This window comes from Lepeophtheirus salmonis, chromosome 6, assembly GCF_016086655.4.
Source record: "Lepeophtheirus salmonis chromosome 6, UVic_Lsal_1.4, whole genome shotgun sequence".
NCBI lineage: Eukaryota > Metazoa > Arthropoda > Copepoda > Siphonostomatoida > Caligidae > Lepeophtheirus > Lepeophtheirus salmonis.
The window spans coordinates 25,644,337-25,716,425 of NC_052136.2; the positions used below are offsets into that span (position 1 = coordinate 25,644,337).

General features: G+C 30.6%; 3 protein-coding genes across 3 annotated transcripts; 2 read left to right on the forward strand and 1 right to left on the reverse strand.

The window, feature by feature from the left end:
* The first annotated feature begins 38,442 nt into the window (after positions 1-38,442).
* Positions 38,443-41,769, forward strand: fj (four-jointed box kinase). Its single transcript, XM_040714330.2, has 3 exons — positions 38,443-39,207; positions 40,784-41,089; positions 41,175-41,769. Exons 1-3 carry the CDS (start codon positions 38,518-38,520, stop codon positions 41,592-41,594), a joined length of 1,416 nt encoding a protein of 471 aa, XP_040570264.1. The 5' UTR covers positions 38,443-38,517; the 3' UTR covers positions 41,595-41,769.
* Positions 41,767-44,820, reverse strand: veli (L27 and PDZ_signaling domain-containing protein veli). Its single transcript, XM_040714331.2, has 6 exons — positions 44,654-44,820; positions 44,542-44,592; positions 44,322-44,470; positions 44,118-44,262; positions 43,341-43,482; positions 41,767-42,408 (listed from the first exon to the last, which is right to left on the reverse strand). The coding sequence occupies exons 1-6, from the start codon at positions 44,691-44,693 to the stop codon at positions 42,327-42,329; spliced, it is 609 nt and encodes a 202-aa protein (XP_040570265.1). The 5' UTR covers positions 44,694-44,820; the 3' UTR covers positions 41,767-42,326.
* Positions 44,821-45,203: 383 nt separating this feature from the next.
* LOC121119632 (uncharacterized) lies at positions 45,204-48,175 on the forward strand. Its single transcript, XM_040714351.2, has 6 exons — positions 45,204-45,489; positions 45,546-45,749; positions 45,803-45,886; positions 46,248-46,396; positions 46,804-46,929; positions 46,995-48,175. The coding sequence occupies exons 1-6, from the start codon at positions 45,430-45,432 to the stop codon at positions 47,872-47,874; spliced, it is 1,503 nt and encodes a 500-aa protein (XP_040570285.1). The 5' UTR covers positions 45,204-45,429; the 3' UTR covers positions 47,875-48,175.
* The last annotated feature ends 23,914 nt before the right edge of the window (positions 48,176-72,089 follow it).

The following is a 72,089-nucleotide window of genomic DNA, read 5'->3' on the forward strand; positions in this document are numbered from 1 at the left end:
TCCAAAATAAAATATAGGACGCAAGTTAGTCTCATCCCTCGAGTTCGCATCTTTCAACTTCGAGTCTTACTAAGGTAGCTAGTTTTTAACTTCGAGTTTATATCGAGTCTAAGTTCGTAATTTAATTATACTAATGTGCAATTACTTTTGATTTATTAGCTCTACTATAAAATGTAAACCATGAAACATGCCTGAATCTTAAGTAGTAGAACTCTTATACATACAAATATGTTAGATTTACACTCTTGGTGCTGTAATTGTATACATATTTCATTTCTGTTGTGTGAAAACAATAATAGGCTTCAACAAATATCAAGAAAAGAAGGCATTTCCAATATTTTTTCCAACATAGATGCATGCAGGATAAATATATTTTTGGCAAATATGGGTTTTATATTCACATTTCAGGAATAAGATGAAATACATAGTAGAAATATTTCATTTAATATATGAGACTTTATTTAGCACCGATATGGTCTTTTAAGTAGATTATATATTATAACATTCCAGGGAATTTTAACGACCTTTAAGTATGATTTGCGGTGGCCCTAAAGGGCTAATCAGAATATTGTATTAATAGAGATGGAAGAAAATTAGATGAATTGTACAAATATCATTCAGCCTCAATTTTGATGAAAATAAATCTATTTTGCTTTAGTGTTGACGGCAACATTTGTACCTTCAATCATTCAATCTTGTTTTGAATTATGCTGACGATGCTTAATATCTTTGTCCAAAAATACGACAAAGAAATCTCAACTCTCACATTACCTGAAATCTGAGATCACCCACATTCAAAGGGAACGAAAAACCAAGATAAACACACATAATATTGTGTACACGGTCAAATCATGTGTTTATTTATTTATAAAAAAATATTGAATAACAGAATTTTCATAATATTCCATTAGTTAATAGCAGAAGACCCCTTTGTTAAGTAGACGGAAGTGATTTCCATTCTTAGTTATATTTGTATACTATATTGATACCAATATAAATATAATAAATTAGTATGACCCTGTATGGTGAAGCAATCCGTTATTTCCTGGAAAGGTTCAAACCATAACATATAATTAATAATTCCAACTTACTAATTGATTCTAATCCATAATGAGGGGATGTTTAGAATAGGTGATTACATACATACATATGTATACGCCTTCCCAACTATCTAATTATATATCGTTGTAGTTCACTCGTTATATGAGTCTCTTCCTGTAGAGAGAATCCTTCTTTTAAAGTAGTACATGTACAACTATAAATGTTGTTCGGTTTGTGGCATTGAGGAATTTAAAATGGTAGTCAATTGAAATTTGAACCGGTGATTGCAGTGACATTACATGAAAAAAATTCTGAATCACAGATTCCGAAACCCAAAAATTTCTGAACTAGAACCCCTTTTAATTGTAAAGGTAAATGTTCTTCATAAGTAAAAATAATGGAAATGGTATTTTATTTAAAAGTTTTTCAAATGTATAACCTATCAAGCCCTCCCCCACTACCCAAAACAAAAATAAAATGGACACCCTTAGGAGTGCATTTGAATTACTTTACTGTATATTTATTTATTTTAGTCAAAAAAGTATCAAAAACTGTGGAAACGCCGAAAGCAACCTTGAATCGGGATTCGGTACGAAAATATTGATATCGTGACAACACTTGAACATACTTGGTCCTAGAACATTAAGTTATCTTATTTAATATTGATCCAATATATAATTATGTGTGTTCTTGCAAAAGATACTAAACATAAACTCGATCCGTGCCAGTAGGGCCATCTCTGAGATTTTGGACGGACTATTAATCGTCAACCATTTTATCTACCAGGAATCTTCGATATTTATCTATTCAACGTTTCGTCTAAAGGAAGCTTATATAACATATTTCGAAATTCTACTTGCTATTCATGTGATCCTAGATACATTCGTGTGATATCCAACTAGGAATATTACTTGAATAAGCTAGATTTTGGAAAAGTTTAATAGTTTTAAAGAAATAAAGATATTTTCGTAACCCTAATATCTGGGACAGATTGAGAAAAAAGATGTTTGGCCTCATCTTATTCGTTCTATTTTTTGTCTTTGAAATTTTAAGGGCGATCATAAAACTCACCGCCTCTAAAAATCTGAATGGGTCAAACATTGTAAATCTAAGATCCACCCAGAACAAATCCAATAAACTCTTGTTTATGAAGCATATATTCCATCAAAAGCTCAACTATAATTATTACATTCTGTACGTGTTTACATACATATATTAGGAGGTCACGATCGGTAAATAAAGATAAATATAACGGACAAAAAAATTAGGTAAATTTTGCACATGAAACGCAACCTTTCTAAAATTGTAAAACATGACGTATAACACAACTCATGCTAACCCTTTCATAGGAAGACGAAGGGGAAGGAAAAACGGTTAAACCGCGAATATGCCCTAAACATTGTATATGTGGGTACTTATTTAATATTTTGTTCAACCTTCTTTCACCTTCATATATTGTTTTTGTTTTTTACTCTTTATGAAATGCCATCCTCATACTTTCTTTATAATGACCCCTTTAAGGTCGTGAGAGGGTGTTAACCATAGAAAGAATATTATTGTTATTATTGTGAAAGAAAGTACATATATATGTACGCATTAAAGCTCCTTTAATGAATCGGTCACACTCTTTGTGATGATGTGTGAGATTAGAAGAAGGATCCATCGTCCTCCACTGAATCCTTAATTTCATTCATGGATTGTATTTTTAATTTCAAACTGTCATAAAAAGGACAAAAAAAATATTTATAGATATATATATTCTTCATTCTTTTTTATGTATAGTGGATTAAGGAACCACTATTGTTCCCTGATTTGAATGGAAGGGTGGATGGACAATGCTGGGAGGAGAAGAAGGAGAGAAAAGGCTGTAATTAGTTTCATCTTTTATTAAAGGTGATTCTAAATATAGGTACATATATAGAATGTACTTTTTCCAAGGGATTTAAGACTACAAATATATAGAAGCTCATTGGATTTAGTACCATTTTGCTTAAGAGATTGTATTTATTGAAGGAAAAAATTAGTTATTGGTAGGTTTATATTGGTCCTTATACCTTAGACTTAAAATCTCTCCCACCCTGCCCAGTTACGGAGCTGTTTGCCAGTATTCATATATAGTTCTAGCTAAATTGATGATGATGATGTGACTAGTTGATATGTATGGACGACTTTTGCGCCTAATTCAGTCGTGTTATAAATCTTAGACACTTCGTAACTTTGAGATCGCTGCATTTTTAGTTTTAGGGAATAAATGATATTTACCTTCATTTGAACATTTTAACGTGTGTTCTTCCAAGACATGTTGCTGACTAAACATAACCTCGATACACGCCAGTAGTGCCATCTCTCGGACTTTTCACGTACTTTTCAAAAGACTCTCTTATGAAATTTGTTAATAATGCAATTATTTTGTTTTTATATATAATAATATATGGATTGCAAGCCATAAAAATCAATAAAATACTTCTCAAACTCGTCTCATTAATCAAACCATACATGGCCATACCAATAGTTGACAAGTATGTATGATGCATATATAGAAGAGAAGACGGCTGTTTACATCAAGAAGCTTAATGCTGCAAACATTATGTATGTATACATATGTATATACAAACATCTAATCACTTAGATAAATACATAATATGTATTTATAATAATTATTAAACCGTTTATGGCATTATTGCTATTTTCATAATGGAGTGAGTGAGAAAATGGAAACGGGAAAAAAATATATCTGTGGAGCCGAATAAAAATTGTATTTCATGGTATATGTAGATGCTATTTATAGATGAATACTTATCATTAAATACTATTTATCTTTTGTATTTACAGACAGTGCCAATCTTCAATCCATTACTCAACCTTTTCCCTAAAGAAAGAAAGAAAAAGACTACAAATCAACTAGTTATTACTATCAATTGAATTGTAGTTCAGTAAGGCAAACATAGACCGGCCTAAGGCCGTAATGATTTTTAGTGTACTGAACTAATTTGGTTCCTTAAATATCAATTTCATTTAAAATTCGGTATATACCGATTCTATTGATGAATTGTTGATGACGTCAGTTGTATTTCAAAATGGTGAACATCGACCTAGGATAACGTTTTACAAACTTAAATGTATTGCATAAATCATAGTTGTACAACTCAAAAATCAGGATAGTGGAGAAAATCAGTCCCTAAATTTAGACCGGAAAAACTGATCTATATATTGAGACCGAAAAAATTGGTTTACAATTTTTGAACTCAATTAAATTCCGGTCTACAGTCGGATATCAAGCTTTCTACCAAAGTATTGCTCCAAAACTCTCAAGAAAAAAAACCTTAAGAACGAACCAAAAAAAAATTCGGTCTTGCAACACCGAGTCTGAACATTAGTTTTTAGCGTTGTAGAGTAGTAATATGTAATAACTTGTAACTACACTTTTATAAATTACGTCATTTAATATGTTATCAATAAAATGTCATAATCCGATAAGAAGACGAGCAATAAAATAAAGTGAAAGAAACTCATTTTCTGATTGGAGGTATGCAAGCATTATTTAAAACACAGTCTATGTATATTTTCAGAAAGGAAACACTTGCAATAATGAAGACTGCACGATGGTGACATACTTTTCCATAAGCAATTCAGCTTTTACTAAATTAGGAATTGAGTACAAAAACAATTCCAACTCAAAGTTATATTCATACAAATAAAAGACATGAAGAAATGAATATTGATCATTAGAAAAGGAATATTTTTGAAGCCGTGATCAAAAGAATTGATTTGATAGTATTTAACTTTAACGTAGGAACAACTGCTTCATATTTACAAATTTCATGACTATTCATGTTTAAACAACTATATTTTTTAACTTTAATTTATACATAGTGGATCCAGGACCCCAACCGTTACAGTTTTTCTTTTTTTTTTCAAATTTGCCGAGTCACATGTAATTTGTTCCGACTTTAATATTAGGTTTTTTCCCCAAAATAAATACAAGGGACTTTTTACACAATTACTTCGTTCATTTTAATTGAATGACTATCAGATAGCTATTTTTGTGGGGGGTCCTAGACTCTGTCAATATTTAGTATAATGTTTTTTTTAGAAATTAATATTTCTATCCATTTCTAAAACGTTATTTTTGTAGAAAGGATATTTATTCAAAAGGTGTCATTTCAAAAAAATTTCGACTGACTTTTTCAGAACTTTTTCTAAGTACTTACTGGAGATTGTATACGGTATAGTTAGTTATGCAATAATCTTTCTATAAATATATGTAATACAGTTTGCGTCTGTGTGTCTTTTATGGGTGTCCACGTCGTTGAGCTTGGGAGGATGAAACTTTGAATGGCTGCCTCTTTTGAACCTGGTCAGATAAAGACAAGCGTGCCAATACAGGGAAGGGAGGTCATATAATGGGGGCTTATTTGATACTCAAAAATCGCTTTTGGGTGCTCAAGGAGACTAAATAAAGGGGTTGAATTATAAATTAAAAGTAATTGGCGTCTCAAAAAAACAACTATAGGAATAATTCTAATTTCTAAAAGTTATGAGCAAAAAAAAGATATCGATTTTCAATGAAATATTGGATTCATAGATAAAATAAAGTTTGTAGAAATTCGTTTGCATATAAATTTGACACATAAAAATTGATGTTTAGCAGACGTATTTGTCATTTTCAGAATATTCTATTTTTTTCATTTTTTCCCATTTTTTCATTAAAAGTCAATTTTCAATTTTTACAAAGAAACGCCAAAAACCATACATTTTAGACATAAAAATTATAAACCTTCACGTAATATAGTATTTTTAATTTCCAGAACATTTCATTATATATTTTTTGTCATATTTGCAAAAATGAACCTGTTATCGAGAGTTATTTTTTCGACAATATTATTCCGCATAACTTTTTTTGTATTACAAGTACAAAAAAATCTTTGTAGGTTTGTGTTCCTCTTTACAATATCAACAAATTATATTTTATAATTCGAAAATTGGTTCACAATAGTTTTTTGAAATTTCTTTGCGAATTCCGATTTGGCAATTTTTTGACAAAAATCAAAGATGGGCTTCGTATATAAACACATTTTGTCATGCTATGTTAGTATTTTATTTTTATTGTTTAAAAAAATATATACTTTTTTTAAAAACATATTAATATATTTAAAATAATATGCAGGCATTATATTATAATGCAAGTAAGAATACACTAACGTTTGCCCTCACCGAAGGGATCTAAGCATTAAGAACAAATAGTCAAAGTGAATTCCGGATTCTTCCTGGGCCCAAGCAATGTCGGCTAACCGTTTGATAGTATTTAAGTATATTTGACGCCCTTGGGGTACAAAAAAAAACGTTCCACAACGACTACTACCATGTAAAAATATCGATAAGCTAGTCTTTTTTTCGCTACTTTGTTTTTATAGGTTGAGTCCTCCCACTTATAGCACTAAGCTCTTTAATTGTTGCAATTCCCTGTGTGCCAAGTTTGTGTTATTTCATTAACTTAACCTAAGATATAAAAAAGTTTATTAAACAGTGTTTTGCTTCGAGGATCTTACAAATCATATCCTGAAAATCATCCTTTAAAAAATGTTATTAATTATACTTTCAAGTTGGTAAAATGTATATTGTTGAAACTTAGTATTAAACTTACTGTTTAAATTTTGATTATTGATAGAATTTTTACTTTCCTTCATGTAAAAAATAATACATCCAAATAAGTTGTCCATCAACAAGGATGACTTCTCATTAACCTTTTTTGCATTAATCGTTGTTTCTAAAGAGATGCGGATAAATGAACTTATAAAAGCAAATATATATTCTGCGTAAAAAACTGACACAGAAAAAATGAGTCAGAGATGTGAAAGCCACATGGATTCTCATAGTTGGAAAAAATGGGGTGGGAGTCGGAGAAATAATATTATTTATATATTATAATGAATTGAACAAAATGTTAAATGTTGTACTTTAAAAAATATTATTTGTTAATTAAGTTGGGGATAAAATAAAATGGGAAGACCTATTTAAAAAAATATTGACCTTTTATAAAATAAGAAATAGAAATAAATGTTACTGTTTCAAAAAATATATAAATGACACAATACATAAAAAGTAAAAATAACTGGATCCCTATTTTTTTCCCACAAAAACTAAAATATAGACATGGCAAAATTAGGGAAAAAGAGAGGAAACTTGCAACTCTTGTACTTCGGTCTGAGCGTTGACGTATCCCAAATTTATCTGCAATGAATGATTTTTATAAAATGGCATCCACTGATAGCAAAATACTTCATAAATAAAATGATATCAAAGTAATAAAAAAAGTTTTACCTATCTAAAAATTACTTTGAGTACTTAAAATCCGATTGTATCCAATATCTTAGAACGAAGTTGACAAAACTATTAATTTATTATTTTTTTTTTACAATAATCTACATTATGCTGTTCAATTTTAATGTACACTTTGTTGCAACTGTCTCCGGTCTCTTCTACTTCATTCTCTATGTTTATTTCAAATAATATCTGTTTGTCTTTGCCAGAGATTCAGTACCAATTCAGTAGTTTTTTATTATTTTTAAGGTCATGAGATAAAGTTTCAATTTAATTTATTGAATATTTATACTTAGGGATATAAATAAACCAATATCCCTCAAACATGACGTCGCTTTCAGTTTATCGTAAAATCTGTGACGTCAGCAATGACACTCCATATTTACATATATAGCTATGGATGATATGGCTACAAATATAGAAATAGTCAAGGGCGTATGCAGGAAGTGGGCTAGAGAGGCTGTAGCCACCCTCCAAAAATAATAATTATGGAATTTTTGCTTTTTACTGGAAAATTTAATTTTTGAAATTTTTTTACAAAAAATTTAATTTTTTGTGAACAGTTGTGGATATTTTAAATTTATTTTGGAAAAAAATGTAATACTTGAAAATAGCTATGGGTTTTTGAAATATTTTTCTAAAAAATTTAATATTTTAAATTGACTTTTTGAATTTATTTATAATGGATGTAGATTTTTGAAATTTTTTTCCGAAAAACGTAAGATTTTATTCTTAAATTTTGAGATTTGTTTCTGAAAAATTTAATTCTTTGATAATAGCTGTGAATTTTTTTTTTTTAAATCAAAAAATTTAATATTTGAAATTTTTTTCCAAAAATTTTTAATTTTGGGACTTTTTTTTAAATCCAAAAACCAAGCCCCCCCCCCCCCTCCCAAACATAAACATGATGTCATTGCATATTTTTCAACAGCTGAGTCTCACGAGTACATTTGATCTCAACGGTCTTTATAATATGTAGAGAGGAATTTTGATACGTTAGGTATGTGTCGCGTTACACATCCCATGTTTATTGTTTTATATCTACAATGCGTATAACTCTAGAATTGTCGGTCTAATACAAAGAAATGAAGGAGTAATTTTTACCCCTCTTTTATTGATATATACTACTACATACATTCAATCCAGTCTTTGAAAATCTGTAAGGAATGCTCCTTGCGAGCTCTTCCTCATGTTTTACAGCCATACTAGTAGTTGATATCCAACTGTGCATTTATGATTTCTTTGATTTTCTTAAAAAGTGTTTCATCCAGGAATCAGTAAAATATTTACAATATTTACACACATAAATTCCAACTCAAAGATTTTAAAGAACGAATAACCAATTTTGGAGCTCCTCCTAATGATTAAGAAAAAATAATCGCAGAAGAGCAGTCAACAGGCCAATAAGCTCAAATAAGGAAATATTCAAGTAACAACTCCAGATCAAACAAACGGAATTGTAAAAAAAAAAAAATACAGTATGGAATAGTAAATTGTCCTTAATCATTATCATGGAATAAAATACTTTAACACATGTATACAATAAACAGGGGTGTCTGCAGGATTATATCTATATATATATATATATTCTTCTTTTAGAGGAGGGGCTAAAAAAATTTGAAAAATTAAATTTTTCTGAATTTTCTCTTTTTCAAATAATACATTTTCGGAGAAAAATTTCAAAGATCCATAGTTATTAACAAAAAATCAAATTTATTGGAAAAAAATTAAATTAAATATCAATAATTATTTCTACTTTTTTAAAGCAAATATAAAATTTTCTAGTAAAAAGCAACAAATCCTTAATTAGGGGGGGGGGGCTACCATTGGACACCACACCACTGATATACATATATTAGGCCAGATCGAAAAGAAATCACTTTAATTTGAATATGTCTGTTGTTAGTTATTTCGCGTTTCTAGGATCCTTCCTTGAATATTGATATATTCTTTGTTTGCAAATTATATTTATTATAATATGTATGTAAGTTTCAAATAAAACACTATCACAGACCACATACATATAGAGGTCTAATAAGACGATATTGTGAATAATGTTGATAGTGGCTCCTTCGTGTGCCCGTTGAGTATAACTATAAAAAATCACAATGATGATATAAAGTTGTTACTAAAGTTGTAAACACCGTTAGCTTTATGCCTAGGTGACTGCATGTATCTCAAGAAGCAACATGTTACCTATTGAGATTTCTCAAACAATATCCAGCAAAGTATTTTAATGCTTGATTCTCTGTATGGGGTCAAAGTTTACAAATTTGCGCATTGATATCTCATCAATAATAAAGTTGCACACACGATCTTTTTTGTCCAAAGTGCTACATCACAATGCCAATAGCCTTAGCAAGTTAGGACAGAACCCCTCATTGACATGGAACTTTGACATCCAGGCCTGTATTGATAAAGCAGCAGGTATTTTGAACTTTACCGAGATAAATCTGTAGCACGATGAACTTTTGTAGTAAGCACCTACAACAAAAAGTCTTTAATTTATTTTTATAGGAGCATTCGGTCTTTTCGACTGCAACACGGAGTTGAATAGAAAAGGGAAATGTTGCAGTTTAGAAAGGTATGGTTACATTGAAGAGATTATGTGTTTCACATTTGTCAGAGGTGTGACTTTACCCTTTTTTCTTGCTGCAATCTCTTTATCGTCCCATTTTTGAGATAGATATATGGTCTGAGTTTTAGCATTAGAGAAAGTTCTTTGGATTTACCTGGTGCAAAGACTGTAGAGACATCCATGTAAATGTTATCTGCAAAAAAATGTTTTTTAAACCCTTATATCTTCTTCTAAGTCTATATTATAATAATACCTGCTCAATGTCTTTTAAGTAAAGTCAAACGAAATGGGCTCTTCTCCAGAATACATCGTAGAAAAAGACGACGTTGATGAGTTACTTTGGGGGGAGGATTTGGTACATCGAACATAGTGGGAATTGCATTAGGTATCAGTCTTTTTTTTTTTTTTTTTTTTTTGAGCATCGTTCATGACGTGCAGTCCTCAAAATACTTATTACAAAGTCTAAGACTAACGTTGCATGACTCACTCGACCTTCCTCTTAAATCGGCTCGACGAGAATTCTGAATCCATCTTTTGCAAATATCATCGTTAAGAGAAAATCTAAAGAAATGCAAATGGTTGGTTTTCCAGTTCTTGGAACAACTTATCGCAGCACAATAAGTTCCCCGGCCATTTTCATTTTATATTTAGGACACTCAAAAGTAAATAAGCTAATTCTTCTTTGTCGAAGTAGAGAAATACTTTATAAAGTTATTAAAATGGAAGCGATATTAAAGATACTTAGTGTTTATTATAACCAACTTTCCTAATTAATGTTCGTTGAAATATGAAATTTTTTAAAGATTTATTTACTTATCCGTCTTGTTGATACACACTGAACGTTTGAGGGCGCTTCTGTCGTGCATTCGCCAATAACGATTGCCTTTAGCTATACTTCTATATGTATATGCTCTGTGAGACTATGTAGGATTTTAATAGTATAAAATATATGTACTATATGTTTAATTCATCTAAAAAATTATAGAGAAATAGTATAAATATGGCAATGAGAGTCTGGAAGTACATAAGAAATAAATAGCAGTTAATGTAATGAATCATTTGGGTAACTACCAGATGATTTTGGGCCTTTTTTTTTTTTTTTTTTTTTCTTTTTGGAAGAATAGTTGCGCAATACAATAGTGATAACAACGTGATCAGTGTGTGTACGTACATACATACACTTGAATATGAGGAAATATAAAATGAAAAGAGCAACAACTGAATACAAATCACAACAACATTGTGATACGTTTTTCATTCATAATGAATCATAAATATAATTACAATTTTGACCTTTAAGATAAGGATGGAGAGACGAAGAAAAAACAGCTACACATTTCTAAATATCATGATGATTCCATATCATACAAAATGTTCTTTTAACATGTAGATATATTATGTATAAAAAAACAAAAAAAAATAGAGTATTTACTCTACAACGAATATGGTGAACATTGTCTCAACAACAACCATCTTGATAGCATTCAGAAATAAAGAAAACAGTATTAAACAATTCAAATACAAGAGTAAGAACAAGCATAAAAAATTGAGAAGGGCCATAAACCACCCAAAAATGAAGGAAAGAACTTGCCTAACGGATTATATTTCCTCATGTAATTGGATATTATTTTTTTATTACATCATTCGGTGGAGTGTATGTATCAATTTGGGACGGTTTAGATAAAATCTTCCAATAATTTGTCCGTAAGGATCTCTGTTTCAGAGTATGTAAGTATAAGGTGCAGTCAGACATGGTGGAAGCAAGGGGGAGAGGTAGGAGTATATTGTAACCCTTTTGACCTTTTAAGAAGTACAATTATATAACCATAAGTAGAGTAGTATAAAATATGACATAAACGCGAGCTAGATTTTAAAAGTTGGTAATATGAAGAGTATATTTTAGTTTCCTAAGCTGTGATCATATTCTTTCATTCTTGAGGAGAGAAAATCTTAATATAAAATAATTACTACTGAGTGTGCTCATGAAAGATGGAGAGTGGTACTGAGGATTGGTTGAGAAGTTAATAGGGGACTCAGAGTAGAATTGAGGGTCGATGATTTCTTCCAATATTCTTGCTAGATACAGAGAAGAATTTCTCTTTATTTCTTACTCTCATGGCTCACCTCCTAAACATTCCCAAATTGTCAGTGTTACTATGTCATTTTTCGGTTTCTTTTATTTTTAAACACTGGCATGTCATATTTTACCCTACTTTAGCTTATTTGGCCTTTTTTTTCTTGCGTTTTTCTTTTAACAAGTCTTATTTCCCTGGGCTTAATAGCCAGTAAAAAATACCAATAGAAGAAATTGCCAGTGTGGAAAATGTTTCTAGGTTCGTGCCCAGGTTATATGTTTAATTATGCTTAATCAGTGCAACTCCATCTCACCAATTTAAAAGAACATTTAAAAAAAATGCCTTTATTAAAATTTACCGTCATTTACTAACAAAATCATAATAATTCGGCCGAAAACTATCGCTACCTTGTAGGTTAATACTTCAAAATGAACTCCAAGGTCATGGGTTTTTAAAACATCTTCAGTACGCTTGAAAGATATTTCTAACGTTAAGCTTGTTATTTGTGGAAAAATATTAGAGGATAAGGTTAAAGTTTTTCGTGAATTTCTTTGTCATGCAAATAAAATTTATCAATTAATTACTACAGTGAGATGTTGTCAAATTTTATAATATTTCATGCGAATGCATTTTTCTGCTTCCAAATATTGACATACACTCAAATCAATATTTATACCGCATCTTCTCTTGGAAAGTCCAAGGCGAGCCTCAATGGTATTACAATTAATGTGTCCCAGAAGAACATACCTCACATTGGCTTCATTTATAATATATTGTGCTAGATTAATTATTCATGTTGTTGTTTGAGCGTAATCCAGGAACGTGTCCCGTGTGAGACTTGTGGCATTGTCCTATTCTCATTGTCGAAGCCAAGATGAAAAATCCTTTAAAATAAGTAACGGAGCACAATCAGAAGTAATTGGCTTTTTCCAGTCGTTTCTTTATAAGTGCCGATTTGTGAGGATTCTCATTCAACATATCCAAAAAAACTTCCAACAAATCTGCTGTTACAAGCCAATCTTTTTTGCCATAATGACGTAATGCTTCAAAGGTGGATCAGTGAAATAAACTGTCATTAAGTGTAACGTTCATTTTTTCTATTGCACGATAATTTAAAATTCTTTTGGTCAGCTTGAAAGCGATTTTAAGGGGCTGTCCAAGCTCTAATTTATAAAGTTTAAGTATATGTGAAACCTTCACTTCCAATACTTTGCCCATAAAACTAGGAAAACTATTATAGCCCGCAATAAAAAGTTATTGATTAAATTTTTAATAAAAATTAAATATAACATCTTTGTTATTTTCTCTTTTTCTACTCAAAAAAAAAAAAAAAACAAAAAAAAAAAAACAATTCTAAAGTATTCAACACCTTTTGTGCAATATTTTGTGTCAATACAACACTTATTTTCTTGTTTCGATTATTATTGAGTGACATCAAGCGAGTCTTCTAATGAGTAATGGTTGAGTCAGTCAATCCTGTCTCCAAATTGAAGAATGTTAAAATTTCAGTAAGACGAAGTATAGTAGCCTATGTCAGAATTTATTGCTGGAGGTCTCGATTTTTTAGAAGAAGGGTAAGTTGTTTTATAAGGAAGCTCAGTTTTTTCTCATTCTCAATGTCTATATATGGTAATAGACGTTAAAGACGATAACTGATGCATCCAATTAATTTTCAATAAAAATTGAATAATTCAATTTAAAATTCGAAGAACATAAGGAATTCAAGTAAGCTGGTATATTCAGTAATATGTCACATTTTTTAAAACAACTGTTTCTAATAATATGCTTTAGGCTGTGAAATTGAAGCTCTAAATTTTTGTAACTAAAATTTAAAAATCTTACATGCTTGAGTGCAAAAAGTACTTTAAATTGTTAAATTCCTTACCAAATTTGAGTAGACATTTTAAAATCGACTATCACAGCAAAACCCAGGGAAAATCCAGTTACATTTACAAATGTAAGATTGTAGAATATGATTTCCTTATTAATTTCATATAAATTTTCATATATTCATTCGTGTAAACGAGCTCAATCAAACTTGATGTAAAGTTTTTTTAATGATCATACTGCGTCAATCATCTCAAAGTTCTGAATGTCATTTAAATAAATTTCATTTTCCTTAAGGAGCCGAGATGAAGAAAGGCAAACTTTGGATCTACCTGTTGGGATTTATTTAGAGTAATAAAGAGGAAGATTTGAAAACTGGGATAAAATACCATCTATTTTCAATATTTGTCAGATTATGTTAGGCTCTTTACAACGAAATTGGTTCATCTCCTCAGTTTCAAATTTATAATCAGAGGGGATAAAATGAAGTTCACAAAGGGCAGAATATTTAGAAGGCTCCTAATTTTAGCGAGGTTTTTATTGAATCATCTTTAGGAAACATATGAAAATGTCGCTTCACTACGATTCTAGGGACAGTTTCGATACTTTTGGACTTAGTTACTCTGAAACCACTACGGGAACCTGGTTCAATACATATCTTACCCATGATTATATACTTAAATAAATCCCACCAATTTAAGTTAAAATATCACCCTTCCAACTTAATGCTGTGTTAACGCATCATAGTTTAAAGGGTATATATTCATATATTGTTATTCTATTTTGAATCTCTTAGAGTAATTGAGGAATGAGAGGTTACGAGAGCCTAATATTGTTAAGATATTATTGGAATATGTTACTTCTATCCAAATCCTTTATAAATTGACAATAAATTTGAGACGATTTCATCGACAAACTCTTGATTTTTTTATTTTTTCTCCAAAAAAACCCCTCCTCCCTATATTAATATCTTAACTTTACTTTAATTATACTCACAACTGGTTCACCATTTGCCTGATGCTATAATTTATAGCTCAATCATTATCATTTTATTTTATTCGACCTCATCCTATCATGATTCTTTCAAACTTTCATCGAATAATGAATTATTATATGTATATTGACGGAACAACCTTGGCTTCTCTGCGTATTGAATGTATGTACGAGTATAAGGAAGGTAAAATTGGCCGTGATATTTTTTTCAGAATTATCAAATAATGAGGCCAAGGGCTTCACCATGAATTTTAAGATAAATCTATTTTTTTCCTTCAAGGCAGGGCATTAAATTTCATTTTCATGGCTATTAGATAGGGAGGTATAAGCAGTCTAAGATGGATCCTTCAATGATAATGATTCATTATACACCGTTACATCAAAATAGACAACCACCGTACTATCTATTATTACACCACAATCAATCAATCAAAATATTTTAATAGATAAATCACAAATAGTTAATTATTATAGTAAATTTAACACTTTAGTTAAAAGGGTTGATGACTGTATTGTCGTCGGACTTTCAAAAAAGGATTTGAAAATTTGTTACATAGCAGGGGGTAGACTTACATATAAATACGTACGTATGAAAATGTAATTAGTTTTTCTTTTCACAAATATGCTAGTCTTTGAAGTAAAAAAACTCAATTTGTAAGATATAATTATTACACATGAATATACTTTTATGTATTTGACACTTGTCGGTAAAAATCTAAATATTATTTGTGAAAAAAAGATTTGAAATTCTCTGTTGATAAATTCAATAATTTTCTATTAAATAACAATTATGTCAAGAATTTATAAGGAGCTTAGATGTTGATCCTTTTTTAAGATTTTTAGAATCCACAACAATAAATGGATCCAATCAAAGAGAAGCTTCCTTTTGATTGGCATTCCTATGTCGTAATTATGGTTTTGTTATTAAAAAGGATCTACTAAGAGTAACTATGGATGACTCACCACTAATATTTAAATGCTACTGAGGAAATTATTATTGGGATCCCAGGCTCTCATTACCCCGGTGCTCGTTGTCTTGCATTCAATTTGACAAAGCTTTAACTACTGGGAAGGGGGAAAACCTTAAGAACATATGTAATCGCACTTTTTGATACATTTAGTGAACATGGAACGATAGAAGAAATATGACCTGATATTGACATAATAGTCCGCGCCGAAAAGACCGAGATTGTTTTCTCCCTGAAGCTCTAATCCCTAATTTATCATACTATTACCAGAATGTTTGGTCTTGGTAACAGTCCTTGCTACAAGTATTAACAAAATAAAACAGTTAATGTAGTTTTTTGTAGACAGTGTCTTCAATTAATGTCTTTTTATCAGAAAAAAATTATCTGATTTCCATTCCATTTTAAGTCATTCAGTAGTCGCTGACCAGGCTCCCGATGGAATTTTAGTTGTTATTGTGAAAGTGGTGGCCTCTCAATCCTCTTAAGTGACTTTTCTCCAGCCTTTTTTACGACCTTGCCCACTGTGGGTCGGTCCACATTCTTCTTCTTGGTATACTCGGTTAACTTCATAGCCTGGTTATCAAAGGTTTTCCTTTCCTTCTTGGGATTCAACTTGGCTAATCCACCAACATTAGACTTGTTCTTAAGTTTTTCCCTAACGTCCAAAAGATTTATGACTCGGCAGTGGCCTTACATACCTTTAGGATCTTCATGAGGCTCTTTTTTCTTCCTATGCGATTATATTGTTTGTTTTCCAAATGTCAAACAAAAACTCAAAACTTAAATTTTCAGTCAGTTACTATAACTTTTTAATTTAACACACTAAACTTATCAAAAAATCCTATTGAAAATGATCTAAATACTTTTTTCCGTCTGTTACATAAATAATAAATATTTTCTTAATTGTTTCATGTTTTTGTATGTGTGTTTTCTTTATTCTTTCAATAAAGTAATGGAAATGGCACAGAGACCACATAAACTACAAAATTAAAACAGCAACCTAGATTTTTCTACTTTTATCTATGTAAGTAATTAGGAAATCATCTCGAAAATACAAAGAATATATGTACAAAACAGCTGGAGCAAAAAAACAAAACCATTTAAGTCTATTAAAAAGTGCAATTAAGTATATTTATAGAACAAACAAAGCCACAATACTAACTTTGTGCTTATTAAACAAACAATGACGATACTTATACATATATTATTGTATGTAGTTCTTAGTTCCTTTTTAATTTAATCCAAACCATTCTCTTTGTCAAGTCCTTTTAAAAATAGAATACAATAAAACCTTTGTTAATTACCATAATTAGTATTAAATTAATGATAGCTTTAACTTATAATGCAAGGGATTACATGCATTTGAGACTAAATTGTTTACCTAAAGACAGAAAACAACAAATATTTTGAAAAAGGTTAGGCTTCTATTCAGAATTACCTATGATGAAAAATAGAGAATTTAACCAAGATTCGTATCCGGTTCCAGGTTTTCATATTAAAGCAGCTTTACCAAAAAGGAAATAAAATTCAAAAAGAGAAAATTGGATTAAAATAGTAATTGAAATCTCAAGTACAGTTTTAAACCAGATAAAAATGTTTATCATATTATCTGTAAGATTGTAAGAAATAAAAATACAGTATTGAGCTCGGACTAAATAACAAGTTATATATGAGCTTGGGAAAACACCTCGACTAAGCACTGATTTTCATTTATTTTTGGGTCGAGACTCTGGGATTGAAACTTAAATGGTTCTGGATCTGAAACTTTAAAAACAACCATAATCCTCAATTAAAAAAGTCAAAGAACTTGTACGAACTGAATCAGAATTTAAAGCTCGAAATCTATCATTGGCAACAACAATATTTTTCAGGAGTCGTACAATTATTTACATAATTTTTAAAAAGACATTATACAAGTGTTGGAAGATGGTGATAAACAATTGGAATAGCTGTCCCTATTTAATAATTGGTTGAAAATTACATATGACTAGAAAAATATGGTTGTTTGGCAAACATATTTCAAAAAATGGCTCGAAATATGAAACACGGACTATAAGTTTAATCACTTTATTTTTAGATTGACTAATGCATAGTGCATCTATTGTTCATTACATATGTAAAAATTTCTTTATATATATTTATATGTATAATATTTTTCATCTCATCTTTTGATTACAAATTATACAAGCTGCAACTCGTAGATAATAGACGCATAAATAAGATCAGATCTATCAAAAATCATTCTAGCAATAGGATGTAAAAATGTAGGAAGGAAGTTTACGAGGGAATGGTTAAGGAGAGACAATGATGGCCTTCAATGTTTCATGCTTAATGAATGGCTTATTTTGAACTAACGATGTTTCCATTAGGAAAGTTATCCAATGACTGACTAAAACAGTGGCTTTTAATCAATAATATTTTATAGTATTATTCAATTTTCAAAATGGCATTTATAAACATAATATCATAATGTTAAACCTAATAGGGTAATGTTTATTATTTATATGGTTAGTGTTAGGAAAAAGTCACTAATTTATAAAAAATGAAAAAATACAATCATAGCATCTGAGTAAGTAATTCTCCTCTCTTTAAACGATAAAAACTTCATATATTTAAAAATTTATATTCATTATAAAAACTGTAGTCAAACGATACGATTTTTTTTTTTTCGAGTAACATGATATCCTGACTTTACTTGGAGCATAGTTCCTCACTCCGGCAATAGATGGACTCAGTATTATTGCTAAAATGATGTCTACATAATTATTACAATTGCCACAATTGCAGCTTAATAATAAGTTATTGAAGATATCAAATTCATATTTAAGATCAATCTTGAATTCAAATCACTTTTTATGATGTTCACAAAGTACTATGAAATAACAATATAAAGTTTTGAGTGAAGATACTTGTTTCTAAAAATGATATTGCGAATTTCAAAATAGTATCCAACTTTTGCAACAATTTCATACTTTAGTCAATGTTACTTTGGCTATAATATAGAGTTTAGTGTGGACAAATTTTGCCTCAATTGGTCTCATTGATGGTGCAAGTTAAGACCACATAGATTAATAGTATTAGAAAGTAATAGTTATATCAGTAAACTTGAAACACCATTTATTTTAACCAAATATATATATATATATATATATTATTTGATTCGTAATCCTCTGATAATTTCCAATCATTTCAATATTTACAATTTAGTTGATGTTTTCTAAACATGACAAATTAGAAGTTACTCTTTGACTTCATACGCATATATCTCACTGAATACTTAACTGATTTACTCCATTTTACTTTAAAATGAAAAAAAATTAGTTCTATAATTTCAAAATTAAATAAATGAACATGCAAAAAAAAAAAAGATACTCCGAGAGTGTAAAATCAGAAAATGAGTCACCATCTTCAAAGAGCCATAAATAATGGAACACACTTACTTTGGCAGACTAATACTTGTGTTTATTCCACAAATGTGCTAAAGCATATTATGTAGAAATTTGCTTGAAAATTGAAGTGTAAATTTTACAAATATTATATCATTCTTTTGATTTGTCACACTGACTCCAAGTAATAAATTATCAAACAGATTTTTTTTATTATTTGTTAACAAATAAATAGTACTGATTGCTCTGATTTGCATCTTAATTGAAGTGCTAAGTAATATAATTGATCATTAATTGCAAATAAATAGAAAATAAAATGATTCAATCAATCATTCTTGACAAATTGGCAGTTATGTTTGTACATAAATATGTATTTTTAGTCCAAGGAGTATAATATTTGAGATAGGGAGGATGGGCCTATGTGTTGTTGCAACAGACATATTTGCAAAATTTATAAACTAATAATTTCTAGAAATAAGGTCAAATGTGATATTTAGATATGTCATTTCAATTTGGACTTGTGAGAAAATATTTTTAAATAATAAGAACTTACATGTACAGAGTTGTTAGTTCACTTATAGGTACCTAGAAGCAATGAAAATTTGGATTATAATGTTATTACTAAATTAATTTGTAAGGAAGTGGAATTGATTGAGTCAACAACGTCCTTCTCTAATTGACAAATAATAACACAAGGTTATTAATATAACGAACTTAATAGAGCAGAAAGAAGATAATTATAAATAAATATATAATTATAATCATTATTATAAGTATCACCAGTAATTATACAAACCACGACGACAATTCCAAATGTCTTTTAACAGTATATTTCCAAAACAAATGTATTTTAAAAATAGGACGGTTACAAAAATTTCCAAGACTTTTACACTTGTTTAAAACTAAATGCATTTTTGTCGATACGCATCAAGACTTGAAATAACATACATAGTTCGTAGATAGATAGAAGTAAACAATTTCCATGCATTTTAAAGTTCATTCACCTTATGACTTAAAAATACATAGAATGATTCAATTCTTCACTCTATTTTTCTCTTCAAATTTTAAAAGTCGGATATTTTATGTCAATAAAATATTAATTTATACTATTAACGTACGATGTTCAAGTTAATTTGCATACTTCTTAATGACCCTTAATTTGACCTTGAGATCCATTTCCTGAGAAAATGACAACCTTTATTTATTTTATTTTTTTTCTGTGTACGAATATATCGTGTGAAATTGAGAAATCCATTACAAGACTAAGTAAAAACATTAAAAAGTTGCTCCGCTATTTCCTTTTTTTTTTGTTGAATGGCAGAACAGATTGTCGATCATTATATGTATATTTTTGAAATGAGACAAATGTCCTGTACATACAATCATTTGATATTCCTGAGAAAGAAAGGAAAGACGTTTTTTGTTTATAAATAGTTGTTCATACTTTGAAGACAAAAACAAGAAGTACATTACAGTTGAACGGTTGTACTCATTTCGTACTAGTTACCTACTAAATTAAGACGTTTTAATTATTGAGGAAATTATTAATAATCATAAGACGGAAATTGAAAAAAAACAACAACTAAAAACCGTGAGAACGGATCTATTATGAATATACGAGACCTATGAACGTATATTATACATAGGTAAATATTTTATTCTAATGTACTTTTATGGAACCCCAGAGTGTGTTTGCTTCTCTTTCATTTAAAACATCATCTACAAAATCCTTGCAGATGTCTTTATTCCTATGACCAATTTGCATTTATATACAATACAGGGCTCAGTATATGTTTTAAGGCACTTTCAATCACGAATGACTTGTTTTGTGGTGATGAGTATAACATGTTATTAATTGGCAAATGAAAAAACAATTTAAATCAGGATCTTCACCCAAAATGACCTCCCCTAGCAACTCTGACCACCTTCAACCTCTTTCTCACCCCTCGGCACGATTTAAGAAGACAACAAGGTTCAATATCCATACATACAATGTATTAACATATACTTCCATGGAAAATAAACAAGTTTTACATTATAACAATGATAGACTATCAACAGTTTTTAAAATGACTTTTTGCTGCTTTTTTTGGGACCAAGGACATCTTTTGAGATCAAGGCCATTATAAATTAGACATATGGGGATCGGAAATTATCTATAACCCAAATCAGAAGTGTCCTGTCTAAGGCTCGAAAAAGAAAGGACCCAACTGAATCCGAAATTCCAAGTTTATCTAGTCTGTAGAGATCATGTTGAATAAAGATCATCGTATAACATCTCAAATAACCTTAGTCGTAATGCATCTCAACTGACTATTTTAGATGGCATTTATAAAGATTTTGGTCTATAAAACAATGAGTAATATGGGTACTAATCATTATTTCATCACAACACTAAAATGGGAGAATGATATGTGCAAATAGATATCCAAACAATAGTACATCCCTTATATAGTATAGATTTTGCTCCAGCGGACTATTTTTTGTTTCCTGAAGATAAATTCGCTGTTACCCTCGCATGAATGATCTCGTATTCAAAGTCGTCCCATGCAGATTTCGAACAGTCTTCTTTGATCTTATTAAACCTCTGAATGATGTAGTTGACGGTGCTCTTGGTCACTTTGAGGACGTTTAAGAGGTTAACAATGCTACGTTCGATTGATTCAAAACGTTTTTGTTAATTTGCAACTCACAAACTCTAGAAAGAACAATATTCAAACCAAAACTGATGTATAAATTATATGAGAGCAGAATCAAAGCGGGGAAAATACAAATATACAAAAAAAAGTCAACTACCATTTTAAGCGTCAATTAAATATTAATTAAAGCTATCATTCCATTTGGATCTATTCTTCTTAAATGATAATCATGTAATTATGATTGAAAGTACTTTAGTAGCTAAAATACTCTAACACAGTGTTTCTCAAACTATGGTATTTGAGGTTTGAGTAGGAAGTGCAGAGTTTATTTAAAAAAGATAATCACAGTCGTATGCATAAGGATAATCTTTTACAAAAATTAAGAAAATATGTAAATTCTAGTATAGTTTTTTAGTTCAAATATATATACAGCCCAATATTGTAAAATATAAATACATATTAAAGTAAATTATAGGCTTTGTAATTAAAAAACAATATAACTAAATAAATTAACTAATATTTCACATAACATTTGTTGTCAAATTGTCAAAGTTTTACAATTGTTTTAATTTTGAGATCTTTCTATTTTCTCATGTAGTATGCAATAAAAAAAGTTTGAGAACTATTGCCTTTATATGTCATGGAATGCTCATTAATGAGTAATTTTCATCAAAAAAGTCCCTTGATATATCAACCGTGTATAATGTGCTGATATTAATATACATCATCGTATTTTTGTATGAAACTTATGCGATTTTATTTTCCTTCTTTAAGCTTATATTATTTTTAAGGACTTTAGTTTATAATTAACACAGCCTTAAATAGGAAAAAAGTCAAAGTTAGTGAGATTTTGATTAAAAAGTCCTTGTCCAACTTGAATACAAATAAAGAAGCCCTCGAAATAATATTATTTAATAAAGGAAAAAACCGCATTAAACTGTATTAAACTACAACTGGTAACCCAAACTGTAAAACTGAATGAGAACTTTCAAAAATGGTAGTTCATTGGTATATCGTTTGAACTTTAATAAATATAGTATACATAAATATATTTTGATGTTATTTCCAAAAGTACAACTTACCTTTTAAGAAGGAAGTTGCAGAATGGATTAATATTCACGGACCCTCCTCCAAAAATAAAAATGAATTTTTCGTGATGAGGACATTCTATACGTATACACGCAAAAAAAACTAAACTTAAAAACATGGACCATCTGTCAGTTTTTCATTTTTATTTATTAGTTTTTATAGTGTTAAATATGTATGTATATAACATATGGATACTATTAAAATGAGTCGCAAATATATATATTTATTTATTTTTGATAGGAATTAATTAGATAGTTTATAAGAATGAAGATCGTTTTTTAAGGAATGAAAGGGTTTTTTTATTGCTTGTTTTTCTTCATTAGCATGCAAATGATGAAATAAATGGTATAAATACCCAACTTTAATATTAATGGTGAACAAATAGATAAATAAATATCCCATTTGGAGTCAACAGATGTCTTTTTGACTATACTGTTCTGAGAAGTATGTAATGATTTAACTAGTACAATTTGGATACGCATGTTGTTGAGGGTATGACCATACATCACAGCAACATCCCGCAGGGATATACATTTACTCTATATTTTTTGTCATATGTCGCCCCCTTACTCGTATTAATGTTCAAAACGTGAATGGGTTGAATTCAAATTAGCTATGATTATGTTTTGAACAATTTATGATATATTTAATTATGGAATAAAGAAGAGTTATGGGAATAACTTATACCCCTCTGATTTTGGCCACTTTTCTTCTCTTTTTTTTGTTTTTAAGAAAGGTTAGGAAATACAATTTAAAGACAATATGTGGCACATTTCAAAAAGATATATAATACATTTATTAATATTTCCTCAAAATAGAGAGAAAAAAGGCTCAATGAGCAACCATTAGAGCACCAATTAAAAAATATCGATATATAATACGATATATGGACATTTGAATCATTTCCTCCGACTGTTAGAATATTGATCCATGATTATATAGATAAGCTAAAACCATTGTATGTAGGCCAAAATAGTAGCACTGTTCTTATAAAACAACAATTTCCAAATGTGGGTCTATGGACCAAATTATAAATTTTTCAACTCACCACATCAATTTTAATTTTTCCAATATATAGTATTTCAAAGAAAATAAAAGCATCTCTAAAAAGCTAGGAACACCATATTTGTAAGAAAAGATATTGAAAATATACTTTTGAAGAACCCTTTTCATCACGTATCATCATTATTAAATAACAAAGTTTCCCCAATGGTGTTCCTTAAATACGTTGTATTTCCTGTTATTGAGAAAGGGAGGTTTAGAGATGCAATCAAAATACACTTCTGTTGGACAAGAAAAATATAATTTTCTTATCCAATTTCCTTGCCTAGATAACTTTGTTGGATTCGCTTAAATATTCTTTGTAATCTTAAAAAACGATTTGAAAGAGGATTCACATACATTTTGTGAAATCTTTTTTGTGCTAGTTATATAATCATCCCCATTTTCACTTCGTCGAAGTGCACAAATGACAACTTTGCACAGCTTCAGAGAATATAAGCTCATAATTCATACAACAAAAATAAGCTTTTGCTACATACTAGGGTTCTGATTTTCTGCAAAAAAAAATTTTGAACCTAATTTCAAAAAATATCGGTATCAAAACTGTTAAATTAAAGTATTTATTTTTATTATTAAATTATTTTCCATACATATTTTTATCACTATCAATAATAACTTGTATGCCGGTTAGTTTCTTAGTTAGAACCGAAAGTCCCATTTTTTTTAAATTTTGTAACCTCCACATACAAATTTAAAGTTTAATTTAATTAAGAATATCTTTTTAATGTAATGTATTATGAAATAGTTAAATGCAGGATTTACCGTGAATTTCCTTTAACTGTAAAACTTCCTGAAAACAGGATCCCAGAAAAAAAAGAAACACTCTTACGTACATTAGAGTGCCTTGATTTTCAACTATTTTTCAAAAATCAAACATCTCTATCAAATTATGAAAAAAGGTAAAACTATCTACTAAGTCAATATAGATTCTAGGAGGAAATTGTTGGAAATTTTGGGTTAAATAATTTAAATATAAATTTTTTTTGCCTATAAAAAATTGTTTCAAAAGCTTTTACGTAAAATTATCCCATGGAACAAAAAACAGAGATAAAAGTTAGGAAGTTTGCTGCCCCGTGTATAGCGCGCATCCTTTTAATTAAATTTTCAGAAAGGAATTATCAAAATTTGATTAAGTTATTCGCTCTTTTTGCTCCATAGGGTAGCTTTAGAAAAAAAAATTAAGAGTTCTTGATATAGGCTAGGAAATATTAATGTCTATCATAATTAATTAATGCAAAATAATGATTGATGCTCTATTTAATCCTTTTTTGTCGAAATAAAGAACTTTCTCCTTTCAAACTTTGAACAAGACATGCTACCTAAATTTGACATACTAGAAAAATGAAGTTTTCCGCACGGCCCGTAATCGAAATTAGAAAAAAGTTGAAAATCAAACCAGTCTAACGTACATCCCTAATTGTATCTAGAAAATACATTTATTGAAAAAGATTAAATTGATTTTTTATCCGAAATTACCCACTTTTAATTCCACATGATATAAATAAGATTAAATTTATAAATGAAACATGAGAGAAAGTTTTTTTTTGTTTTGTTTTGTTTGATTGTAAGTAGAAGGTGAAAACTTCATAATTTTTATTCTGTCTATTTAAATACATTGTATATATTTAGTATATACAATGTATTTAAGGAGCTATTATATAACACTACAGAATTTTAATTAATGCATAAGTGGGAACAGGCTACGCTGATGGAATATATCTTTTGAAGAAAAAGCTATGCAAAGTCAAATAATATATTATTACAATATTTATGTAAATTTTTAACGGTCTAATCAAAATTCCAAAGATGCATTCAGGAATTTATACAAATAAAATATAATTTATCCCTCATTGAAAATCAGGATTGGCTTGAATCTAGGTTTGATGTTTGAACATAAATATAATGGGGCATTATTATTAAATACAGAAATACATCAAACGAGTCAGGCAGGTAGTCTTGTAACCAAACCTTCTTCCAAAAACGGCTACTTCAAATTCTAGAGGGTGTCAGGACCATGAATAACATTTTGTATTTTCCAGTTGACGAGCATATGATGACATTTTCTATTTATTTATTCTTAAAAATTCAATGACGTTTTTCATTTAAGTCCAACGTTTGATTTTTTGTACGTAAGGAAAAGACAATTTGTTTATCATTTATGTTATTATTAGAAGCCTTTGTAGTCACTGACCTAGAGAGCTCATATAAAAATAAACAATTTTTCAGGCATAATAACTTAGAATGAAAAAAATGAAACTAAGTCCGTATAAAACCACCTCTAATATTAAAAAGCAGTGATGGGTCATAAGTTTTTTAAGAGATTCAGTATATGATTTATATTTGATAAAACTCATCGAGTTGACTATCGATACATCACTGATAAAAAGGAGGGGAACCGATATCTGATAAAAATGATACGGTGGTACGGATACGGAACTACATGAACTCTTGGTACGGAGGTAAAGATACAAAAAAGAAATGGGTCACTACCCAGCTCTGAAAATGACCAATGACGGAGGTTTGCTCTCTACCAAGTGTCCATTCTAGTTTCATTTTATTATTTTATGTTATCACTAGTGATATCCAAATAAGTTTTTTTTTTTGTATTTTAAGCTCTTATTTGCATTTTCGACCTTTATTTGCATTTTTCCTGCCATTTTTAGGTAGTGTTCAGTTATTATTAGAGTAAAGGGAGGATTGAGTGCGTGTATTGGAGGAGGAAGAGAAGAAGAAGAAAGGATGAATCCATTGGCGCCATGGGAAAGGGAAAAGTACTCGGATATTACAAAATATATTATATCACCAAAGCCATTTAGATTATTTACAATTCGTTTTTTCTCCATAAATATAAGCCAGCATCCAGTGGAATTTCTTTTCAACATATTGACACTCATTTGAAGTGAAAGACCATGTTTTTAAATTCACCATTCCTAAGATAGTATGCCCCTCAGAGCTCATTAAGGAACCCGGTGGCACCAAGATTTAGACTTATGTACCTGAAACAAAGTATTTGCTATACAAGCATTGCAACCTTAGCACTAAAACCAACAGGAAGTGTGTCCTAGAACAGCATGGGCAGTGCGCCAGGCACAAGAAGAATGTAAATTTAAATAACAAGGGAGACAAAGCAACACAGACGGTACTCAACGTCATCCCCTCTAACAATAACAGCGATTGCATCTTCAATACTGATCTAGTGAAGGCCTTGGTCTCAGCTGATATCCTCCTTGCCAAGATCAACAACAAGGAGTTCAAAGACTTCTTGGGAAGCACTAAGAAGATTTGCCTAGCTGCACCAGATGATAATTCAATGGAACAAGGACCTACTTGAATGAAATTTTTTATTATATATATGTTTTTTTACACGAATACATCCTATTTCATCAGATTTATTTGCATTTTTTTTTTTTTTTTTGCATTTTTGAGTTTTTTAAAAACATTTTTATTTGCATATTTCACTACATTTTTATGCATTATTTGGACATCACTAATTATCACTTATTGCACAGATTAGTTTTTTAGAACCCATGGGTCCTGCTTTTCGGAATTCCGTAACCAGTTCCAACTCGTAACAATAAAACTTAAATAAAAAATGAATAACTAGCTATTATCGATGCATAATGCATATACTGCATTATTTGCAAACCATAAAGCGCTAAGGCTTTAAACCAAAGGATATTAATTCCATCTTTTTATAAAATTTAATTTAATTAATTATACATAACAAAAAAAAACTACTTATATTATAAAATAATTAAAAATGAAATTTCTCGCAAAAGTAACTACTCTCTGGAAATTTCGCATATGTTTTAAAACCCCAAGAAATTATGTTAATAAGATATCCTGGTAGAGAAACCCTAATGTGTACACAATGTATTGTAGAGGTGGCCTCAAGGGTCTATAATAAGGAATGGGTTTGATTTTAAGCCTCACATTATTAGACAAACCCAACGTTAAGACTATAATATTAAATATCCATATTGAATTATGATAATTGCGTAGGGGTGGGAGTAATTAAAATTAAAATTATATAAAAGAATGCAAAAATTTGAAAAAAGGAATGATTCAGGAAGTTAAGGCTTTAAACCAGAAGGAGAGTCAAACATTTTTATTATTTTTGAAAGGAGTACTAAAAATGTGTTCTCATGGAACTTGTGAGAAAATTTGCATCCCGTGGAAATGTGCGTATGTATGTATATTTATGAATATTATATCTCATAAATACATCAATATAAATCAAGATCTACACTCACAACAGGAACATCCGGACTGAATGAAATTACTGATTTTTTTACAACAGTTCAAACTATTTATTAGATTTATATATATATATACAATATATAGGTTAAAACGGGTCATAAATATGTATTTGTGTAATTTGTTCTACATAATTCATTAAACCATTATTACCACGAAAAAAAAAAGAAAAAAAAAAAACATTCGGTACTTTCAAACCCCCAGGCTTCGTACTCTGATAAACTTCATATTTTTCTTTTTTGAAATACTACAGTAAATGGATGATGCTCTTAAATGTTTAAAATAAATATAATCTTTAAAATGTTAATTAACATTTTTTTAATTGGATAGAAATAAATTAATGTATTTTATCATTACTCAGTTCATCTCTAATTAGTTATATTTAAGAGGATTTATCTAAATACATTTCTGATGTGAGACATCCATCATTTGATTCCTTTGTAGCAACCTTGATACTCGTTAATTATAATATAAAAATTTAACACTTGTCTCACAAGGATTCATTTCCGGTTGGATTGCATATGAAAGATATGCAACACTTTTGTTTATACAGGCTGGTATTATATCCCAGATACAGCACATGAAAATCCCTTGTTAATTGTGACAAAGCTGTATTCGAGCTCACCTTTTCTAAGTCCAAGACACATCCGAGTCAACATGCTCTCAGACCATCTGTTTCCAATCTCAGACTTGAGTACTACAAATATAAGTAGATATATTCAACTACAAAAATATATTTGACATTAATTCTTGATTGCAGTCGAGTGAACACTTGAAAGACGGAGAGGTCATTTTAAGCCCTTTTCATTTTTGATTTTTAAATATGCGCCATACAATTTAATTTTAATTTAATGTAAACATTTTGATTTTTACTTTAATCTTTTTTTTTTGAATAGCTGTGGATGTTTGAAATTTAAAAAAATTGTTTGTTTTAAAAAAAAAAATTATTGTTAACAGCTGTAGATATCTTTAATTTCTTGGGAATAAATGTAAATTATTGAATTTTTTTCCAAAAAAAAAATAATTTTCAAAGTTTGTTCCGAAGAATATATGTTTTAGATTTTTTTTAAATTCCAAAAACAAGCCCCCCCCCAAAAAAAAAAAATAATAATAATATTTGTATAATCCTGCGGAAGCCCCTGAATTGAGACAAAACAAACCCCAAATACCAAAGTGCCTCTTTAGTCTTAAATGATGTTACATGAAATTCACATATTCATCAGCAAATGTATTTAAATTTATTTATATTTTTTTGATAATTGATTCATATTTTGTACTAAGGAAAACTTTCTCACCCAATGGCTTTGTAAATTGTAATAAATACTTAGGTGTTTAATATCAGTCATTAATTAATGAAATATCCATTTATTTGATTGTTTAAATCAAGCAAATAAAAATAATCTCACTTAAACCATCCCCAAAGAAGGAATACATTTTAACTTGCTATTGGCTAATACCTAAAAATGTAATCACAAATTTTGGAAAACATATCCTCCAAATATTTGGAGGGTTATTGATCAACTCAATACAGCTCATCAGCCAGTGTTATAAAGAACACTCATTTTTTTTCACCGAGTCATTAGTGCTCTATTGTAAATGAACATCAAGTTCGCTTACTAAACATGAAATATACCTTCACTTGAGATAATATCTAAAGGAAGAAGAAGCTAGGGAGGAGGTCTTCTTTGCGAAGCATAGTACATAGAAGATTCAGACCTCCCAAAAAAGAGCTTTAGTATAACAATAATAATTAGTCTATTATTTGATTTTATGACTTTTGTTTCAGAGGAGGGGGTAATTAAGTTTTTTGAGTTTAATTTGCCAAATCTGTGAGGATAATGATGAGTTTAAAATAAAATATATAATTCGTTATTGAAGCCAGTTGAGATGGGAAAAGAAAGAATAACGGGCAAACTCTGGGATTCAAGTTTTTTATTATTATTACGGATACATAGAAATTAATGGCAATAGGTGTTCGTTATACTTTTGTTCTTATAAATAAGGGGATTGAAAAAAAGAAAGAAAAAACCCTGAACATTATTTTAGAAAGAAATTTTCTTTTTCTTTTTTTTTATAATTGAATTTATAAAAAATGTAAAGAAGGAAAAGGGTCCCGCATATTTATCTTCAGCCCAAGGGGCGCTCACGATAAAACCGGCACTGGTCCCAATAATTTCAGGGAGATAAACCTTTGTGTGTAGTCAAAAACTATTTACTAATTGTTCCTCAGTACAAGTCTGTTTCCAGATAACTCCTATCAAGATAAAATGCAATGGCGTAACTATTAGAATAAACACATAGCGTATTCCTGGATTCATCTACTAGGTGGCAACCATGATCATTTTTTGTAAACAACTTGTAATGGACTTATATGTTATGACTAAGAGTGATGACTTATCATCAACAAGTTTTTCTACAGACTAAGTCAAGTCTCGAGTTGAGTCCGAAGTCGCCGTTTAATGAGATTTAAGTGCAACTCGATTCTGAGTCCCCGAATCTGTTTTTCTAAATATATGCAAAAAGTCCCGAAAGGAATTACTCTTTGATTGATAAGATCTTTCTCCCTTTTTCTCAAGGATATTTTATCCCTTGGTGATAACATCAACAGGATTTGATAAAGGTAAACAACTATGGGCATCCTTAGACTATGTGACGCAAATATGTGAGTTTATTTGGATATAAGTGGAAATTTGGACCTTCCCTAGCTTTACAGCTATATGTATACAAATATATTAAGAGAGCTAAACTAACACATCATGTTCCAACAACTATCCAGAATTAATATTTTCAAAATATCTTAAAATACTTGCACTTGGCTGCATTTTAGAAAATTATGATGTTCGGATGGAAGGAATTTCTAAATAGGCTCAAGTAGGTATAGCAGTTCATTTCGACCCATTAGGACACTGTGTGTGTTCTATGTTACTGATAAATATATCAGTATATTTTCTGTATTAAATTATAAATAGATATTTTGAAATGATATTATTTGATATTACAGTAATTATTTATTTTGACTGAGAAGGTTCAATAGTTATAAGTTAATCGCATGTATAAAAATTAAGGAAAACTATTAATTTAGTAAGTGAACCGAATTTCATACATTTGACACATTGAATTGACTAATTTTCTAAATGTTGTGTTCATGTAATATGTGGCACGTCAACACAAAAGTAACCTAAAATGTTGTTATTTTTTCAAAATTGAGTGTGGATTATATTTGTACTCTTGGACGATTTATCGTCAATTTGTATCATCAAGTTATTCTTATTAACTCTTTTGGTTTGTCACAAATTTGATTTAAAGTAGACAAAACTGATCATTATAATAAAGAAATGAGAAATAAGAAGATTTCAATCGGGGCTAACATAAGTATTTTCTATAAAATAAAGGCTTTAAATTGTAGTTTAAGTTAATGTGTACGATATTCATCCCACAAATTTGAATACAACCCCTATAATTCATTCAAATATCTCTATCAAATATTGAATGTGTATTGTTTTTATGCTGACGCACTAAATAGGGGGGGGGGTGAGTTAGTTGACCTTCTGATCATGAGTTTTATATCCGAGGGATTGGCTTAAAAAATAAGTAAGTAACTACTCAAAGTGTTTATCCATAGTTTGTGCGATTGAATTACGAACATATTTTAGACGGTTAATTAATTGGATGATTTTTGTTCCTGTTGATTATGCGTGTATTTTCGTTCCTCCCTCCCTCCTTCACAATATCAGCATATCAATTTGTTAGTTAATTGAACTGACAAGCTATGATAGGATTGATAGATCCTACATATGTACAAGGTACCATCTATCTATCGATGTAGTACCCACTCATAACATAACAAATCCCTCTTGAAAAAATATTTAATTGAGCGTGCATCATCCATCAAAAAGTATTTTTTTCCCTAACTAAGAAAATTTCATTTACACATTATAAAATCATAATAATAAAAATAATATTATCTTCTCATTTCTTTGTACCCATTTTCTTGCATGTCTTTCCCATAATATCTAGCACTACATATATTACACATAAAATATAATCTAGGTAGATATATCGTTATTCAATTATCTAAGGTTCATTCAACGCTCTAGATATAGTCTATTCATCTTCAAATCATTGTAAATTCCACGTCTTCCCAAAAGTCGTTCTTCTTTATTTTAGTACTTTTGTTAAGTTATTCCTTGAACAATATAAGTTTGTTAAAAGTAAGAAAAAATAAAAGAAAAAATAAAAGGCTTTTGTCATCTTTATGATGACCTTCAAGTGAGTCCAAGTAAGTCCATTGACAAAGAGGATAATTGAAAGACTCTATGAAAATTGCATTTGTGAAATATATAATATACTTATCTACAAATGAAAGAATACATGCTCACTTTTTGTTTCCAAATTAAGGATTTAAAAAAAAAAAAGAAGCCAGATTTCAATCACGGAATGGGTAGATTCCTTGCGATAAAGGTAGATAGGATCACCAAGTGCCAGATGCATGACTCCTGGGGCAATAAGTCCAAACATACCACCCTTATCAGATAAGTATTTGTACATACCATCGGGTGGTGTATGTAGTTAGATTTTGAGACCTATAGGGGGGAGATAATTGTTTATTTATTTTGAGAGGCTTGTGGACATCAATTAAATCCTCAAATTTATTTAGGCTTTTAATGTGCATAAATAAATACTAAAATGATAACAGCTGGGTTTAAGGATACGGTTCTTTAGGCAATGGCTTTAAAGGTGCATGAACACAATATACGTATGTACTAACAAAAATAAAAGCCTATAACTCCACTTAGACACTTTTTATCTCTTTTACTATATCTAATAACACAATCATTTTTAAGCTTGGACTGGACTTTGAGATCCCTCTACGATAAATTGACTGAAAAAATGATTCATGCCTAATTCTAAATAATAAAATTTGAATTTGTTGGTAAAGTTTCAAATTCGAACCATTAATTCAGTATTGATGGTTACATTTAATAAATAGGCATCAACATATGTTTAATTAATTTTCTCTATTTAACTCAGAAGTCTGAGGGAAGATTGTATGTATATACCAATATACCTTTTACTTATTTAAAATTCTAGTGGATGTATTCTTTGTCTCTCCGCTATCTCCTGAGAAAACAATTGTGTTCTCCATAAAGTCTGTCTTTAAGTATTTTAATGTTTGGAAACACATTTTATTAACTAAATATTTATTCTTTTATAATTTTGTATGTAAAACTCCTAAAGTTTTACATTGTCTGAATCAAACAACTAATTAATTATTGGATGAAATGTCGTGTTCATTCAGGAGATCCTATACGTATCCAAGTGGCTAACAGAGTCGGATTTCAATAGCATTTTTAGGTGTGCCCAATGAAATATATTCCTTACGTCCAACATGGATTTATAGTTTTCCAGATGCAATGTACAAATACAAACACATAGGATTTTTAGGGCTAGACCATAGATAAAGAAAAACAAAGAAAAGACAAGAAAAGTCGGCAAAATAGAAGAACATCTAAAATATTTGTACCATGAATTCGATTGGGAAAGGAGCAGTAGATATAGTTGTAATAGCTAGTTTAATTATATTCAATCAGTCTGGGTTATTTTCAATTCAAGATCATTTTAGCTTTAATATTCAGTATTTACATGCACAGTTCGTAGCACTGACAGTCACGAATAGCCCAATGTATCTGTGGAACAAATTACACAGATTGTTTGAGTTATTAGATATTATTCAAAAACAAACGTGACGTCATTCCTTGAATATGTATCTTTTTGCAAATGAAGTCAACACTTAGTAACACAACACGAACAAAACTTTGAGGGAGTCAAGACTCTTGAAAAACGTGGATAGGACAAACCCTTATCCTTAGGCACATATTGTCTCCACTTCCTTCATCTATTAGGTAGACCAATGGTTTTCAAACTGTGGCACGCTATTTCATATCAATGTAAAATCCCTCTGGTTAAAGACAATTTAAGGGTTACTCAGCAATCAATTTGATATCACTTGCTTCTTAGTATTTTGCTCTTTGTGCTACACGGGGAGGCTTCGGTGTGTTAGGTAGAATTTTTATAAGAAAAAGTCATCTAAAAAATAAAGTAAAGAAATAAGCCATTTACATATAAATGAACATCTCTACAGAATATGTCTTTTATAAAAATGATCAAACAAAAAAGTATTTTATAAACACATTTCATCAAAATGTTTGCATAACATTATATCTATGTTTTAAATAATGAGGGTACTTTAACTTGGGGATCTGGATATTTTTTCAAGTGGTGCACTACGAAAAGGTTGAAAACCCATTATGATAGACGACTATTTTAACTAAGACCCATCTTCCAATACTTTCCAACTCTTGCCCAGCATTAGTCTTCTTTTAAAGAAAAAACAACCTTTACGTACTTAAAAATCTCTGATTGTTGCGAGAAAAGATTTCAACCTTTTTCTAGGCAGGTCCTGCATTAAATTGTATCAAAATCCGATTAATCTAGTTGAGATTTCTCTATTGCTCTCTTGTGGAAAATACAAAGAAGGTTTATTTATAGAAAATCAGCTACAAATATAATTCCAGTGATCTCCTCTAAGATTGTTTCTTCCTCCTACTGTCCAATTAAATGTTATGGATTGATAACTTCTCACTCAACCCTCATCCCCCTCCTTATTTCGTCTTGGTTTTTCTTTGTTCAACAAGAAACAATAACACGAAATAAATAATAATTATTATTATCCGAATAATAAAAAATTATGTGTGTGCGTTCATTATTATCATTAGTTTAATGTACAGGTGTACATATATTGTATGAGCTGTGAATAATGATCATTGGTAAAAATTGTTATTATCAGATTTGAAATTTTCAAAAGAAAAAAATATAGAACAATTAGGTTAAAGGTGATGATGAATTCACAGGTTTTTCTAAAAGCATTAGTTGAAATAAAATAATTACTTTTGTTCCATATTGTAGGAAGAAAAAAAAGGTTGACTGTGGGGGTTTTCAATTCAATGTAAGAACCCTCTTGCCAAAGACAATTCAACAATCAATTTGATGCTATTTGCTTGTTAATTAGAATGATAGAAACTGTACCAGCATAGGTCATGACGTTATCCCTTTACCATCATGTAAATGTTCAACAATATTCCAAACAGTATGGTCATAGGTATATAAGATTGGGGAGGGGGGCAATGGCTCCCCACTTCAGGCAAACCAAGTAATATGTAAAAGCCAGAAATGAAATTAATGTAGTCCAATAAGAAATATGCCTTTTAGAATAAAAAGTGTTCGATAGTAAAGGTCATCAAAAAAATGTAAAGCGCATTTTAAAAAAAAATCATTAAAATTGCTCTTAAAGTAATATTGGCACTGTATTGAAGTTGTTTCTCTAAAAAAAATCTCATATTTTACGGGAACGTTTCCTGAAAATTAGTTCTCTAGATATATGGGGCTGACGGAATCTAGACTAAACGGAGTGTTGATGTATTATATATTATGTTTTAATTGAATTACCTGTTAATTTGTCCATTCTTGTACTTTATTAATTATTCGTGTTCTGAATGATTATATGCTGACTCAAAATATTTCATGATAAATATTAGTAGTGGCCAATGGGTCCTAGACTGATCTGAGATTGATATGATTTAGAGTGAACCGAACTAATTTTGTGCTTTATAGAAGTTCGCTCTAGACCGGTCTCAAAAAAAAATGGGTCTGGATCAGTGTCAAAAAGAATAATTCGATCGAGATCGATCTATTCAAAAATTGATCTGTATCAGTTCATTTAAAATTTATTTTATACTTTTTCTATAGATTAATTGTTGATGACGTCATGTGTGTTTTAAAATAGTGGCACAATAACGTCATATTCAGGTAAATATGTTGTGTAAATTATATTGGTCGATCGGTCAATAGATTGAGACCGAAGAAAATTGGTTTACGATTTAAAAATGATTAAATTTCGATCTACGACCTGGGATCAAGGTCTGGACCAAATCTCCTCACTAATTAATACCTTGTGAACAATAAAAATACTCCTATTGTGTGCAAGCTGGTTTCTTTGTATGCCTACCATCCTCTTATTTAATTGTAACATCAGCCATTTTAATTAGGAACTATTAGTTAATACTATCATTTCATTTCATTTTGAATAATTTATTATTTTGGAGAGATCTAACTGTTAACACTTAAACTATACCATTTATCACAAAATACCGATCATTTGACAATTTAAATTGAAAAGAAGTCCTAAATTAGACCATCAAACATCTGAAAGAAAGTTCTATATTTATTCTTTTAAAATGATTCACATCATTTGTATTCTTTTAGTGCAATTTGTACAATCTGTTTATCCCTTCACTATCCGGGATTTTTTTCAGAATTAAAAAAAATATTACGTATTGAACTTTTAAACAATGGAAAACAAATGCCCAAAACAAAGTACTTAGACGTTTTTATATCATTATTTAATCGATTCAGGGCTTCACAAGGCCCTAAACTCGTTTAAATTCCAATAAATGTTAAAAAACTGTATCATATATGCCAAAAAGTAAAGGGTTATCCCAAATAGTACAAAGTATCCGAAATACTTTATTTGGTAGGGAGGACACTGCATCTCTACTACTAAAAAAAGAATAGTCCTGTATCTGAGAAACATATTAATCAGGGACGCTGTTAGGATTTAAGACTCATAAAATTCAAGGGTGTCACTACATAAATAATGTAAATATTGTCCCCTTCTACTATGCCCATGATATGAACTAATTAGCTGAATACCATTTAATTTCGGGGAAACGATTAAGGGACACAATTAATATTACGTTTATTAATTTATTGTCAAAGGAAAATTTTGATTTGTACAATTAAAATAGCCATATATATATATATATATGTTAATGTAGCTGTAAATATTTTATGATTTTGTATTAAAAATTGCACACTTTTATATTAAAAAAGAAAATAATTTTAATTCCTATCATTTTTGTTTTGTTCTAAAATACATACATACACCTTAGAAAAGGTGTGGTAAAGGTGTTAATTACAATTTTTCTTCTTTCTTATTATCATTATTTTCTGGATTTAATCTCTTCAGGTGATTTTGTCCCCCCTTACCTATTTTTAGCTTCTCCATTAATAAGTTGAGCTGATAGAAGTTGAAGAAGGTGTTTTGGAGGATGAGGAGAATGGGTACAGATTGTACAAATGTATAATATTTTCTCCTTTTCCACTAGTCACCCTACTATAAAGGTTGTAGTTGTTACCTGTAACGGCCCATGGCGATTCCTCCTACCACAACACACCAATTTGTGATTTTTAACCACTTTGATGGAGAGGAAAAAAAAGAATTCCCGCTGATTTTTTAATGGACATGGTAAAAGAAAGAAAAAGGTCGTTATGATATTATTTGATCAAAGGCGTAGCCAGCTATTTAATATCAACATTTGATTCATGCAAGAGATAAAAAATTGGAAACACTTGATATTATGCAAGGCTTACAATAATTGATAACTCTTTACTTCAATGTTGTCTGAGACAAACCAAAAAATCGAGGGATCGAAACCAAAGGAAGCCTTGATTTAGATTTTTTTAGAGAGCAATTTTTTTAAATCTAGATCCTTAGCTATTGAACTTGATAATGAGATCAACACTTTTAAATAAATTTGGCTCCAGAATATGAGAAGCCTAGTCAAAAAAAAAAGATGTGAAGAGCATCTAATAAGTGCAATTTACATCTCTAACAATCTTTCTTTCTCAATTGTACTTTAAGGGATTTATGGGGGGGGGGAATATATAAAGTCAGCATGAAGTTTACAGATGGAAATAAAATCTTAGTATCTTTTAATTAATTTTATAGCACAAAAATATGTCAAAATGATTCTATACATTTAAAATAAATAATAACAAGATTATATTGGGAGGTTTTGTTGTATATAGCTCCTGTACAGTAGCTCTTAAAAGGAAAATATAATTGGATTAAGTTACGCCTATTTTTGGGGGGAAAGAGGGTAGAATGAGGGGGTGTTTGGAGATGAAACTGACCGCGGGGGTGTATAAAAAAGAAAAGGAAAAATTCTTCCCTAAAAAAGTCGCTATAATAAATAATAATAAAGGAATGGCTTGCCCGTATTTTCCTTCTCCCCTGTTCCTAGCTAGGGATGGAACGCTCCCTCCTAAAAGAAAAAGAGAGAAAAATAATTGAGGAATAAACAACAACGTCGTTTCTACATCACTCTGTTAAGTGAACTTGTAAGTGCATGTTGTTGCCGTTGATAGTTGTTGGTGTCAGACATGAATCCTAAGATTAACTTATCTATTAGTAGTGATAAAAGGAAAGTAATGGTCATGCCAGAGAAAGAAGAGGATGAGAAGAAGGAAAATAATGGATCGGATGTGTTTGCCCCAATTCATGTGGATACGCGGGAATATTGCGACATCTGTGATGAAATGAAGACCTCCCTTGTTAAATGTAATCATGAACCTAGTCTCATCGTTCAAAATAGAACCAAACTAATAGTTTTGGGTTGCATCGCGGCTCTTGCATTGTTTAGCATTTGCGTCATTGGCGAAGAGCTCATTTCCAGGAGATTCAATCGGAAGAAACTCAGCTTCCATTCTCAAAGGCAGCAAATCTATGAAGTCATGAGTCGTCGTCCTAAACCTGTTGGGATTTCATCCCCCATTACGAATGAAAATGGACTGTTTTGGTCACCTTTTATCGAAGCTGCTGTGTCTCCTGGACTTAATGATATCGAGACTGACATCATCATGAAGAAACTAAGGGAGAAGAGGGTGAGCAAGGCACTTAAACCCGATTGGTTACATTGTGGGCGGGATAAGAATCGCTATGTTATATTTGAAGATGGATCAGAGGCCTGTTCACGAAATAGAGAGCCTCGTTTTATTCAGGGAGAGGTTATGGCATTTTATTTGGCAAGATTTATTGGGCTCCGAAACACTCCTGCTGTCGTTTTGTCCAAGGTATGTACAACATTTGTATCAGGTACTTTATCGTCAAACGAAATAACGTTTTAATGGGAATTGGGAACTGTTTTTTCCTTGTTGTTCAATATGTTGTTTGTCTAGAGTGTATAAACAATTTCTTCATGAAGGAGCATTTGTCTTTAAATTGTAATGATGCACTTCTCTGATGAAGGCGCCATTCACAGCATGTTGTAATGTTTTGTATGCTTCCATAATCCATAGCATCTCTTTTTGTATGTTGAAGTAACCCTTGCATTCTTATACAGATATTACTGATAAAGATTTATTTCCTTATCTTTGTCATTGAATACTCAAGACAAGACTGATTTTACTGATTCTGAGTGATTACTCAACACTAGGCTTAAGAATCGGTTATATTTTTTATGTAACTATGAGAGAAATCCAATCAACAAAGTATATTATACTGTACGTTTATGAAGTAAAATACATCAATGTAGCAACTTTAACTCTGGGAGAAGGGAGAGAATGGCTATATTGAGAGATTATGAAATTGAGTAATGGAGGGTAAAGGTTAAAAACTACATGAGAGCTTCTGTCTATAATATATGTTTATAGAATTGAAATTTTACTATGAAGTACCTAAATTAGTTAAGGCTGTAATCAATTCCAGTCTATTATACTGGAAAAGGAATCGCAATTCCCATTATTTTCCGAATAGTCTCAGCCTCATTTTTTAGGACATCATTCTCAAAGTATATTTTCCTTTTTGATGATGACATTGACCATTGTGTCGTTTACTTCTTAATATTCATATTTCCTGATACTCAGTGTATAGATTGATGAAGAAAAGTACACTTGGGATTATTTTCTTACTTTGTTCTAGCAACAATAATAGTTCATAGTAATGTTTCAAATTACATTCATTCAAAAACAGCTGGATTTTCAGATTTTTTTTTGTATTCTTTATTTTATGAGATGAATCTCTTTTTTGTATAAGATAAGGAGACGAATCTTTTTCTAATTAAAATACCAACAACCAATTCCTACTGGGTTTGTTAAGTTTTATTTGGAGTCGTAAACTCTGTGTCTTCATGAGTCTATGAAATAACCAACTAACTAGCTCACCTTTTTAAGAAAAAAAAAGTCATTCAAGGAAAGCCAAGATTGTCGTTTTGATAAGGACTATTCATATTATGATTTGTTTTATTTTGTCATTTTAAAGAATTGAATCTATATACGATTCATATTGTTTCTTAGAAATTGGTAAATTCAAAATTGTTAGTAAATATTTGCTCAAAATATTTTCCTCTTTTTTTTTTAAACAATAATGCCCCAAGATAAATAACTTTAGGAAACGTTTTTGTATCTCTTTATTTTTTTAAATAAATAAATAATTATTTACTAAAGGTTCGTGAGGTTTTTTCCCCCCTCAAGTACCAGGTAAAAAAGAGGATTTTTTCCTTGTTAAAAAATAAATATTGTTGCTATTTTTGTAGTTACAAGGTAAAAATATATTTATATATACATATAGAATATTCGCTAGAAAACAATTATTAATGGGCTACCATAGTTAAAAGAAAAACTGACGCCATTTTTTCTTTTTGTCCTTCAGTTATCCTCTAAGCAATGGAAGTCTGTTGATTTGGAAGAGCCTGTCATAGATGGAACCCCGGAAATTACGGCACTTATTCAGTGGATCCCTAATTTAGTGAAGGATATCATGCCTCAAGTGATACGAAACAGAATTATACCTTATATGGATGAGAGTGAGACTTCCGTGCCACTACCCCCAATTTCTGGCAAGTCATTTGAACTTGCTGAAATGTCCAATGAAGAACTGTCCACATTGATCCAATGGGGAGATATGATTATATTTGATTATCTTACTGGAAACTTTGATCGGGTTGCTAGCATGCAGGTAAATACTGTTTGAACTCAAGCCACATCTTAAAATGACTTACATGTTACAGCCATATTAACAAATTATTTTATTTCCCCTTTAGGATGCTGCTGTTAGAGAGAAAAGACCGTCCATTCTGAAGGAAACCATTCACAACCTTGTTCGAAGCACGGATACATCATCCCTTTGGCTGATTGATAATGAATCTGCTTTTTTGAGTGGATATTCCCTCATGTATGAGGAGGAGAAAGGGGAGCGTTTCCTGGATTTTCACGCGAAAGCTCTCGGAAGTCTTTGTGTCTTTCGAAGACGAACCATTGAGAGACTAGAATTTCTGGAGAAACAAACTCTTAACCCTGCAGAACTCCTCCTCGGATTTATCAATAAACGAGAGCCTCTCTTCAAAGAACTTCCCCCAATACAATTAGACTCCTTGTTTTCTGCAAAGTTTAAGGAACGCATCTTTGAAGTAATGGAATGGTTCCGATACTGTAAAGACAGATCACCTTTGGTCATGGCCTAGAGTAGACTTATAGATAGATGCCAGTCTATTTTATCCTTTTAAATTCATTCCTATAATCAAAGCCGAAGAATCCATTCAGAATTAGAAACCATGATTAAATAAATATTTGTATATGCATACATAAGTTATAAGTACTACATATTATCCATAGTGAATAAATAAATCAGTGCAATAATTAGTAAGAATTAATTTTGTTATTCCTTCTTTTTTTTTAACAATTACTAAATTAGTTTACCTAATAACTATTGCTTATTGGTGTGTATATTTTCTGCCTATATATTATTGATGTGGCAGTGTATTTATTATTAAATACAGGCTATAATAATAAATTCATAAGAAAAGCGATTCAAATATAATAGTAGATGTATATGATATAATATATAGTTAATAGTAATAATATTCAAATAAAACATGCATAATAAGATTTTTTATGTATAGCAGTTCAAGAAGACGCTCCATAATATTATGTAGGTATGAAATATAACAACCAATATACATTAATTATATATAATATCCGAAAATATTTTGTGATTTTTAAAAAAATACTTAAAATTGATATAAAAGGAAGAAAGGAAAGGAAATAAAACATAGAATATATATAATAATAATAAAATAATCATACTAAATAATAAAATAATCACTTAAAACAAACAAAAAAGATTGGTAAAAATAATGAAGATAGTTATGTAATAATAATAATAAGAGGTATGAATTTGTTTGTTGCTTGTATTTTTAACTGTATAAATGTCTTCTTCGAGCTTGCCGTTGCTTATCAAATCTCATTTCCATCTCCTCTAAAACCTTGGGTGTGTACCTAAAATAGAAATAAAGTTCCATTTCTCTTTATGTAATATACAAGAGCCAAGCCGTTCGTAACATTATTTAGAAATTAAAAAATGAGATAATTTCATATTGGGAGCTGGTCTTGAGTGTACATTACTTATCATCCTCAATTGTATAAATGAATCAAACACTAGATATGTAGCTGTTCAACAAAAATGTAATTTTGAACAAACCCCAACAAAAAAATGAGAAATTACCAATGTATTTTTTTTGCTCTATAAATATATTTAATATATAAACAGCTTAATATTTCTCAGACTTATATCAGTTAATTTTTAGATTTATATTCAAATTTATAGAGATGTCTAGGAAGGATAGTCTAGAACAGCATTTTTAAAAATGATCGCCACTGTGTAATACTACATCCCGTAGAATGGGCTAGTCTGATGCAAAAATTAATTACCTAAACTATCTAAAAGAAAACAAAACAAAAAAAATGTTATTTAATTATGTGTTTAAGTAACACTGATCCAAAGTCTTCATTTGATTGAATATAATTTATTCGGATCTCATTTATGATATGCCTTAATCAATATTTTAGTATATCAAATTAAAACCAATTGAAATCGAAGTTAATTAATTAATAGAAGAGTACAAATGAAATCCATATTTATTTTCTTGCGAATGAGCTGCCATGTATCTGAATTGTTCACGAATAATTTTAAAACTTATTTCATCCCTCCCTCTGACAAATTTAAATAGCAAGTGAATTCAGTTTCCTACAGTGTTACTGAATTCACTTGCTATTTAAATTTGTAAGACTAAACACTATTCCAGAAGATTCTTGTTTAAAATTACTAATCTTTTTTTTTTTTTTTTGTCTCTCTCTCTCTCTATCCTTGACAATAATAGGAATAGCATAATAAATGCAATGGGTGCATTGAATAAATTAATTTTTTATACCTCACTACCAATTTTACAGAACCGGAAGCAGCTTTGAGTAAATCAACGGCTTTTTCATGGTGCTCTCCTTCAACAGATACTCCATTAACAGAAAGGAGCTGATCACCCCTCTTGAGTCCACCATGTCTATCAGCAACACCACCTGAAAAAATCAGTAATAGTGGTATTAAAATTAAAATAAAGTGCCATTATAAGATAAGAATAATTTTTGTTTTTATGGTCATACAATGTCATTGAGTGGTTTTTATTTCTCATTTATAGTTTCTGTGAATTATGCTTATGAGGCATCTCTTGTTTATAGAGTATTTGTCAAACATGAAACTATCCTAATATGTATACTATTTGAAGGAGGGAAATTTAACTTTATTCAATGACAATTAAGGGAAGACTTGTTAGCTAGCCCATGGAATTCTAACTCAGTAAATAGTTATAAAAGGCATTTAAAGAGAAATATGTTATTATTATATTGTTTATTTCACTTAGTCATTGATTCAATAGATTTAAACAACATTCAATTCAAAGCACAAGTCCTGTTTTGGAATGTTGTAAATTCTATGAAGTATAAATATTTATGTAGGTTTAGATATAGGACATAAAATTCACAAAGAAAATGCACACAATTTTTTTTGTTTTTGATTCTGAGAGATTCATTGAAAGGAATAAATAATGATTATATTATAGAAACACAACAAATTATGCCAACTAACATTTCTATGCTATATATTATAAAGAAGAATGGGTCTCTTTAATTGAGTTAGGAATATCAGAGTGGCATACCAGGAATGATTCGAGATATGTAAATTGGGGAGTTCTGCTCTTTTCCGCCCATTACGTTAAAGCCAAGGCCTTCTTCTGTCTTTGGAAGTTCTACAACACGAGGATGGGCATGGCCTTCGCTTGCCGCAAAAGCTGCAACTGTTGCCTGAAAGTCAAAATTGAAATCATGTTAAATAATCCATACTCCACACTCATTCAAATTACTTTTGCTGTGGCTGAGGCACGGATCTCTGGAGAGCCTTGAACGTCAACCGTCTCGTAAACATGTTCATATACTTCTCTCACTGCGTTCAGAAATTCTGACTGTAGCACCTTTTGAAGCGCTGCTAATTTCGTTGCAGGAACTTCACCACCTAAGATACAAATATATTAACTCAAAATTACCATTCATCCCTTTAACACTCCAGTCATTTGCGACACTTACAATATTTACTTTTCTGGAGTTTCTCCAACAACTCGCAGGCTCTTTTCACATCTGAAATCATAGAGGGAATACAAATAGTTCATACAGTACAATGGAATCGAGAGAATATTACCTCTGGACAATGTAAGGGAATCTCCAGCAATTTCTGTCATGGTTCTAGGTCGAGATCTCTCTGGAAGCGCGATGAGGGTCACTTCACTAGATATTAATAAATAATATTATTTATTAAATCCGAAGGAGACGTTCACGTATAGTCGAGCTGAAGTAGTGAAAAAGTGGCAGCTGTCAACGATCAATAGATATTGTTGTCAACACAAAATGATGACGTCATTTTTCAACTCTTTAAAATGGCAAGATCGAGACTATTTAGTGAGAGAAATGTCTTGAAACCCATTAATTTATTTGAAAAAATATAAAGTCTTCCCCATTTAGTGAAATTCAAATATGCTTATATTGGATTTGTTATAGAAAAAAGACTGATAATATAAGAAGTAGTATTAGTGACGTCATTTATCTAATTGATTTATAAAGTGAGGGCCAGCCCACCTATTTAAAGAAGTTGCATCTAGGGCGACGGCAGAGAAATAAAGAGAGAGAGAAAAAAAGAGAGAGCAGCTAGAGGTAGACAAAAACAAAAAGGGATGGCAAAGCTAGAAAAAAATGAGGTTGGATTTCGGGCAAATGAACATGAAAGGAGAAAATAGCCGAGGTAGAAATATAGTAATACAACAGATGCAAATTCGGATTTCTTTCTTCCTTTGATTGAAAAAGTCGAGCCTTACCGTTGTATTTTGTCTTAAAACCGACTACTATCGCCATTAAAATATAATACTCAGTCTCAAGACTATATCAAGATTATATCGAATCAAGGATTCGTCGTTTAAAAGAATGCCGTACGAAAGATATCCTGGAAATAACTCCCGTCGCCCTAACAATCAGGGATACAACGTAAGTTACATGTCTATTGATTGTATTCTAAAGCCTACTGATGAATAATGTTTTAGTCTAATGGAGTGAGCCCCTGGGGTGGTGGCGGCGGAGGAGGAGGAGTAGGAGGTGGTATGAATCGAAGCGGCCTTCTACCCACGCCTGGCGGTAACAATGCTAATTTGGATCAGTTGACCCTGGCAGGGAATTTGTTGGGCTCCTTGCTGAACGGGGGAAATGCTCCAATGGCGAATATCGCGAATCAACTCTCCTTGGCTCAGGTATTATTATGTTGTTATCCCTATTTATCCTATGTCTGATTTGTTTTTTGTAGGCTTTACAGAAGCCAAGTCCTCTGATGGGTCCTGTCGTGGGTGGACTTCGAGGACCCAACCCAGGAAACCGTAGTATGATGAGAGTAAGTAAGCTTTAATTATCCTATTTTTTCATGACTAAGAAAATTTTTTGTCTTCTTCTTGATTCTCTCGCCGAACACATACCATATTTTTACAATAGTATTAGTCGTTCATCTTCCATGAATAATGTATGACAATTCGTGCGAGGGCTTCTAAATATATCACTACGGCTTTCACATTTATTAATTAAGTTACTACTACACAGAACGCTTGGCGCGTCGAAAGAAATTTTCTTGTTTATTAAATAATTTCGACAAAGATTTTCTTCCAAACCATGTCTCATCTTATATTCGTTAAAAAACCCCAAAAGACTCTGTCTTTATTATTTTTCTTCTTGTTCATGATTTTTTTAAATGGAAACAGCGCCAGCGAAGAGATTCTCCTGTGCGAAATAGAAATTCATTCCGCCGTAGAAGTAGATCTCGATCTCCTCGCAATCAACGAAGATTGTCAGATAGGCCTAGCACCGGAAGAAGGAACCACAAGAATAATTCCAATGAGGAAGATCACAGGTAAAATATATAACATTTTATTCTCCTGGCACTATGGAGTTCTTCCATCATTTTTTTCTCTCCATATTACTGGAACTTTTTAAAAATAACATCTTGCATCAACAACGGTTCTTGGTGGTTCACCATGATATCGTATTATATCCCGTATCTCCACCTAATCTTCATTAATCTTTGATTACTTAGTAATGATCAGTCAACATTGATGTCCTATTTATAAATCTCATTACTCCCACTTTAAAACGTTGAATCTAAAATTGATTTCTACTTCTTTAATTTTTTTATATTTTTCAGTTACACATATATACACTATTATAGTGTGTAAATTCATTGACATTATAGTGTCGAAATTTTCTAGATTCAGCATATCTTCTCGTGTATTTGAGTTAATATTTTTTATTTTCTGCCAGGCCTGAACATGAAATTTATATTGGGAACTACCCTCTAAAGTTTCGGGAACATGATGTTAGGAAACTCTTTGCTCAGCACAACGTTATGGTCAAGACCATTAGAATGAAACATGATGGTCAAAAAGTGTAAGTAGATATTTAAATTGCTTAGAATCCCTATATTTTTTAATGGATTGATAAATTCATTTTAGATTTGCATTTGCGGAAACAACAAGTAAAAGTGAAATACAAAAAGCTATAGCAGCAATGGACTCAAAGGAAATAAATGGCCGACGTTTAAGAGTTCGTGCTGCAGGTGACAAGGATCCCCCTAAAAAAGACAAACCAAAGAAGGAGCTGACAACCGCACATGTTACCAGGCATTTAGTGTATGCATTCATCGAATTTTTGGATAGGGAGTTGGATGTTGATGAAATGCCTGAGGAAAGAATAGAGCAGATTAAAACTGTTCAAGAAAAATTACGAACATCTTTTAATATTGAAAGTGAAGATAGCTCTCTCAAGGTATCTCGCAATTTGGAGCTTATTTTTATGCAAAACAATCGACGGGAAATCAAAGTCCCTGATGATGATGAGGTTGAAGAAGAAAAGGTAACCTCTGTTGAAAATAAAGAAACTAGTGTTGAGAAAGTAGATGAAGAGGCTGATGGAGAGAGTCAAAGCAAAAAGCGTAAATTAGATACGGAAAACTCAGAGTCCACCACTCAGGAGGAAAAAGATGAAAATGATGCAGAAGATGATGAGGAGGAGGAGGAAGAAGAAGTTGAGTTTCAGGAAGGTGATGACTGTGAGGAAGAAATAGTTGGAAATGAAGAGGATAATAATGAAGAGAAAGAAGAAGTTGAGGATGAAGATGAAGAAATGGCAGTTGAAGAGGATGAGGATACGGAAGTAAAACAAGAAAATGAGGAGGAAGAGGAAGAAGAAGAAGAAGAAGAAGCTGAGTCTGAAGAGAAAAACGAATCAAAGGATGAAGAAAAAGATGTGGCAATTGTGGATACTTCAGCAAAAGCAGCTCCTGCAACTCGTGCTGCAAGAGGAAGGAATAAAGCCAAGCGTGGGAAGAAATGAAACTTCTAATTTTAATACTATTTTTCTTTGAGATGAATTTTGTATGGATGTCTTCTTTTCCTTTGTATCTATCTGCATATGTTGTTATCATTTTAGCTGCAATATCTGTAATTATCTGTTTTATTTTTATTTACTCTAACCTTCGTTTAAATTCTACATTCGTCCAAGAGTTGGATTTATTTAAACGTAAGTTAACATATTTTGTAACTTACTTTGTAAAATTTCGCATTTAAGTTTTTGTAGCAACAGATTACAATAAACAATATATTGTTTTCAAATACAAACTCATATGCCAATTAAACTAATTTGTTTAATTTAGTCATTATAAGTACAAAATAGCTTAGCTTCTCTTATTTGAACTCCGCCCCAAGTTTCCTGAATGCATTGATATGAATTAGTATTGTAGTTCAATTAGTTATAAATAACTTTATGTAGTTTATGTATATTTACATATTTATTAGTTTTTGGTTTAGACTTATGATAATTAGTAGACCTAAATAATTCGGTTCTTTATAAAAGGTCGGTCTTAATTACAAAAATATGTATGAGAGCCTGATTTTAATAGATGAATTGATGATGATGTTATGAGTGTTTTAAAATTGTGAACATCAGCACAAGAACGTCATATTACATTATAAAGTTAAATGTTTTACATGAGTCATATTTGTACAAATCAAAAGTCAGGATAAGTCAGAAAATAAGATTGAGACTAAAAAAATTATATCTATACATTGAGACAAAAAGAATTTAATCCATGATTAAATTTAGGGTCTGCGGTCTGGACCTAGGCTCATCACTATTATTTATTGCGCATGATGTTTCAAACACATTGTGCATTAATGTTCTAGATAATTGCCTTGTATTTCTACGAATCTCAAATACTTAATGTACTTTAGACAGAATGGATAAGTAATTTAAATCGCATGGTATTTTTTTTTTTTATTCAATCACCAAGTCACATTTATCTCAAAAGTAGAATCAATCGACAAAACAATATTACCTTTTTTTTCAATATATTGGAATATGACATCCAACAATAGTGATAATATATGTTATACATACAAGCTAACATTCAACTCATGTACGTATTTGTGTTATTCAAACTTGTTACATAAGATATTTAAATGGTTTTATATGATATGTTTGGATATTTGACAGAGGTGTCACTGTCAAAAGTGTGAAAAATATATATATGAGGGACAAAATAAGCATTGAAAATGGTTTAATAAGTCATTTCTAGGGTAAAAATGTCTTTAAATTATGATTTTTTAAGTTTCAATCTTGGTTTTTTTTTGTCGTTTAGCCAAGAAATTTGAATTTGAGATCAATTTTGCCCAAAAATGACAAATTTTTTGAAATCCCAATTTTGTATACCTATAGAATCTACAATGTACATCAAAAATACCATTATTTATGTTAAAATGATAAATAGTGGCCAGAACTTAAAAATAAAAATCTTTGTTCATTTGTTTCTTCCATAACTTTTGTCCGATTACCGTTTAAAATATGTCCCAAGTGACAAACGGGAATCTAAAATTCACACTTTTTCATAAATTCCTAGCTTTACGTAGCCATATCTACTTATTAGACAGGCCTATATGATTTTACCATCATTTTGTTAGAAATTTGTTAAGTTTTAAGCTGATACCTAATTTATACTATTTCTTGTAAAGGAGCATTAAAAAAAATATTAACCACACAAGTCAATTTTATTGACGCGTGAAAAAAAAATACCGTGTGTCATTAAAATGTTTATAAAAAATGTTAGGAGTTATATACTTGAAAATTTAATTGTTTTTACCTGAAATAGTATCCTTTAGGATGACGGGTTTAATTTTCTCTGACCAGGTGTAATATTTCCGATTATTATTTTTTTTTTACGATTTACGCATTTAAAGTTTTAAGCGAAATTTCATATTAGGAGAGGCCGCGATAAAAATAAGGAATGAGCGATATTCGTGAAAAGTCAATCGATTATGGCCAGGATATACTTCTTTATGAAAATGATCCCCAATTTCAGTCAGAATAATTAATATTTCTGATTTTTTTTTACGAAGCAATAGAAACTCGATTTTTGAGCAAAATATCCAGTTTTTGAAATGCATGATATCGTGGAATTACATGGCCAGCAGCTACTTAATATTGACTAAATCAAGATACAATTTGTCACAAACAAACTCCACGTACTCAAAACCACAGATATTTGACTAATTGATTCATTTGTGGAACTTGAAAATGCTGAAGAGATTTTTATTTGCGTTAGATTAGGCATACCTTTACAGAAATGGGTATATCTAAAAAAAGATTGTATATTTCTATTTCTGACTTCAAATTTGAATTCTAGATAAAATTTTAATTTAGAAAACATATATTGCTTATTGAAACTTTATATTTTCTTAATTTTGGCAGTGAAGCCGCTGTCGAATATCAACCCATGTCATATATATTTTTAAAGAGTCTTGTAGTAATTGTATGCAAACGTAACATGATGGTTGTGATGGAGCATTAATTTCATATCCTTCCAAAAAAAAGAATTAATTTGCTCACAATGTTCAACAATTTCCTTGAATGTATGTGAAGAAATTTTTACAAACAACTATAAAGATCTAATAGAAGAGTAATAACAACTTTTTAATTCTATAAAAAATCTTGAACCAAAACAAAATTCATTTTTACAAAAAGAAAATACCTCTCAGAAAATACTATAACCTTTTTCAATTTCTTAAAACCATCAATGTAGAACTACAGTCGTATTATTGGGAGTTCCTTTCATCCCCAGATTTTAATGTGGGCTTCAAAATAATATTTGGAAATTTTTCCAATCTTTTCGAGTTTCTAACTTTTAAAAAATGTACACGACTAAAGAAATATCATGAATAACTCATGAGTGTCATGACATTGAGACAATATTTAATATACATTTTACGGGAAAATCTATAACTACTAAAATCCCTTAACTAATTTTTCATCTTCCTAGAATATTATTTAGATATTCAAGTTTTGGAGTTTATTTGCTAAAAGACCGTCTCCAGAGAATTTGCCTTGAACATATTTGGGGTGTACACTTCGCCTTGAGACGTTTTCACCTTGTGACGCTTTCGCCTTGATGCTTTTTTAAGATTAAAAGTATCAGTTGAAGGTTATTATTTACCTAATGAATAGTTAATTTTTCTGGTTAATGCATTTATAATATTAATCATAAAAATTAGAATGCTCAAACATGTTAATTTTTATGATACATTTGTTCAAGTAATATTTATTTTATTAATACATTTTTGAACGTTTTAGGTTATTTATAATACCAAATCAATACTAAAACACATTTTTTATAAGTTTGAGTAGTTTCAAGTTTTCTTTTTAAGATGATGTTGCTTTAAATAGTCAGGTTTTAACAAATTATCGAGATGGGATTGAGAGAATCAGCAAAGGGAATGCTTGATCAACTTAATCACACCGTTTGGATTATCGCACAAAAAAAATGTTCGTCGATTTCTTTTTAATCTTAAATATTGGTTGGTTTCTTTGGACCCATGCAAAACTTTCATTAATATTACATTCTGTTAATTTAATTTTGTTGTATAAAAAATTTGATAATTATAAATTTCAACAGATATTTAGTAACACAGTAATTGAATATATTTAATGTATTGATGAAAAAAGTCTGTTCTAAATCAATATAGAAATATAATGTAACATGTGGTACTTTCTCTCATTAAAATAATTTAATGCAGTATTAAATTAATTTTAATGATTTTTTTTAAAGAAGCTCTGATTTATCAATTCAATTCCTATGCATTTGATCGAGTTATAATTAAAAGAGGGGTTTGAGTAAAGAAAAAACTAAGGTATATCGTCTGGAAAAGAAAAAAATAATGTTGTTTTTTTTTCTTTTAAATGATTAATTATTTAATAAATCCCTGGTGTATTAACATTGCCCTCTAAAAGAAAAATCATCAACTATCTTTGGTGTAAATCGATTTAAAAATGGATAATATAATAAATATTTGCTCTAACCAATATATTTTAAATGTAGAAAGTTATCCACTTAATAGCAGTAATTCATTTCTCCCCCTCCAAACCATTTAATAAGAAGCTGATGTCTACATGTTTTCAATATACATATATAGAGGAGAGTAAGGATACATGTTACAAAAAATCTTCTTTTTTTTTTTTGATACTGTCATAAGTTTCACAATTTAAAAGATAATTCAACGCCCGGCAACATGACATAGGTATACCTAAGACAAATAATTCCAAAGTATTTTTGATGTAGTGCAATAATTATTAGCCATTTATTGGTGTTTTTGGAACTAATCAAAAGTAGGATCCTTGATACACCGGGAGGAGACACAATAAAGGTTAAGAGGGGAAATGATACAGGGGAAGGGGACATGGTATAGGGTAAGATTAGTCAGAAATAGAGCCTAGTTAATAATAAAATTGAAAAAATAATTGTTTTACTATTAATTGTGATTAACAATTAAAGTATAACAAGAAATAAAAAAAATAACTAAAAAAGATTCAATATATATATAGTACGACTATATAATAAAAATGGGGTGTAGCAAGTTATCCTCCATAGGGTTGGAATCGGAATAAATGAAGAGAACTGAATATTGAAACTAATGATATATTACAAGCATTTTATTAATTGGACAACATGCTAGACTATGACATTTAGTAAAATAAAATTAAAATCTCATGTTTTATAATAAAAAAATATCTCAAAAAACACTAACCCAAAATGTTTTCTTTTTGTGTCAAAAATTTCAATGCATTAGGCAACCTGGGTTTTATGTTGATTTGATAAACAAAGGAAGGCATTCAATTGTATAAGAGCAGGGTTTAATTTTTAAAGTTATTGACAGTGTAATATGTCTCCTCCGTAACAAGTATCCTCACTCTCCCCTATATATAATACCAAAACATGTAGAAATATTACTAAACATTATTATAATGCGATATCAAACAAAATATTATTTAGGATTTTAATAATATGAAATATACATATTATATACATGAGTACGTACCTAATTCATTTTAAAAAAATGTGGATAAATCAAATGCCATTTCAATAAATTGTGTGGTTCCTTGTTGCCACATTAGTAAAGCAGTTGTCCGAAAGCTCAAAGATAACGATATAAGAAGATCTTCTTTGCATAAATTTCCAACATCAAACATGAAAACTCTTTATAAATGGAAATCAGCTATACAAATAAATTAGATACCTGGTTAAAATGCTTGATATCAATTCTAATAATATCTTATGAGTACTTATAGACAATGATTATTGCATAAAAATATGGCAAATAAGTTGATAGCTCTAAAAAAGTTATTTGCCCTCCTTATTTTAAACATGAAGATTTCGGAACAAGAAGTGATGAACACCTGATAACTAAATGTACCTTAAGAAAAAATGCTATAACATCTCTAAGATTAAAAATATATTGAAAATTAAACCAAGTACTATTATAATGTCAATGGATGAGGTGAGGCGTAAACCAAAAAGTGATAAAATATAATTAAGGTTGCAAAATATTTTGAGAGACATTTCAAATTTGTGGGAGCTCAAACAAAAATTTTGATATTAGTTGTGTACTTACAAAAATAAGAGTAGATTAGATGGAAGATTAAGTTACATAACAAATCAGTTATCAGTATATAACATAATTGAATCCAAGTATTTTGTATAACACACAAAATTAACTATTTTTTACTTGATTAATCATTGACAACTATCGTTTATTCATTTTAGGTTGTCCAGTTACTAGATTTTGTGTAATAATTTAAAGAAACTTGAAATTTAATATGTAAAATTAAGAACTTAATGAAGGAAATAATTTATTTGGTGGTTGCAAAGTGGATAAATACATGTAGCGAAGTTTTTAATTCACTTACTTTTAAGACTAAGTATGATAACGTTACCAAACAAGATGCAATTATTATAATATAAAGTTTTAGTCCAATCATTTCCTTTTTATAAAGAATGTTAAAAAAGGTTATGCCTGCCAACTATGTCATATTTAAAACAACTATCATCCATTATGCAGGTCTCAAGTGGATACCGAAAGGAACATTTTATTATTTAAAAGTAAGGTATGAAAAATTAACAGAAAATGATAAATTAGTTTCAATTACATTTGATCAAGTCTACTCTGCTCAAAGAATAGAATATATTAGTGGCAAAATTTATGGTCAAAATAAAAATGGACCAAAAAGTACTCGTTTATGTTTCTTGATTAATTACATTCCTGGAATTTATGAAAATGTCGTAGACTTTTTCTCTACTTCAACAAAGAAGATTTAGCTCGTTTACTTTTTCAGTATCCTTAATCCAAAATGAAAACGGCCGGAGGTACTTATTGTGCTCCAATAAATTGTTCTAACAATTGGAAAGCCAACCGTTTGCATTTCTTTAGATTTCTTCTTAACAATAATATCTGCAAAAGATGGATTCCTAATTCTCGTCGAGTAGATTTAAGAGCAAGGTAGAGTGAGTCATGCAACGTTTGTCTTAGACTTTGTGATAAGTATTTTGAGCACGACACGTCATGAACGCTACTAAAAAGAAGAAGAAGAAATAAAGACTTATACGGTACCTAATGCAATTCCCACTATGTTCGATGTACCAAATCCTCCCCAAAAGTAACTCCTTTACGTTTTTTACGGGGTATTCAAAATAAGAGCCCAATTCAGTTGACATAATATGAAAGACATTCAGCAGTCATGATTATGATATATAATATATGAAAACATTTTTTTTTACAGATAACATTTACATGGATGTCTCTACAGTCTCTGCACCAGGTAAATCCGAATAACTTTCTCTAATGCTAAAACTCAGACAATATATCTATCTCAAAAATAGGACGGTAAAAAGATTGCAGCAAGAAAAAAGGCTAAACTCACACCTCAGACAAATGTGAAACACATAATCTCTTCAATGCAGCCATACCTTTCTAAACTGCAACATTTCCTTATATCTATTCAGCTCCGTGGTGCAGTCGAAAGGATTGAATGTTCTTATACAAATAAATTCAAGACTTTTGATGTTCGTGCCTACAAAAGTTCATCGTACTACAGATTTCTCTCGGCAAAGTTCAAACTACATGCTGTTTCATCAATACAGACCCGAATGTCAAAGTTCCACGTGAATGAAGGGTTCTGTTCTAATTTGCTAAGGCTATTGTCATTTGGACGAAAATGATCGAGTGTGCAGCTTAATTTTAGATGATATATCATGGCGCAAATTTGTAGATTTTGACCCCATGCAGAGAATCAAGTATTAGAATATTTTGCTGGATATTGTTTAAGAAATCTCAACAAGTTACATGTTACTTCTCCTTAGGACAGTTGTCCTAAGGCGATACACTAGTACAGTGTTTTAACAATTTTTCCCAAGATGTCGCTTTTCATATGACGCCACTCTGTCATTTTTCTTACTTCTGACGTAGGATGGGATGTAATAAAAAGAGAGATCGATGAAGCACGCCTAGCTCAAGATCATGGACATCTCCAAATTTATGGACTACACGCATAAAGATGGGCTGTTTGGTCAAATAAATTACTGTTTTGAGAATAGAAAAGGAAAAGAGTTGTTAGATTTTTTTTTTTTTTTCTTTCTTCTTTTTTCCTTCATTATTTATTAATGTTTCTTTTACAACATCTCCCTTTTAGTAAAGACTATAGATTGCCGCTTACCTCAGTAATATTGAGCATAATTAATATTATTAGTCAAATGCCTAAAAAAGTTCCCCCTCCTCCTGAATTGCATTTAATTGCATCTCCATCAATCCATTTTCTTGGATTTCATATTTTTCCATTTGTATATCCTAGCAACACGCCTTCTGATCCTCTCTTCATGTTCTGTTCAAGGGATCTCGCCTCTGTGTGCCTCACTCAATAGATTTTATCTTCTTTAATGGAAGGATCGTTCATTGTGCAGATGCCCCTTCCCTTTCAAAGTCTGTGATAGTGACTTCTTACCTCGTGATACTTACAGTTTCAGGATTCCGATCATGACTATTAATTTTAAGGAGATAGGATTGATGTGCTGTGTCTCCAAATACTGTCAAGATTATGATTTACTCAAAAATTTGCACATATTTAATGCTAAGTCTAACCCCTAAGTAGTTCATTTAAAGATATTAATCAATTATTTAATAACTTCTTGACCTAAGAGTGATATTGATTGATGATTAACTAAAGGAATGTTTGATAAAGTCTTAACTAAATTATTGTTGCCTCCATTTAAGTATTATGTGTTTTCTATTATTAAAAGACACATTATATTTTATAATTTTACAGACCTATGCAATTAGAGAATAATAATCACGTTACATACGGGGAAAAAATGTAGTTATTATGTGTATATCAGAATACTGCCCCATTTAAAAATTATTATTATATTTTACCATATTATTTTAATATATTTATTTCATATATATATGTAACTGTAAGGAATTAAATAAATATTCACTTTTAATTTGATTTAAGCTATTAATTTTGTGGTATATATTTTTGAAAAGGTTTTTTTCTTTGACGAATGTACTTGGCTATTAATTTCCAAGGGTTGATTCTTGGCGAATAAATTAAACATTTTTAGGAATCATATCCAAGAAGTTACTGAAATAGTGACCGTTTTCACATTTTGATTTCATTATCCACGTTACATTATATTGCTCTTTGATAATTGTATCCATTGAAGCAAAAAACATCCACCAAAAACCCACCTATTTAGGAATTGGAAGCACGAGGCATCAGTTATAGTTTAGGCTTTGACTAGTACTTATGTACCACAATGGTAACACTTGTAACAAACTATTTGAAGCTACAAAAAGTCGACATAACTCAAAACTTAAGGAACATTCATTGAATTTCAAAGTGTAGAATTGCATAACTACTAAATGATCTGAAAGTTTCAACTTTTTATATTTAGAAATGTATATTTCATTATGGTCTTTGTATGTATTTTCTAGGTGAAATGAGTTACTTTAATATTATTTTTTTTTAATAAAATTCAATGAAATACACATAATCTGCTCTTATATATTATTTATGCTATCCCTAAAAAAATGGTGCACTAAAATATTCTATTACAACCATGCACCCAAATTTGTGGATATTAATTATTTATTTAAGAAAAGAAGTAGTAATTGCTAAAAAGTGGATAGAGAAAGGGTGATAGTACCTATAGAAAGAAAATGTACAAAGCTAAAGTGAAAGAATCCAACGGCCAAGTGTTAAATTACAATAAAATGGAAAAATTAAAAAAATTAATATATGAAAAGTATTCCTTGAATCTTCACAAATTTTAGAATCATGTCTATATACGTTATGTGTCTCTTATTTTAATAATTAAAACAATATATATATGTAATCGTTATTTTAGAAGATGAAGGGTATAAAATCATCTTATTTAAATATTTAACTTTTATGACTTATGACTTGAGAAAAAAAACAACTAAACTAAACATAAGACAAATTATCGGCTCCTCCAGAGCTGCTCTATAAACTATGTATAAATAGGTGGCACATAAATAACAAATGCGAAATTACGTCATATAAAAAGTAAGTATTAAGTGATTAAAAGTCGTACTCCACAACATTAGAGTAAAGAAAACATGGCACCTTCCAGGGCTGATGTATTTTCTAATAAACTATGATCCAAATAAAGTTGACAAGATCACCCTCTTTATTGAGCATGATCGAGAGAGACAGAGTTCCAAAATGGGAAAAAAGGCTTCTGGAGAGTGATAGTCTAAATTCCGAAAATATACAAAGGAGATCATTGATTAAGAGATAGTCCAGTATGATGATTTTACCGACCATCTGGAATAGAGATAGTCTTTAAGTAATTTGTCCTGATAAGATTCTTTGGTGATTTCAAACTTGAGAGGAATATCGAGCCGGAGTCTACAAATAATGAAAGAATCAGTAATACTATTGTAATAACTAATAGTAATATTAATAAAATATATTACATATATTTATTACTATACATATATAGTAGAGAAATAACAGGTTATCCACTATCTTCCGACAAGAGCTATGATTCATTGATAAATAATCCTTGCTTTCTATCGATAGTTTTTTTCCATTTCTTCAAGTCTCAACGAAAACCCCGACTAAGATTCGTTAACGTGTCACAAGTCAATGAGTACATTCGAAATAGACTCAGGATCCAAGATCCGTGATTCCTTACTCCTTAAAATATTAAATATGTAAAGAGCACAAGATTCCAGATTACTTCTTTATCATTATTCCTTTTTTCTTCTTCTTCTAGCTATATAATTAATCTGATCGAGATACAACAGTTATGTTCTAACCAATAATAGAAAAACATAAAAAGGGGGCGAAGATGTCAAGCAACAAAATCTCCTAGAAAAAATTACCAGTGGGAGAAATAGAGGGGCAACAAATGTGGGGGGGGGGAGAAAAGGTTAGGGACAAAATTACCTAGAACCGATTTGGATATAGCTTTGGTTCATCTCACGTTCACTATGCCTTGAGGCAGCCAATAACACTCATCGAGGGTTTAATAATCTTTTTCAACGATATCCTTCTTTGTTTATTGATATATCACATATGAATGTTAGGTCTGTCAATGAATCGTAAATAGCTCCTGGCCCACTTCTTTATCCCCACTCCACCCCACCCAAAAACCTCTTTACAAATAACAATCGTACTGGATTCAACAACGATCTTAATAAAATACAGAGATAATGATAATGTATTATTGATACTTCTACTTTTTTAAATATATATTTACAATGTGGAAAAAATATCATTAACAATTATATAATGTATGACCGGGAATAATAATAATTTTTATCAATATTGATAATTTTTTTTTTAAATTTCTCAGAGTTTTATTACTTTGATTTTTGGATTTTTATTGGCTATATTTTTCTTTCATTTTTTTCTATTCGAATGAAAGTTCTATTCCTTGCATATTTAAGTATGACTTCGGCTGGAAGCTTGTAGGTATTTTGTTTTGTATTTGAAGAATGTGAAATATCATTCAATCTTTTAATTATATTTTTTTCCTTCCTAAGCCATCTCCGTGAAATAATTGAAATATTTTTTCGCAATTTTTAAGATTCTATTAATAAGTCTGAAGATTGCCTAACCCGCCTTTGGACACAATTTGGAGCCAAAGAAATACTTTAGACATTCTAAATTAGCTGTTTTTCTCCTAACTCCGGATATTTATAAGGAAATTTATGAACAATCCATCTACAAACATAAATAAAACACTGGCTTGCCCTGAAATTTTGTTCCACGCCCTAACCTAATACTTCAGCACCTATTTCTTCAAGTTCTATTACGGACACATCTGGTTGAGTTGAAGGGAAAAATTTAGTCTCGGATTCGCCATGGATTACTTAACATATGGATAAACTATTCGTTTTTAAAATAATACAACCTCTCTATTAGAAGCATTGCTGTTTTGAACAAGAAATAAGTTTATTTGTGACTTTATAGGTGAATTGCTCTACATCGAGTGATCAATTTAATCATGAGCTATTCCAATTAAAGATTCGTAGCATTCATATCTAAATATAATATAATACATAAATATCCGGAAGTAAAAGTTGAACTTGCTGTCACAATAAATTATCTGAACAAATTTGGAATGAAATAAATATAAGCCCAACTTCATTATGTGCCGTGTCTTCAGTTTGAGTTGTGGCGATACTAACGAATTGTTGTATTAAAATAGGCAAAATATGAACTGATTCATACTTAACATGTTGAATAATCCACACTTAAGTTCTGTACTTATAATATAAATTTGAAATTACTGAGGTTAAAGGTACATATTCAAACAAATATCGTCTATATATATATATGTACGGGGGAGGATGAGACCTCCTTGATAATAAACTCTTCAAAAATGAGCCACAAGCTTATAATCATCTAGGAAATCAAATCGTAAACACTATTTTCGACACTTTTAATGAGTTCGAAAAGGGAGATCAAATCTAAAGACAAGAGGTTAGACAAGAATTACTAAATTTGAAATCCTGTATAGATGAAAACAGGCTCTTCAAGAGAAACTCTTCTCCAATACACGATAAATATGATTAACTACAAAGGAACTGCCAATCTCATAACTATGTTATGGATATTCCTTCAAAAATGTCTTCCTTCGCTGTGGTTTAATAAGAGGTCCTTCCTCCATTCTCACTAGTAAAGGCGATCTACAATTAAAAGTTAGATCTGAAAGGAATAAAAGGAAATCTTTTATAAAAAAATGATCTCTTTCTTCGATAGAATTGAATTATACTTGGTCATTGCTTTTGGAGGACTCTTTAAAGTTTCACCACCAAAAAAGGAAATTTTCCGATAAAATCTTTCACCGGACGATCCACAATTCCATGATCGATTAATTAAATTACAAATGAGTGTTTTCAATGAACAATCGGATAAGTCTCCATCTCCGCGTCCATGATTCATCACATTTTAACAAGAATTAATTCTTCTCTCCTACAATTGTTATATAATAGAAGAATTATTTATATTTATTTGAAAAGATCTAATAATGAGGTTGCGTGTCTCGTGTCTACCCAGATGTTAAGTAACCCATGGATTCCCTTTCAAAAGTTATAAGAGCCATTGACAAATATATGCAGTCCTCCGAGTTATGATGTTCAAATTTATCTTCTTTTGAGATAGATGTAGATCCTAATTGATTAAAGGGAGGCATATCTTGAGTTTCTTCGTTTGTATTCCTACATTTAACAGGATCACTGGGAACATCAAATTCTGCTTGCTTACCCAGCATTAGAAGTCGAATGCAATTAAGAACCTCTACTGGACTAATGTCTTGATTAGAACCACCTATTTAACGTAAGTGAGAAAATAAATTTTCTAGCGAATCCTGATTGCATCGAGATGTTATTATATATTCTACCCCATATTTATCTTATAAGTTGGGAAACATAAGAATTAGAAGTGCACCATTTCTTCACTTTCTCCATTACTTCTATAACTTTTTCTAAAATATTTTTTTCCTCAATGTAATGATATCCACCAAAAGCACACTTTAGTTTTTCTGTATCATATTTTTTTCTTTACCAATTGCACATCGAATTGATAAGAGCCTGTTGTTCAACAAGCCCTTGCCATTTAAGTCTTATGAAGCTGGAAACTTCATGACTTAGTAATTGAGTTGCCAAGTACATCCACTGACGTTTATTACCTTTGCAATGAATAATTATAGGCTTAAGGAAATGTAATGGAGTCAAATCACATTGTGATTGAGCTTTTAAAACATTTTGAAAATGTTATTTTGTTAGGGTTCCACCTTTTGGAAGGTCAAATCCACTGGTTAATAAATTATTTATCATAAGTTTAATTAGTCGTGGTGGATCAGCTATCAAATATATTCTTCTTTCGAAGTCATTTGTAACATTAAAAAAATATAGGTTAAATATGTCGTTTAAAAAAAAAATATTTCTAAATAGCTGGATGAGTAAAAAAAGGTTTGTCATTTGATATGCTCAATTATTTCCTTAGCTTTTGATTTGAAGGACCTATGTCACTAACGTTCTGGATTACTATTTCATCCTGTTTTCTATTTCTGTTATGCATTGAAATAAAATTTATTTTTTCATGTACTCATCAAATGCCAAGTAAATGGATTCCTTCCATTAATGCAAAAGACCAGGAGCGAATAACACTTGCATTTGCTTAAATGCACCGATGTATTGGTCCAAAGAATGACCATACTCAGTTGTCTCAGCAATTTTAACCTATTCAAAAGATAATACGGTTAAATCGAAATTATTCATACATTTATTCGCAGAAAAGTTTTCCCTCATTACATCAAGTCTGTTCCACAGGAATCCGATATCTAATTTAGAATTTTTAATCCAGTTCGATAGTGTAGCGGGAGTGAAGAGACACATGAGTTTTTTCTGTCGCAGAAACTTATAAGCCCTCAGAGAAAGCGTTACATGTAGAAGGCTGTCAATGATTTTATCTTGAGAAAAATTTCCTGGGCGAATTGTCTTCCACATCAAGAAATTAAGATGAGATCTACTGAACAATGGCCTTTCTCTAAAATTTGTTTGTATTAATTTTTTTTCCTCCCTTCTCCCGCATCCAAATTCTTTGATGATTTCCAAGTTTTACTTTGTATCTTAGAATTTCCATCCAAAATTCATAATTTTCAAAATTATTTTTTTGAGTAGTAGTCCTTGATAAACAAATAGATTTTTCAATTGTAAATTCAATATTTTTTTCTCTCCATTGGTTCATCAATTAGCTCTATCATTGTCTCCGGTTCTTCCATTAATTCTAGGTTTGGATAAGATTCCATCTCTTTGATGTTAATTGATTTTTCCATAGTGGACAATTTGGTATTGCAATATACCACAGAGTTTTGAACAAATTCTAATGGATCACTTTTAATAGATCTTTTAAAAAAAATTAATGGTACACCATCTGGTGTAAGCCTACTTTTCAATAATTTTTGTGTATTTGATTTCTCTCTTAAACTTGAATAAGTAAAATTATCATCAGTAAATGCTTGCCACAACTTCTTGATGTCTTTGGTTTAAAAGACTTTTATAATTTTCACAAATCAATCCAAGTCTGTCTAAGATGATTATGGTATGGAAATAAATGGTTGGAGATATTAAATGGATTTTGAAAATTAAGAATGGCACAAGATCTTGTCGAGTATTTAAGTCTGTCCGAAAATGGATAAGATTTAGAATCATGAATTGGATCTTCAGTCGGTGGAATATTTTTTGATACGTTTGAGGAACTCATTATCAAAGTGTATACTTTACTACTTATATGTTCGTATATTTAATATTATAATTAAGGAGTGAAATTTACTACAATAAATTATATCAGTAAAGATGATTGCTTATGTTTATAAGATTTAGATACTTTATATATCACCTCACAGAATTGGGCAATTCTATCAATAAAATTTTCATGAAAATTAGCTTCGCTGACTTTCCTTGTCTCTAAGTATCTTGGGAACGGCAACCATCGGCTTGGAAGGAATTAAATGGCAAGCTCTTTGATCTTTTGTGCTTTCTCCTCCTCAAGAAACATATAGTCCCATAACAATCCTAGTTGAATAAGTTACGTCCTTGGAATCCAAGAACTCTTATTCTAGTTGACCTTGAAACCAATGATTGTATATAACATCAATGCTAAACACAAGGAGATTTAGACATGTATAACAGCAGTGCCCTACAAAATTAAGTCATCTAAAAAAATACCATAACTTATATTAAATTTTGATCTAAAATATATGAAACCACTTGTTTTAAAAGCTTGGTAAAAATTATCGGTGCTGATGTCAGACCGAAACATAAAACATTAAATTGGTAAATATTATTTCTCAAACACAAAATCTACTCTATTTCTAGTAAAAACATTGCCAAGAATTACTTTGTAGTCGATCCTAAACTCTAGTCTTAGTCCAACAAGGATTTTTTATCATAACTAAAAGTTTCCCAACCAATGTTATATTTAGAATATCAATCCATTATCTCACACAGTTTTTATCAAGGTGGAATGACTTACCAAATGTTCAAATTTAGAGAAAATGATCCAATTCAAGATCTTTTGTGTTCTAAAATGGTAAAACTCTCATTAAAGTATGAGAAGAGAAGACAATATGGATCCTTAAAATTACAATATTCAATTTCCATATATTGTAAATATTGGATTCATATTAGCTTTTTAATTACAAGAATATTATTGCCAAGGAATCGGATTCAATATAATGAAGGGCGTCAAAGAAAAAATCCATCCTCCTAATCACCCCAAAAAAAAAGAAGCTCAAATTGTTTAAATGTATAATTGTGATGGATTTTATCGACGTTTGATACAAAATTAAATAAAAATCATGTTCAATTAAAATATTGTTTTAATTTTATAGCATGTGGAGCATTTATAAATGCGAATTAAATTTTTTATGTGTATTTATTCTAAGCAGTGTTGACTTTGTGAGCTATTTTCAGGTTCGTTTCGTCTTCGTCAGACAATAGTCTTCGTCATCATTTCATCAGCTTTTGCCTTCGTCATAGTTTCGTCTGTGTCAAAATATTTTCTTCGTCAGACATCGTCGTTTCGTCAGACATACTCATTGTTTCGTCATAACTATCTTTTATTTTTGTCTTGTCTTCGTCAGAGTTTCGTCTTTGTCTCGTCTTCGTAACGATTTTTATCAAATTTTTGTCTTCGTCAAGGTTTCGTATTCGTCAGTTTTTTTCTAGTTTCATTTATATTTTCTTAGTAATAAATAAAATTGTGATACCCACAACCAAAACATTGTAATTTGCAAAGGAAACCCGCAAATTTAGACTCTATTTTAGGGGATGCCAACTTTTGAGGCATGGAGTGACAATTTCAACATTTCTAATAAATGAGTGTCAACAATAATGGTAAAAAACACATAAGAGAGTATGTTCTATTTTACGAGTACCATTGAATATACCTCCGCATGCCAGCAATGGCACGCGTGCCATTGGTTGATGACCCCTGCTTTATTCACTTTTTCTGCTCACAAGTTGTGGCGATATACCAGCAGGGTAATTAGGGGACTCATAACCCAAGGTTTTTTTATATTTCTTCTAGAGTATAATTGAATTTTTTAATTAATTCATTTGATGTCCTACTGGGTTTGCAAAGGCGGTCGCAGGTGCATACGCAAGGACTGGACTTGAGGGTATGTAGCCCTCCCCAAATTAAGAATTTTTTTGTATTTAATTAGAATTTGTTTTTCGTTATTCAGGTAAATTATGGAGCAGAGCAAAAAATTGAATATTTACAATTTTTTTGAATAAAAAATTAATTTTCTCTGTGCAGCTATTGATTTTTGAAATTTGAGGTGCCGTTTTGCAAAATGGCCAGGCAGAAAATGATGTATTAAAACAGCTCAATGTAAGAAAGCAGTCTGAGCCTACGCAATGAGTCATTCCTCAGTGTTGACGTAAGCTCCAGAGAGAAGGAAGTTAAATTCCTACTGACTATATCAATTCTGTGGGATGGAAATGAAAAAGGGCTTTAAACGGTGCAATTACACAGACTCCAAACAAATAAGTACATCTAAAAAAACCAAAAAAAAAAACACCTTTGTAATAGAAAATGCCATAGTACCACAACATGTAGCACATGGCTGCAGAGGAGCTTCATGCCGGTTAAAGACCACCACCAAAGTTACATATACCTTTACAGAGACCACTAAGTATAATACCAAAAATAGTTAAAGAGTTCTTCGAATAATGATCCACCTTTTCGAGCAGAGTTCACTTCCACAACCCATGAGCTGGGGTGTATTATAGGATTTTGAAAGGAGTCCTTAAAACTGAGGAGGAAGCGGTGGATAATGATCCAATTTTTGAGACTGTAATTACTTGCCACATTGCCACCTCTGAGGTGCATTTTGCATTTTTCAACACGGACACTTAATTATTAATTAAATTTAATACACTTTAAGAAAAGTTGTGTGTTATGAGCTTGTTGTAAGACCATGGGGACATATTGCACGAATCATCAGCATCAGTAATTGCATTGATATTGCATTTCAGTGTCATAATATAATCTTCGTCAAACATCGTCATTGTTTCGTCGTAGTTATCTGTTATTTCGTCTTCGTCTCGTCTACGGCGTAGTTTCGTCTTTGTCAGAATTTTGTTTTCGTCATTATTTTTGTTAGATTTTCGTCTTCGTCATGAAAAAATGTTTTGTTTACGAAATTATTTAGTCCCGTCGGGCTTGACAAAGTGAATACTGATTCTAAGACTCATAGTACCCGAGGTTAATAGAAATACAAGGTTAAACCATCATGTTATCGGGCTTGCTAGAATTTTCAATCTGGTGTATTGTACCGACTGCTTGGCAAGACAGGGAGATTTTGACAAAACACGCAACCACTTATAGTCTATGACCTCACTATTGCAAGAATTTTCAATTTAATGTATCGTTCCTTCCTGCTGGGAAAGAAAAATAGATTTTGACAAAACACGCAAACACTCATTCACTATGACGTGAATAATAAAAGCGCGGTGGAAGTCAAACATCAGTCGTACATGCGTTATGGTATAACCTTTTATTTTTATTATGCTTGATAGTACCTACAATTATGATATTATTTATTTTTCTCATTAATAATAAGAAATTGTTTTAAATTAATTATTATCCATGGAACAAAAACAAATAAATTTCATAATTTTATTTCATCTTTTAATATTTAAATTTATTATATAATAGACTATTTAAAAAAAAATATTAGGATTATTTTAAAGTTATGAGAAAAAGTTTAAATTTATGAGAAGGCTTCCATATTTTTGTCAATCTATTAGAAAATAATAATTTAAGTGGGCATAAGAAAAGTCGTATTCATGATAAAAATTTCAAGCTTTATTCCGAGAACAAAGGTTTTGATTGGTCCTCTAGATAGTTATTTTTTAGTTTTTGGATAAAAAAACTCCATATTATAAAAATTTTCTCTTGCTAAGCTATCTCCCTCTTCAAGACCTTGAATGAGCATCTTCTAAAAAGTAAACTAGGATATAAGATAACATCATATCTCCAATTAATAAATAAACATAACCTGTATGAGAGAAAAAAAGTTTCTGTGCACCAATACATTTTTTGGTTGTTGATCACATGGGCCCTGGTTATTCTTCTTGTTTTAAAGGTTTACACGGGACTACCTTCTTCTTGTAATCGTCAGCTTTTAGGTGATACCCGGTTGAAAACCAGATTGGCTTCATCTTTTTTTCGTTGGATGCAACCAGGCCCATCATCATCACGGAAGCACCCAGCTTTGTAGAGTCATCCAGGGCTACGTCATGGAATGTTAATATCCGTTCATTTTGCCGGTTGAACACCAGATCCACAGTGAAAGTCTTATCATATGAAAATACATCGATGTCGGTTGGATTTCGCTCCCTCATGTTCAAGAGTTTTTTGGCCCTTTCAAGCCTCTTGTCTCGCAGTTTTTGCGACAATAAGGCCTTTCAACTCTTTTGAGGGATTTGTCGCCTTTTTTTTTTTTTTATCCGGAGAGATGCAGTCGACCTTACTACCTCGAGATCCTCTGCAATGGATGTAATTGTGGAGTTGTACCTCGCCGGAGCCACCTTTTTGTTTTCTCCCACTTTTACTGCATCGCTTAAGGTCCTGGCCAGCTTTCATGCGCTTTTTAACGTTGTTGACAGTCTTGCAGTAGCACTTGAGCTATTTGGCGATCTCCTTGATGGAGACAAGTGCGTCAAGGAGAGGGGAGATCTTTTCTCGTCGGAACTCCATCGCACTCGTACAAACGTAATGGACAAAAAGACAAAATATTAAATCCTTGGAACTTTCTGTGGAAATTCACAAAACTTCTTTACTTAATCTAGAACCACAAAGTTGTGGGGAATTTTTTTTCGACGACCCGGTATGTTATAAATATTTCTTAAAAAAATGTCTTCCTTGGATGAGGGTTAATAGGAGCTCCTTTCTCCATACTCATTCATAAAGGAGATATGCTATTAAAAGTTAGATTTGAAAGGAATAGAAATAAATCCTATACAAAAAATGGCTCTTTCTTTCACCAAATTGACCTAAACTTGATAATTGATTGTAGGGCAATTTTTCAAGTTTAACCTCCACAAAATCTTTCACAAGAATCTCAGCAGCATCATGACTTATTACTTAGATTACAGTTGAGGGGTTTCAATGGACAATGGGATAAATCCTTGTCTCCACGTTCATGATTCATCACTTTTTAACATGAATCAATTCTTTTTTGTCTACAATTGTTATTTAACCCCTTCAGTCACAGGATCCAAAAACTATGGCTTTCCTTTCAAAACTAGATTTCCTCTAATAAAAAAACCATATTGATTACAGAGGGGAACACCCATTTTCTAGAAATGGATTCAAGGTAAAAAAGGAATTTATCTTTAAGTGCAGAATCCAAAACTGATCTCAGTTTTTTTAGTCCTCTGAATTCTGAAATATCTGGAATTATAGTAATTTAGGACTATTATTGTTGAGAGTCATTTTCCCCCCTTAAAACAATCCCTAAATTAAAAGTAGGATTTATAAATATTTATGTAAAAGTGTTTTTATTGTTTAGGTATCCTGTTCTGAACTATATATATTTCCATTTTGAAACTGAAAAATGATGGAAAAGAACATTCTTCTATAGACCCTCATAACTCATTCATAATACACAGTGATGAGGAATATCATAGCTTATACAATAGAAAAATATTCAATGTATAATTTAAAAAAAGATCTATTTAAAAAATATATTATAGGCAAGGATTTTTGTTTCATTTTGTATTTTTTACGAGATCCTATTTTGAAATATTAAAATGATCTACTCATCGTGAATGGGTTGCTTTATTGTTACAATCCTGGTATCTCATTTCTAAAGAAGGGATCCACTCTACTCCCTTATGATGAGGTCTGGTAGGTTTCTTCCGATGAAATTCTCCTCCCGACATACATCGTGGAATTCGGAATTCGAACAGATGAATTCTGGAGATTTGTGATCAAGTTCGAAGTATCTTCCTTCAATTGCCTCCATCTTTCTTTTACAAGATATGTTGTCATTAAATTGTCATTGAAATATGATGAAAATGTTGATTATTTGATAGAACACCCCCATATCTTTTTTAGCAATATGTACAAAATTGGATATCCAATATATTGAACATTGTGACTCAAAATGAAATGTTTGACCTATTTATAGTATTTTACAAAGCACTTGCTTCCTCTCTTCAAATATAATGGTTCCTTGCATTTAATTCATGCTAACATTGATTTTTGATTACAATTCTTATTGGCACATCGAGAAGAATTTTTCTGTTCCAAGAAATATGGCCAATATCCTATATTATCAAATTCAGAGGCAGTTGATGGTTCAGGTTTTGGAGATACACTTGCTCTTCTGGCTGAAGAAGTGGAAGGAGTATTTGATTTGTTCGGTACTTCTGAGATTTTAAAAGACCCTCCTTTATTATCTTTATAAATTTCAATAGATCTGTAATTGATTTAAGTAAACTCCCAAGAATCCCAACATCTTCTTTGTGTATTTCACCCAGCAATTACATACTGGCATGCCAATCATATGAAATATTGCATGAAGTGGCCCTTTGTGCGATCGAATAAATATTCTGTATATGGAAACTAATTTGTCTAAGGTGACACACACTGCCCATCTTGTAGTTATAATCTTTCACTATTTAAGGTCTTAGAAGATCAAAATAAATTTTTGAAACTTTATCAGTGGTCTCTTCACCAACAACTATTCATTAGCTTGCTAACGTCACAGCTTTGTTATCATACCCACGAAGAACAATAATACCATCGTTTTCTGACTTGTAATTATAACTTCCACGGCCTTTCCAGCTCAATTCTTTCTCTATCAACAATGAACAATTTTCAATTCTGTTAGTTCTCATGTTTCCAACGCTGAAAATTCCTCTGCTCTACAAATTACGAATAAGTGAGAGTGATGTGAAGTAATTATCGAATGCTAATTTGAAATTACGGTCCGGTGGTAGTACCACCGGACCAACCAAGATAAACCAAGATAGATTCTCTAGAATTTATCTTACTCTACTGTCTCCAGTATTATTTTCACAGATTAAAAGAGCTCAGTTCTGACCTGAACCGTCCTCGGATCAAAAGATCATTGAACTTGAAATTAAAAATATTTCATCTCCAAAACCCTTTCGGCTCCTTTAATGAATTCTGAAGGATGATGCTTTGAAGTGTATCCTTCAGTCTGAGTTGAAGATTAGTTTTCATGTCACCTTTTTTGCTCATTTTGCTATTTGGTGTCTTAGACATAGCCTTAAAAAATCTTCGAGTTTTTACTTTGACGAGCATAAAAAGAGTGAAAACATTTTTCGGAAAATCTTAAAAAATGGATCCTTATTTTGACAAACTTTCAATTCAGATACCCCCATTTTTTTCGGATATCGTTGAGAAACAAACAAAAAGAAAAGTAACATTCAAGAATGACGCTACACTTAGATTAAAAAATATTATAATTAGATGAGTCTACTCAGGATCTAAACTCAAAAAAGTTATATTTCATGGAGAGTTTTTATCATAGACGAAGAGTTATTAAATATTATTCTGCTTCCATCCACAGTGGAGAAGGTCAATTTTCCTAAAAAGTATATGATGCCATTCACACCTTTTTCCTAGATCCAAAGTCAATATCTAAATATATCAAGGATAATTTTAAATACATTAGAGCATTTTGGCCAGATGGACTTGGAGGAAAAGTGTTTCAATTGTTTAGCGAGGAGATCATTCCAATTTTAATATGTCTGGGAAGATATATGTAGTACCATGGAAGTCTTTCGAAGTCTGTAACAGAAGGAAAAATATTATTTATACCGAAAAAGGGGGATGGAACAGATTTAAGTCTTTGCCGGATAATAACAATATTGAACAAAACCTAGATAATTTTTACAGGAGTGGTTGTCATTGAAGTGGAGCCAATATTGAATAAAGGGATTGCTATGCATCAAAAAGGCTTTCTTAAAGTAGAAGAGTGGCAGATATTACAAGAAACATTCACTGTTAGATAGATAATATTAAAAAAAAACAAAAAACAAAAAAAAACATTTGGGACTATTTTTGCTGTAGACTTTGAAAAAGCTTTTTTACTCCATTTACCATAACCACATTGTTCGAACAACAAGAAGGTATTTACCAAGATGGCTTTATAACCCAATCAGACCACTTTTACTCGATGAAACTTCACGAAATATATTAAATGTAAAAGAAAGGAGACCAATTTTTCTCGAAAAAGGACTATCCTCTAATATTTGTTATGGCTATTGAGGAGTTGGCATTATCAATTAAGAGTAAAAATAAATAATTTGGCTTGTTATTCGAATATCAGAAACATATTATTGATCTATACGCAGATGAGGTGGAACTTATAATTATAATTGAGATAATTGTTGCCTATTTTTTAAAATAAATTTTAAGCAAGATTCAGTCTGGAAATAAATAAAAAAAAATCCTATGTTTTACTAGTAGTAGAATGAAATCCTCTGTAAGAAACAAAATTAGCAGGATGATACGTTAAAGAAAGAGCTCATATATTGGGCATAGAGTACTAAAATTATGAGAAACTAATAACAATTGGTGTTCAGTGTGGTCAATGTTATATAAAAAAATGTAACAATGGAAGTACTTAAATCTTCAAACACGGATTGACTGTTATAATCATTGTTTCCTTGAATTTATATAAAACTTCAGCTCTGTCTAGTTTAGCAGACATCTCAATCAAAATGGAAGAAAAATTGCTTATGCGTCTTTTCCACAAAACTTATTATTCTTTTTTCAAAAGATCGAGCAATTATTTAGGTGGAGGATTATTATTCTTGAGTAGAGTTTTCCCTAAATTTATAAAAAAGGTTATTATTGGCCTATTGACGAGACCAAAGCTCCAAGGGATATCTGTAACTTCTAACAAATGTATATATCCTTGGTTAATTCTCAGTTTAGATCTCTCCAATGAGTACTTGAGCTTACTTTCTCCCTCATGGGCTGCGGTACAAAGGATTGTATGGTATGGTAAACCTATCTACGACTCAACATCAACTGTGGATATAATTAGACAGAACTTATCGAAGAAAGTCAGATTTTTTTATGGAGGTCATGCACAGTAAAAATGTTACGCTTTATTGCTTAAATCTTTGTTTTCTTCTGGTATGGTCTGGAAGAAAATATCAACATCCCAGCTCTTGGCACTTGATAATTAAAGTTTCACCTTCATACAGTGGGGAGGCATCCAACGTGTGCAAAATATTTGTAAAATCTAGAGTTACCAGAGACTAGGGTAATAAGTATAAGGGATTCCTTGCGTGTACTAGTAGAAGGAAATAAATTTACTTCACGGTTCCAGATTTCCTCAGGTTTTCTTTTTTTCAATAATTCTTGCTAAGACTGTGGGAAGCTCTTTAACAGTGTTTGGTATTCATTCTTTGAATGCCCTTTTGTGGCTATACTTCAAGAGTTCTTTTCATTAAACATGGATATGATAGAGCAAAACATTAGAGAAATTAAATCCTCAATTTTATTTAATGTTTCATGAAGAAAATCATACAGAGAAGGTCGAGCTACACATTTTTCTGCAATAAGTGCCAAAGCTCTCATCGCTTCAAAGCTAGCTTATGCTGTAACAATTTTCAATCAAGATCTAAGGGCAATAA

Coding starts and splice junctions, on each gene's coding strand:
- fj (XM_040714330.2), top strand. CDS start 38,518: ATGAATCCTAAGATTAACTTATCTATTAGTAGTGATAAAAGGAAAGTA. Junction 39,208..40,783: donor CTGCTGTCGTTTTGTCCAAG/GTATGTACAACA, acceptor TTTGTCCTTCAG/TTATCCTCTAAGCAATGGAA. Junction 41,090..41,174: donor ATCGGGTTGCTAGCATGCAG/GTAAATACTGTT, acceptor TTTCCCCTTTAG/GATGCTGCTGTTAGAGAGAA.
- LOC121119632 (XM_040714351.2), top strand. CDS start 45,430: ATGCCGTACGAAAGATATCCTGGAAATAACTCCCGTCGCCCTAACAAT. Junction 45,887..46,247: donor GAAACCGTAGTATGATGAGA/GTAAGTAAGCTT, acceptor AAATGGAAACAG/CGCCAGCGAAGAGATTCTCC. Junction 46,930..46,994: donor AAACATGATGGTCAAAAAGT/GTAAGTAGATAT, acceptor AATTCATTTTAG/ATTTGCATTTGCGGAAACAA.
- veli (XM_040714331.2), bottom strand. CDS start 44,693: ATGACAGAAATTGCTGGAGATTCCCTTACATTGTCCAGAG. Junction 44,471..44,541: donor ACTCCAGAAAAGTAAATATT/GTAAGTGTCGCA, acceptor TTTGTATCTTAG/GTGGTGAAGTTCCTGCAACG. Junction 42,409..43,340: donor TCTGTAAAATTGGTAGTGAG/GTATAAAAAATT, acceptor TTTCTATTTTAG/GTACACACCCAAGGTTTTAG.